Source organism: Oncorhynchus tshawytscha, linkage group LG14, assembly GCF_018296145.1.
Source record: "Oncorhynchus tshawytscha isolate Ot180627B linkage group LG14, Otsh_v2.0, whole genome shotgun sequence".
NCBI lineage: Eukaryota > Metazoa > Chordata > Actinopteri > Salmoniformes > Salmonidae > Oncorhynchus > Oncorhynchus tshawytscha.
Window position 1 is genome coordinate 7,422,280 of NC_056442.1, and position 72,089 is coordinate 7,494,368.

The following is a 72,089-nucleotide window of genomic DNA, read 5'->3' on the forward strand; positions in this document are numbered from 1 at the left end:
CGGTAAAATATACCCTCAGCATGGGCAGCAAAGACCCCTCTCAAGCGCTCTGCTCAACAGTCGACTATCGATTGCACTTCTCTACACAAAGCCCCGCACCACAATTAATTACGAATTGCAGTGTAAAGCTTCAATAATAAGGAGGCATCTCCTCTATTCTCTTGTAGCAGGTAGAAAGACAAAGCCTAGGAAGCCTACAGGTCTTCTAGGTACCCGAGGTGAGTTTTTCTAGGTACCTGAGGTGAGTTGCCTTAATTGAACAGTAGAGGAGCTCAGCGGTGCGCCTAGCTATCCCAGCATAAAACCTCCCCCCAGGCCCCCTCACTATTCCTCTCCCAGCAGGAGTGTCTGGACCCAGAATCACCCAGAGAGCCTGCACCGGAGGGGGGTGGATGGTGGATTGATTGAAGAGACTCAGGGAGGTGAGGGGCTGATGATTTCTGGAGAGGAATGCTAGCAGTAGGCTAGTGGTCATGCTGTGGTTCACCTCAGCCCAGTCACGAGTTAGGAGTTTATTCTGGTGGACTTAGGCTACATGTCTAAATATGTTGGTGTTAGGGCTCTGCATTATTGTAATGCAGGAAATGGTAGGCTGCCTGAGAGGTGAGTAGCATTGAAATAGAAATGCAGACAAGCATTTGAATCTGAATTTATTGTTAGAAAATATGCTAATAAAACGTGATACTACTGTTTCATCGTATTTTCCACACGTATGATCCCCCATCGTCAGGCCATGCATATTTAGTATTTATTAGGATCTCCATTAGCTACTACCAAGGCAGTAGCTACTCTTCCTGGGGTCCAAACAGGATTAAAGTAATACATCATGGTAAAACAACACATCATACAAGACATTGGCATTAAACAAATTAACACTGCTCCATAGTACACTTTTACAACACAATATTAGAGTGTGTGTGTATAGAGTGTGTGTGTGTGTGTGTGTGTGTGTCACATCACAGTCGGTGTTGTTCCGTGAGGTGTTGTTTTATGTTATTTTAAACCTGATTTTGCTGATATCTTGAGTTACCTGAGGTGGAAGAGTTCCATGAAGTCATGGCTCTATATAGTCCGGTGTGTTCCTAGCCTCTGTTTGGGACAAATAGTGATGCAGTCAATTTCTCCTTTACTTTGAGCCAGGAGAGATTGACATGCATGTTCTTGATACTAGCCCTTCGTGTACATTTAAGGTCCAGCAGTGCTGCTCTGTTCTGGGCCAACTGTAATTTCCCTACGTCCTTCTTTGCAGCACTTGACCATATATCTGGGCAGTAGTCCAGGTGTGACGAAACTATGGCCTGTAGGACTTGTGTAGTTGATTGTGATGTCAAGAAGAACGAGCAGCGCTTTATCACGGACAGACCTCTCCCCATCTTAGTAAAAACGCTGCATCAATACGTTTTGACCATGTACGTTTACAATGTAGGGTTACAGCAAGCAGTTTAGTCTCCTAAACTTGCTCAATTGCCACTTTATTCATTGCAAGATTTAGATTAAGTTTAGGGTTTTATGTACACTGCTCAAAAAAATAAAGGGAACACTTAAACAACACAATGTAACTCCAAGTCAATCACACTTCTGTGAAATCAAACTGTCCACTTAGAAAGCAACACTGATTGCCAATAAATTTCACATGCTGTTGTGCAAATGGAATAGACAACAGGTGGAAATTATAGGCAATTAGCAAGATACCGCCAATAAAGGAGTGGTTTTGCAGGTGGTAACCACAGACCACTTCTCAGTTCCTATGCTTCATGGCTGATGTTTTGGTCACTTTTGAATGCTGGCGGTGCTTTCACTCTAGTGGTAGCATGAGACGGAGTCTACAACCCACACAAGTGGCTCAGGTAGTGCAGCTCATCCAGGATGGCACATCAATGCGAGCTGTGGCAAGAAGGTTTGCTGTGTCTGTCAGCGTAGTGTCCAGAGCATGGAGGCGCTACCAGGAGACAGGCCAATACATCAGGAGACGTGGAGGAGGCCGTAGAAGGGCAACAACCCAGCAGCAGGACCGCTACCTCCGCCTTTGTGCAAGGAGGAGCAGGAGGAGCACTGCCAGAGCCCTGCAAAATGACCTCCGGCAGGCCACAAATGTGCATGTGTCTGCTCAAACGGTCAGAAACAGACTCCATGAGGGTGGTATGAGGGCCCGACGTCCACAGGTAGGGATTGTGCTTACAGCTCAACATTGTGTAGGACGTTTGGCATTTGCCAGAGAACACCAAGATTGGCCAATTCGCCACTGGCGCCCTGTGCTCTTCACAGATGAAAGCAGGTTCACACTGAGCACATGTGACAGACGTGGCAGAGTCTGGAGACGCCGTGGAGAACGTTCTGCTGCCTGCAACATCCTCCAGCATGACCGGTTTGGCAGTGGGTCAGTCATGGTGTGGGGTGTCATTTCTTTGGGGGGCCGCACAGTCCTCCATGTGCTCGCCAGAGGTAGCCTGACTGCCATTAGATACCGAGATGAGATCCTCACACCCCTTGTGAGACCATATGCTCGTGCGGTTGGCCCTGGGTTCCTTGTATGTAATGCAAGACAATGCTAGACCTCATGTGGCTGGAGTGTGTCAGCAGTTCCTGCAAGAGGAAGGCATTGATGCTATGGATTGGCCCGCCCGTTCCCCAGACCTGAATCCAATTGAGCACATCTGGGACATCATGTCTCGCTCCATCCACCAACGCCACGTTGCACCACAGACTGTCCAGGAGTTGGCGGCTGCTTTAGTCCAGGTCTGGGAGGAGATCCCTCAGGAGACCATCCGCCACCTCATCAGGAGCATACCCAGGCGTTGTAGGGAGGTCATACAGGCACGTGGAGGTCACACACACTACTGAGCCTCATTTTGACTTGTTTTAAGGACATTACATCAAAGTTGGATCAGCCTGTAGTGTGGTTTTCCACTTTAGTTTTGAGTGTCACTCCAAATCCAGACCTCCATGGGTTGATACATTTAAGTTCCATTGCTAATTTTGTTGTCAGCACATTCAACTATGTAAAGAAAAAAGTATTTAATAAGAATATTTCATTCATTCAGATCTAGGATGTGTTATTTTAGTGTTCCCTTTATTTTTTTGAGCAGTGTATTTAGGACTATTACTAGCCACCCATTTTACAACTGTCTGCAGAGCTCTTTGTTAAAGGCCCAGTGCTGTCAAAAACATGATTTTTCTGTGTTTTATATATATTTCGACACTACAACGTTTGAATAATACTCTGAAAAGTGTGACAATTATGATAATGCCCTTTTAATGTAAGAGCAATTGCTCTTTGCTAAGAAGCTATTTTTGTTTCTTTTTGACGATTTTAATTTAAAACAATCATAGTAAGGTACTTAATTGTTACCCAGAAATGATTTGAAGAAATGAGTTGAGATAAAAAAAAAATGGCTGCACTGGACCTTTAAGGGTTGCAGTGATTTCATTCGCTGTGGCACCTGACGTGTATAACGTCGAGTCATCAGCGTACACATGCAGGAAGAATGTTTCTTACTTTCATTGCACATCACACATGACATGAATAGCTCAAATTTGCAACGCACATGATCAGTATTATCACAGCTTATTGACCGAAGCATCACTGCATTACAAAATGAATCATTGTACTTAGCCGTATCAAAAGTGCTGATCATCTGCAAATGACCTCTCTTCACACCATGGAATTCATCTCTATACAAAGAAATGTCATTGAGATGCACTTCACTCCGAGTTGATCCTTCCATCAAAGTGCATTTTCTATTTAATTTCGTTTTTTTTACAACTCTGACCTTTTGAAGGAAACGGTGCTATGCAAACCAACCATCTTCATATATTGTTAGTGGGTGAATTAGCATTTGCTTTGCGGTATTATCTCACTTTGGGTTTACATAAACGTGCATTGTAGATGGAGCGCTCATGAATTATGTACAAGGCCTCTCCTTCGGCTGTGGCCCAGAACTCAAGATCAGCATATGCGTGATATTCACCCGTTTCACAACCTATTTAGCATTAATATGCATCCATCCTTCCTGGGCTAGCGATATAAACACTTTTCGAGCACACATCCCTTGATTCCCTGCTCTCTTCTCCACACGTCTAAAGTGCTGGAAAAAAACCCCAGCAGAATAACATCTGTGTTTATTTGTCATAACAAAAACAATGTCAGGGTAATGATCGGGGTAGAATAATGAATCATACGGTTCTTATTCATAACGTAACTGTCAATAGCCATAGTACTGTTGAACGCTACTTGTTATCTGGGGATTGTTGTGATGGGATGCTGGCGTGATTTGATTTGACCTTTGTATAAGCCAATGGATCGTCTTTCCGTTAAATTGTTCACCACTATGGACTAGAGCCTTCTAACAATGCCGTAAGACTTGCATAACATAAGTTATCAAGCATCATATGATTGTCTACAATATGTAATGTTGCTGGCAGCAGTACGAGTCATGACAGTTGTTGTGACGAGATGACACAACAGCTTGGCTTTGTAATATAGGTATAAAAAGCAATCATACAAATGCCAGCAGATGTCAACAGTTATGTAAGATTAATATCAAAAGTTATTAAGATACGTGACACTATTATGGATATTGCCATGGACATTATTTGAAGCCTATATCAAATATTACACTCAGTTTTCTCTGAGTTCTTAATATATTAAAGAGCAAGCGCAGTCATCGTTTCATGTCATTATGTAGTCATTTGCGGAGAAAAGTTGCAGAACAGAGTAAAAACTGCTTTCTCATTAAATGGACACTCTAAATACCCTGGTCAGCAACGACATTTCAAAGGAATTACTACGCCTCAAGTTACAACCGTGATTAAAAAAACAAAAAGAATCACTTTTCCTCTTAAAATGTATTTTCCACGGCTATATGAACACTTTTTGTCATGTGTGTTGATTTAGTTCATTGAATTCTAGTACCTATGGCAAATGGGGAAACTAGCAACTACAGTAGACAAGGGTTGATGGATGGCTGTGCTTCACGTTTATTTTGTGAGTTATGAATGTTCTCCACACTTTTATGCATTCATAGACTATAGACATGAGCATTTACAATTTCTTAACATGTCTATATTGAAATTTGAGTTAGCAAACATCAATCCTGAAATGGAGGAATAGATTAATGGTAATAAAATGACCCTGGGAGCATTCCCTGTTGTTTTAATGTTAGAAAAAGTCAGCCAATGAATGAAACTAAGTCATGAATGAATGCCCCTGGTACACATCCGCCCCCTCATATGATATTATAGTGTAGTGGCTAATCCTCAAAGGGCTTTAGTTTTTGAGATACCCCTACCCGAGGTAGAACAAGTCAAACCATGTTTTCACATCTCTAATGTCTCACACCCTCTAAACTTAAAAAGTGCAGAATATTGCCTGGGTGGAGGGAGGATGGGCCACGTAAACTTATGTAACCCGATATTTCAAGCTCAGATATTGCTCAAATGTGGAATACAAGTAGTCAGTTGTCTGCCCTACATACACAAGCAAACAACATTAGGTTATCTTAATGCATCTTGGAAATAAAGACACAGAGATACAATAGGTGGAAATATCAACCATGAATATTTCTGATGAATCTAAGCTTTACTTTTTGGTAGCTGATTAATAGACAACTTTCCAAGTCAAATGTGCTGTTCTTCAGTGGTGTATGGTCCTGTTTGTCAAAAATACATACAGCTACACATACAGTTAATGTTGTGACTATTATAAATCAATAGACTAAGGAAAACAAGTGGGCTCTGACAGTGAAAACGGTCATTTTATATGTTCAGCCTTGTGCAATTATGTTAGGAGAACCTCCCTAGATTTGAATCCAAATCCAAGATGGCTGCCACATCACCTGTAAATGAGAGACATCTTCCAGATTTGAGAACTGTACTTATGACCTGTACTCCATCCTATTTTTGTGTAATTCAACAATGTTGGGAATCCAATATGCCTGACATAATTACACTCAAACACCATTGTCTGAATATAGAAAAGGCAGCAGACTGCTTGGCATGGCAACTCAGAGGAAACTCAGAGGCTCCAACAAAAGGATATGGAACCCTGGACTCTGACACCCTCTTCCTGACTCTACAACTTGCCCCCAGTGTGCTATAACTTGTGCCTCCAGGATTGGGCTCTTAAGTTACCTCCTTATCATTTAGAAGTAAGCTTTGATTCATTGCTTGTCCAATACTGCTGCCTGAGTCCAACATGACCTTCCACTGGCTCACTGAATTTGTGATGCACATTGGAATGCTCCGGTGCATTCTTACTATGTTCGGGTTGGACTCTTAAACAAATAAATAATAATAATGTGCACCATCCTGGCGTTGCTGTATATGTTGACTTGGTGTCTTTATGGTGTATGGGGTGGATGCAACCACACATGATGACAAGCGCATAAGGCAGGTAAGTGCTCACTACAATAAACCAACACAACCTGACACTCACTGACAAGAAATGCCACACACTTAGTGGGCCTTCACGTTATAGGAATTTACCTATACAATGGCAATGCCATCCTGAATCTCCCATTCTGCCCTGGAGCAACTGTACATGTTGACTCAGGGACATTGTGGTATATGGAGAGGATGCAACCCCATTATGATGATAAGCTCATAAGGCAGGTGTTCATCAGATGGAACCAACACGCCTCACCAATGTCAATGCCACCCTGAATCTAACAGAACTGTCCTAATCCACCATCAGTCCCCCCTCTGGCAGTTAAAAGAGACAGATACAACATGGAACTGGACTGCCACTTCAGGAGGCCATTGAACAACCAACATGCTATCTGGAAAGTGGTGGAATGCATTGTCCTAATATATGTACCTATTTTGCCACCACCGATGGCTGGCCAGCCCATGTGTCACCTGAACTGGATTCACATTTAAATCATGAGGTCAGCCAATGAGGTCATGCTGGGGTGACTCATGCATTGGCCTGGGAAACTGTTCGATAATCCCAACATCCCTATAAGAACATATGCCATCTATGGCAAACAAGAGGCACCTTAGGATGGTCAAACATAAATGAAATCGAGTGTTATTGGTCACAGAAACATACAGTGCATCGGAAAGTATTTAGACCTCTTGACTTTTTCTACATTTTGTTACATTTAGCCTTATTCTTAAATGTATTAAATCAATTATTTCTTTATCAATCTACACACAATACCCAATAACGTCAAAGCAAAAAACGTTTTTTACATTTTTAATCATTTATAAAAAAATAAAAGACTGAAATATCACTTTTATATAAGTATTCAGACCCTTTACTCTGTACTTTGTTGAAGCACCTTTGGCAGGGATTACATCCTCAAGTCTTCTTGGGTATGACGCTACAAGCTTGGCACACGTATTTGTAGAGTTTCTCCCATTCTTCTCTACAGGTCTTCTCAAGCTCTGTCAGGTTGGGTGGGGAGAGTCGCTGCACAGCTATTTTCAGGTCTCTCCAGATATGTTAGATCGGGTTCAAGTCCGGGCTTTCGCTGGTCCGCTCAAGGACATTTAGAGACTTGTCCTGAAGCCATACCTGTGTTGTCTTGGCTGTGCGCTTAGTGTCGCTGTCCTGATGGAAGATTAACCTTTGCCCCAGTCTGAGGTCCTGAGCGCTCTGGAACAGGTTTTCATCAAGGATCTCTCTGTACATTGCTCTGTTTGCTCCGTTTCCCTTGATCCTGACCAGTCTCCCAGTCCCTGCTGCTGAAAAACATCCCCACAGCATGCCAACACCATGCTTCACCATAGGGACCAGGGTGCCAGGTTTCCTCCAGACGTGACCCTTGGCATTCAGGACAAAGAGTTCAATCTTGGTTTCATCAGACTAGAGAATCTTGTTTTTCAAGGTCTGGGTCCTTTGGGTGCCTTTTGTCAATCTCCAAGCAGGCTGTCAGGTGCCTTTTTACTGAGGAGTGGTTTCCGTCTAGCCACTCTACTTTTAATGCCTGATTGGTGGAGTGCTGCAGTGATGGTTGTCCTTCTGGAAGGTTCTCCCATCTCCACAGAGGAAATCTGGAGCTCTACCAGAGTGACCATCGGGTTATTGGTCATCTCCTTGACCAAGCCTCTTCTTCCCTGATTGCTCAGTTTGGCAGGGTGGCCGGCTCTAGGGAGAGTCCTGGTGGTTCCAAACTTCTTCCATTTAAGAATGATGGAGGTCACTGTGTTCTTGGGGACCTTCAATGCAGCCGAAATGTTTTGGTATTCTCCCCCAGATCTGCGCCTCGACACAATCCTGTCTCTGAGCTCTACGGACAATTCCTTCGACCTCGTGGCTTGGTTTTTGCTCTGACATACACTGTCATCTGTGGGACCTTTTATAGACAGTTTTGTTCCTTTCCAAATCATGTCCATTCAATTGACTTTACCACAGGTGGACTCAAATCAAGTCGTTGAAAATGGATGATCAATGGAAACAAGATTCACCTGCTTAAACGTGTTAACCTCTCTTGGGCAGGGGGCAGTATTTTCACGTCCAAATGAAAAGCTTGCCCAAAGTAAACTGCATGTTACTCAGGCCCAGAAGTTAGGATATGCATATAATTGGTAGATTTGGATAGAAAACACTCTAAAGTTTCTAAAACTGTTAAAAAATAATGTCTGTGAGTATAACAGAACTGATATGGCAGGCGAATCCCCGAGGACAAACCATCGCAAAAAAAAACAATTTCAGCCTACCACTATTTTTAATGGCTGTCACTTCTATGATAAGGCGAAGTCCTCCCAGATTGCAGTTCCTAGGACTTCCACTAGATGTCAACAGTCTTTAAATAGAGTTTCAGACTGGTTTTTGGAAAAATTAGCCAGAAGTTGTATTTTTTCTAGGTGGCTCCCTTTTTGGCTGTAGTGTTACCAAGCACGTGAATGAGAACGCGTTCTTTGGTATTTTTCTCCGGTAAAGACAATAACTATTCTCCGCCTTAAACTTCTTATGGCTGCAGGGGAAGTATTGAGTAGCTTGGATGAAAGGTGCCCAGAGGTGCCCAGAGTAAACGGCCTGCTCCTCAGTCCCAGTTGCTAATATATATATCATTATTAGTATTGGATAGAAAACGATCTGAAGTTTCTAAAACTGTTTGAATGATGTCTGTGAGTATAACAGAACTCATATGGCACGCAAAAACCTGAGAAGAAATCCAAACAGGATTTTCAACCCAGCCCCTATTGAATACACAGTGAGATATTGGTAATGTTGCACTTCCTAAAGCTTCCACTAGATGTCAACCGTCTATAGAAACTTTAATGAGGCTTCTATTGTGATGTGGGGCCGGATGAGAGCTCTTTGAGTCAGTGGTATGGCAGAGAGCCAGGTCCTGGTCATATCGACCTGCGGTCCATGGCTTTTCTACAGACAATGGAATTCTCCGGTTGGAACGTTATTGAAGATTTATGATAAAAACATCCTAAAGATTGATTCTATAATTAGTTTGAAATGTTTCTACGACCTGTAATATAACTTTTTGAATTTTTCGTCCGACGTTCGGCTGGACCTGCACGAGCATTTGGATTTGTATACTAAATGACCTAACAAAACTAGCTACTTGGACATAAATAATGGACATTATTGAACAAATCAAACATTTATTGTGGAACTAGGATTCCTGGGAGTGCATTCTGATGAAGATCATCAAAGGTAAGGGAATATTTAATGTTATTTCTGATTTCTGTTGACTCCAACATGGCGGAAAAAATAATAAATTCTGATCGCCGTTCTCAGATTATTTAATGGTTTGCTTTTTCCGTAAAGTTTTCTTGAAATCTGACACAGCGGTTGCATTAAGGAGAGGTATATCTATATTTCCATCAACATTTATAATGAGTATTTATGTAAAATGCTCTCTGCAATATCACCGGATGGTTTTGGAACTAGTGAATGTAACGCACCAATGTATACTGAGATTTTTTAAATATAAATATGAACTTTATCAAACAAAACATACATGTATTGGGTAACATGAAGTCCTATGAGTGTCATCTGATGAAGATCATCAAAGGTTAGTGATTAATTTTATCTCTATTTGTGCTTTTTGTGACTCTTCTCTTTGACGAAAAATGGCTGTGTTTTTCTGTGAGTTGGTGGTGATCTAACATAATCGTTTCTGGTGCTTTCGCTGTAAAGCCTATTTGAAATCGGACACTGTGGTGGGATTAACAACAATAATACCTTTAAAACGGTATAAGATACATGTATGTTTGAGGAATTTTAATTTTGAGATTTCTGTTGTTTTGAATTTGGAGCCCTGCACTTTCACTGGCTGTTATCATATCATATCAATCCCGTTAACGAGATTGCAACCCTATTAAATTGTATAGTTTATTTACGTATTAGGTTACCTAAAGTTTGATTATAAACATTGTTTGACTTGTTTGGAGAAGTTTATTAGTAACATTTGGGATTCATTTTGTATGCATTTTGATGGAGGGAAACTGGGTGGATTGTTGACTGAAGCGCTATTATATCGCTATTTATGACCTTCGTGTCGCACCTGCCTGGTTGAAATTAGTTTTTCATGGTTTTGTATGCGGGGCACTGTCCTCAGATAATTGCATGGTGTGCTTTTGCTGTAAAGCCTTTTTGAAATATGACACAGCGGCTGGATTAACAAGAAGTTAAGCTTTAAAGCTTTATTTGGATTTATGACACTTGTGATTTTATGAAAGTTAAATATTTATAATTCTGTAGTTTGAATTTCACGCCAAGTTAACCCTCGCAAGGCTGCTCTCAGAGCATGCACAGACCAGCTGGCTGGTGTGTTTACAGGCATGCTCAATCTCCACCATCCCAGTCTGCTGTCCCCACATGCTTCAAGATGTTCCTTTATTCAAGAAGGCAAAGGTGACTGAACTTAATGACTTTCGCCCCGTAGCACTCACCTCTGTCATCATGAAGTGCTTTGAGAGACTAGTCAAGGATCAAATCATCACCACCCTGGATGGTTCCGACCTTGAATATGTTGACATCTATAAGTACCTAGGTGTCTGGCTAGACTGTAAACTCTCCTTCCAGACTCATATCAAACATCTCCAATCGAAAATCAAATCAAGAGTCGGCTTTCTATTCCGCAACAAAGCTTCCTTCACTCACGCCGCCAAACTTACCCTAGTAAAACTGACTACCCTACCGATCCTCGACTTCGGCGATGTCATCTACAAAATTGCTTCCAACACTCTACTCAGCAAACTGGATGCAGTTTATCACAGTGCCATCCGTTTTGTCACTAAAGCACCTTATACCACCCACCACTGCGACTTGTATGCTCTAGTCGGCTGGCCCTCGCTGCATATTCGTTGCCAGACCCACTGGCTCCAGGTCATCTACAAGTCCATGCTAGGTAAAGCTCCGCCTTATCTCAGTTCACTGGTCACGATGGCAACACCCATCCGTAGCACGCGCTCCAGCAGGTGTATCTCACTGATCATCCCTAAAGCCAACACCTCATTTGGCCGTCTTTCGTTCCAGTTCTCTGCTGCCTGTGACTGGAACGAAGTTGGAGACTTTTATCTCCCTCACCAACTTCAAACATCTGCTATCTGAGCAGCTAACCGATCGCTGCAGCTGTACATAGTCTATCGGTAAATAGCCCACCCATTTTTACCTACCTCATCCCCATACTGTTTTTATTTATTTACTTTTCTGCTCTTTTGCACACCAATATCTCTACCTGTACATGACCATCTGACTATCACTGACTATCATGACTATCACTCCAGTGTTAATCTGCAAAATTGTAATTATTCGCCTACCTCCTCATGCCTTTTGCACACAATGTATATAGACTCCCCTTTTTTTCTACTGTGTTATTGACTTGTTAATTGTTTACTCCATGTGTAACTCTGTGTTGTCTGTTCACACTGCTATGCTTTATCTTGGCCAGGTCGCAGTTGCAAATGAGAACTTGTTCTCAACTAGCCTACCTGGTTAAATAAAGGTGAAATAAACATTTTTTAAATAAAAAAATCACCTGCCACCCTAGACCCACTTCAAATTGCTTACCGCCCCAATTAATCCACAGACGATGCAATCGCCATTACTCTGCCCTATCCCATCTGGACAAGAGGAATACTTACAGTATTTAAGAATGCTGTTTATTGACTATAGCTCAGCATTCAACACCGTAGTTCCATCCAAGCTCATCATTACGCTCGAGGACCTGCTTCTGAACCTCACCCTGTGCAACTGGGTCCTGGACTTCCTGACGGGCAACCCCAGGTGGTGAAGGTAAGAAACATCACCTCCACTCTGCTGATCCTCAACACTGGGACACCACAAGGGTGTGTGCTCAGCCCCCTCCTGTACTCCCTGTTCACCCATGACTGCATGGCCAAGCATGCCTCCAACTCAATCATCAAGTTTGCAGACAACACAACAGTAGTAAGCTTGATTACCAATGATGATGAGACAGCCTACAGGGAGGAGGTCAGGGCTCTGGGAGTGTGGTCCCTCAAAAACAAGCTCTCACTCAATGTCAACAAAACAAAGGAGATGATCATGGACTTCAGGAAACAGCAGAGGGTTCAAAATTCTAACTTTCATTAAATCACACATGTAAGATACTCAATTAAAGCTACACTCGTTGTGAATCCAGCCAACATGTCAGATTTAAAAAATGCTTTTCGGCGAAAGCATAAGAAGCTATTATGTGATAGCCCGCACCATCTGCACCAGCAGTGAACAAAGGAGCTCGCATATTACAACCCTGCAGGCACTACACAAAACGCTGAAATAAAATATAAAACATGCATTACCTTTGACGAGCTTCTTTTGTTGGCACTCCAATATGTCCCATAAACATCACAATTTGTTGTTTTGTTTGATTAATTCCATCCATATATATATCCAAAATGTCCATTTATAAAGCGCGTTTGATCCAGAAAAAAACAGCTTACAAAAACGCAACGTCACTACAAAATATTTCAAAAGTTGCCTATAAACTTTGCCAAAATATTTCAAACTACTTTTGTAATACAACGTTAGGTATTTTTAAACGTTAACAATCGATCAAATTGTAGACGGGGCAATCTGTATTCAATACAGGAAAGAAAACAAACTAGCGCTGCTTTTCACGTCTTGCGCAACTCACAAAAGTGTCCCCAGTTCCGAGTTGGCCTACTTCTTCATTGCACAAAGGAATAACCTCAACCAAATTCCAAAGACTGGCGACATCCAGTGGAAGCGGTAGGAACTAAAAATAGGTTCTTATGAAATATCCCATGGCAAAGACAATACAGGGAACAGAGAGGGGGAAAAAAATTCTGAACAGTTAGTCCTCGGGGTTTTGCCTGCTACATAAGTTCTGTTATCCTCACAGACATGATTCAAACAGTTTTAGAAACTTCAGAGTGTTTTCTATCCAAATCTATGAATAATATGCATATCTTATATTCTTGGCATGATTAGCAGGAAGTTGAAATTGGGCACGCTATTTATCCAAAAGTGAAAATTCTGCCCCCTAGCTTCAAGAGGGCTTGAAAATGAGCCAGAGCTGAGAGGAACACCAAAACTAAAAGGTTGGTTCATGTGCATGTTCTTCTTATTTTTTTGATATAGCCTATCAATGTGTAGGCATACTGTGTAATAAAACTGATAATTAAATAAAATGTTAAATGATAAATAAAGAAAAATAATAATGTTGTACTAAAATTGTGAATGTGTTTTTGCAGAGCATACAACCATCCGTGGAGATCAGTGGACAAAGGGCCGCACCGAAAAAGCGCATAGTTGCGAAGAGAGCGGTTAGTTTTGCTAGATTCTTATCATGTGTATGCAGCAGTTGTGTTTTGGAGTCATTTTTCATTCATAATTAATCTACCGTTTCTATCACAGGCCACTGTAATCGATGGGAGCTCAGGGCGGTACCATTCTGCTCATCTGATGAAGTTGCACATGGATCAGATTCAAACTTTGAAGACCGAGATCGAGTCATTTGGTATTGGTATTTTATTAGGATCCCCATTAGCTGTTGCAAAAGTAGCAGCTACTCTTCCTGGGGTCCACACAAAACGTGAAACATAATTCAGACAAGAACAGCTCAAATACAGAACTACATTACATTTTTTAAGGCACATGTAGCATACATATCAATGCATGAACACAAACTTTCTAAGTCAAATAGGGGAGAGGCTTTGTGCCGCGAGGTGTAGCTTTATCTGTTTTTTTAAACCAGTTTTGCTGTTTATTTGAGCAATATGAGATGGAAGGAAGTTCTATATAATACTGTACGCTTTCTTGAATTTGTTCTGTATTTGGGGACTGTGAAAAGACCCCTGGTGACATGTCTGGTGGGATAAGTGTGTGTGCCAGAGCTGTGTGTAAGTTGGCTATGCAGACAATTTGCGATTTTCAAAACATTAATGTTTCTTATAAAAAGAGAAGTGATGCAGTCAGTCTCTCCTCAACTCTTAGCCAAGAGAGACTGGCATACATAGTATTTATATCAGCCCTCTGATTACAATTAAGAGGAAAATGTGCTGCTCTGTTTTGGGCCAGCTGCAGCTTAACTGAGTCTTTCCTTGCAGCACTGGACCACACTACTGGACAATAATCAAGGTTAGACAAAACTAGAGCGTGCAGAATTTGCTTTTTGGAGTGTGCAGAGCATGTCTTTTTTACGGCCAGACCTCTCCCCATCTTTACAACAATTGAATCTAGTCTCCTCAACTTGTTTAACAGCCACACCATTCATTACCAGATTCAGCTGAGGTCTAGAACTTAAGGAATGATTGGTACCAATCATTCCTTAAGTGCCAATTCCCAAAATGGGAGAACTAAAGTAATTTCTACTTTTGAGAATCTGGGAATGGTCCGTAGACACTTAAGGGACAGTCATGAAGAGTATGGTTCATTTGGTGATCTCATGAAGGACAGGAAACACACACAGCTGTATATCTTACAATGTACATTTCCCAGCTGTCAGGTTTACATCGAAATATTGTGAAACACGTGATTAAACATGCAACTATTTGTGAAAAGATGTAATGTGATGTTAACCTTCTAAATGAGAGTATGGATTTTCATATAAAGATTAGCTAGTCAGTGGCCACACCCCCGTGAGCCCAGACGTCACATTAGGCATCATAGAAATGCCCCTTCATCCACAAGTATAAAACAAAATATACATTAAGTCAGAGAACGCTAAGACAAGAGTCCCCACGTTGGAATGGCTACAATTCTATAGGCCATGGAGGCCATACAGCAGTAGTTTTCGCTACACTGCTGGAAATGGTTAAACTCTGAGGCTATCGATCAATACACAATAAGAGCAAATCTTAGTCGTAGAATTACTAGTCTGCAGCTAGAAACGGCTGAAGCATATATTCTATGAGAACATTTCCGAGTGGTACTCTGAAGTACACATTCTAACTGCCTACAACCACAAAAGAAATGGGGACTTAGGGGAAAGTTAACCAGAGACTCTGATAAACTCTACAGGACGATCAAATGTTTTCAACAGAGACAACAACAACAACAAAGGCATATGGGCGTAAATATATACATCGCAATTATTATCGTATAAGCGGCCATTCTTGTTAAAAGGATGAGCATTTATATTAATATAATTATTGACTGTGTGTAGTGAATCCATTTTGTCTTTCTCACTCTCTCAGTCCCCACCCCTTACCTTTGTCTACCAAGCTTAAAGATTGCTGTACACCAGCGCAACCCATCCAACTTGAAGGAGTTGGAGCAGTTTTGCCTTGAAGAATGGGCAGAAATCCCAGTGGCTAGATGTGCCAAGCTTATAGAAACATACAGCTGTAATTGCTGCAAAAGGTGGCTCTACAAGGTACTGACTTCAGGAGGGGGTGAATAGTTATGCACACTCAAGCTTTCTGTTTTTTGTCTTATTTCTTGTTTGTTTCACAAGGAAAAATTATTTAGCATTTTCAAAGTGGTAGGCATGTTGTGTAAATCAAATGATACAAACCCCCCCCCCAAAATCTATTTTAATTCCAGGCTGTAAGGCAACAAAATAGGAAATATTTGACGAGTTATATTTGGGAAATTGTAACTCTAACGCAAAACAAAATCCTGTGATTCCCCGACTTCCTAGCTAATTAATGTTTACATGATTAGTTTAATCATGTAATAATTAAACCTAGAGAACTGATTTGATATAAATAAGTCTTCACATTTAATGATAGTCTAGACACGACACAACGTACCTGGCGGGTTCATCAAGTCGTCTGTTCACCCTGACATTCCCATTCCTCTTCTGAGAACAGAACTTGACCAACTGCTCACCAGGCAGAGCAAGGGCCGTCCGGTCCGTTATGCCGTTGTGCTATTCCAAGGATGTGTAACCAAAGAGAGATACCACAAGTGGACACAGAATGCCAACTGGGATGGATCCCGAGGCAAATATGACTTACCAGTGAACCTCTGGGTGTTCATCATTAATACTGTGCCTCAGAAGTTTCTGTCCATGACTGATGCAACCCGAAAAAGCATTAAAGACAGAGTTAATGAGTACTTGAGGTCACCGAGAAAGTCTGGACATGGCCTGCTCTCCCTTATGAAAGGAATCAGGTACTATACCATGTTTTCTACAGTATGGACTGTAGGCTATGTTTACTTGTTAGACTGCACAGTAGCCTAATAAACAAATGCAGATGGCTTCTATCTTGAAAATGCTTTAAGTGCTTTATTTATTAAAGTGCGTGTGGGCGACCTCATGCAACCGCAAAATGGTCGGATAAAGCATATACTATACAGTACTGTATTTCTATATCAGCATCTTTATGCTTTAGTTAATACAATTATGATAAAAATACTCTCTCAAAAAGCAGATGTTTAATTCATTATTGATTCATAATGAATTACAATGGATATAAATATCACTGAAATTGTTGCTTACTAGAAAACACTCTTTCAAAATTAATGGAAGAGACAGCATTCAGAGGTCAAGACAGCACTGCTCTGAGACAAGCATGGGGACTGGTCTTGATAAATCAAGAATATGTATATTTTCACTGAATCTCCGTTTGGGTATTGGTAAGACTACAATTAGGGTGTGGAAATGTTATAATGCAACACATATTGTGGTTAAACTCAAATTCTAATTAATAAAACAACTTTATCAATTGGAACCTTATACCTCTTAACATGTGGAAGGGGGGAATAGTATTATTATTATTAACCCTGATACATTTTGCAAGGCAATAGATCAGCATTTAACAACTTGGTGGATGGAACCTCCCGGATTTGCCCTAACAGTAAGCTTCATCTTGAAGGCTTCCACTTTGTACCTCTGTTCAAATCGATTGTGCACCTTCCTTTGCATTGACACATTGAGAAAATTCAGCTAAAAAATGTCTGCCAGGTTGGCAACCTGGGCAAGCCATTGCTCACAATCGTAATGATCGGCCAGAGGTGACTTGTTTTCAGAAAGAAACGCAGCAATCTCCGCACGAAGCTCCTAAAAGTGACCCAACACTTGATCCCTGGAAAGCAGGCCTCATGCAGACCTCTGCATGATAAAGCACCTGCTGGTTCTCACTCACAAAATTATATTCTTGTACAAGTCCCCAGACCCCTTAAATCCCATGGGGGTTGCGACCCTGGGTTAGACTACAATAAGGGTGTGGAAATGTTATGCTCTTAGCACTGTAGCCTACTCCCGACCGTCACATTGTACAGTGCCATATTTTCCGTTCCATCCTAACGGAAACCCTGAAGGTTTTGTTTCTCATTTTTCTTGGAATAGAAACACCATAATATTAATCAAATTAATTGAAATAAAAAATATAAATATTCTTAGGGCTAGGCGTCCCACCAGCGGGACACCTGTCGACAACTTCCGGTGAAAATGGAGGGCGAGCAATTCAAATAAATAATCATAAAAATGATGTATTTTAAACATTTAGGTACATACAAGTGTCTTATATCGGTTAAAAGCTTAAATTCTTGTCTAACTGCACTGTCCGATTTACAATAGGATTTACAGCGAAAGCATGCCATGCAGGCTTAATAAAATCACAAATAGCGATGAAATATTCACGTATTTTTTGAAAATCTTCCTCTGATCTGCAATCCAAAGGGCCCCAGTTACAACATGTAGTGATGTTTTGTTAGATAAAATCCTTCTTTATATCCCAAAAAGTCAGTTTAGTTCCATCGATTTGAGTAATCCACTCGTTCAACATGCAGAGAAAGGAATCCAAAAAGCTGTTGTTAAAACAAGTAAAAATATGTTTCTATTCAAACCTCAGGTACCCTAAAATGTAATTAAACTATAATATTTCATACGAAAAATAAGTATGTTCAATAGGAAAACGGTATTAATTAACAGATGTGAGTCCTCTTTGTCGCACACTGATATCCAACTCTGAGTCCCAGTACTAAAACTCAAAATTCTTCCTCGTTTTGTAAGAAACAAGCCTCAAACCTTGAACAAAGACTGTTGACATCTTGTGGAAGCCATAGGAATCGCAACCTGGGAGCTGGATTTGGATATGCCCCTATGCATTCCATTGTAAGAGTATGCTCTCAAAAAATCTTTGGATTTTCTCCTACCATATATATTGTGTTATAGTCTCAAACATTATTTTAACATTTGTACAAACTTCAAAGTTTTTCTATCCAATGGTACTAATTATGTGTACATCCTGGCTTCTGGGCCTAAGTAACAGACAGTTTACTTTGTGCATGTCAGTGTCATGACGTTGGCCTCTCTCTACCCTACTGAGGTTACATTTGCAAAACCCTTGGTTAACATAGAGATTCTGGGAACATCAGTAGGTGGGGAGAAATTAACTATATTCTGGTAATCCGAACAATTGAACATATGCGGTGGTACTTAATGAATATGATGTCAGTTCGGTTGTCATCTGAGACATTCTCATCAATGATAAGATGACAAACTCTACAATGGAAATTCTACACATCAGAGTTATCGGATTCACATGGAATTGTTGTTCAATTTAAATGTTTGAATATTAAATTATTTGTGATGGGATGAAATGTGATTTTAGCTTCTAAAATGTGAGATGTGTGTTTTCATAAGATAGGGCTGCTCACTCAGTGGCCCACCCACGTGAAGAGACAGAGGTTGTAAACTATGAAACACACCCCTTTTCTCCCTTCCTATATAAAGCCTTGACGACAATGGAACTTTCTGTTCCGAAGATGTGAGGACGACGGTCCTATGTCAGAATGGTTCAGATAATAACTACAGAACGAAGCCAACATCAGCATGAGCTTTGGTTGCGAATGGTATGAACTTTGAACTCTTATTCACTACAGAAGTGATACCTCCTAGCCGTTGAGTTAGCAACAGCAGATGCAAACGAGGGTTAGGAAGGAACAGACAGAGTATCCCGTCTACCATACAACGACGTTACGACAACGTATCCAATTGACCACCAGAGACATTCTTCAAAGGACTCGGTTGGGCAACACGGCCTTCCATCTACCACCAACCTACCGAAGCGCAGCTCAGCTCAGAGTAATGTAGAATGCATAAGATACTGTTTCGCCCTTTATTCCTCAGTCTTCCCGCTCTTTCACTCAAACCCAGCCCCTTTTCTTTTGTGTAACCAGCTGTCATATCTGTTCCACCCGCTAGGGACGTTTTCCTTTATGACGTCATTTGTAATCAAGTTATGATTTAATTATGTGTATGTGTAATTCTGTGTGATTAGTTAGGTATTTAGTAAATAAATTATTAAACCCAATTTTGTATTGCTGATTCAACTTGTTAGCCAGGGTTCATGCAGATAACCAAGAATTTACAACTTTCAGATGAGACTGAATTAAGATGCCGATAATATTGACTGCTATTGATGTAAAATATTACTAGGTCTTTAAGAGTTTATTCAGTAGATAACAGCTCTATAAATATCATTTTGTGGTGCCCAACTCTCTAGTTAATTACATATACATGATTAGCTTAATCAGGTAATATTAATTACGGATAAATTATTTTATAGAATAGCATGTCATATCACTTAATCCGGCATAGCCAAAGACATGGCATCAGTCAGGCGGAAATTCAGAAAAAAGGACCATAGCCTGAAGAAGTTGCGTGATACTGTAGCACACCTTGCGGGCTGCAGCAGAACTCTATGGAAAATGATTTAATTGTCAGCCATTGTTACCATTAATGTTAGTTAGTGCTAGTTTGACCACCAGAGGACATCTTTGAGATGCATTTGATATTGGCAGTATTAGAGAATTTAAAACGTGTTTTTTTTGTAAGAACATAGCATAGGGGATTGATTTGAAATTTTGCTTAAACTGTAGGAGGGACCACTGTACGTCCCTCATAGCCAAGGATTCATAGTCATAGTCTATGACCTACACTCTAAGTAACCTACAGGTAACCTGAGGACACTATCACATGTTCTGTCACTCTCCTCATCTCCTTTTGGGTCTGCCCAGACTATAATCCCAGCCAACTACCAGTGAATATCGGCCAAAATTATCATCCTATCCAACTTCCAAAGGAATATGTGGGATGTGACCCGAAGGACTTTTTAAAAACCGAATTCAACATAAAAAACTCAAACCACAAAACGTTTTAAGTTTAGGGGGTGTGTCAGAATATCTATCAATTTAACCACTCATATTTTCACACAACCATGGTTTAATAAATGTGAGACATTGGAGATGTGAAAAAAACATGGTTTTCTCTCACCCATGTACACACAATACCCCATAATTACAACATGAAAGCATGTTTTAGAATTCATTGAAAATGAAATACAGAAATATCTAATTTACATAAGTATTCACACCCCTTTGCTATGACACTCCAAATTGAGCTCAGGTGAATCCAATTTCCTTTGATCAACCTTGAAACATTATTACTACTTGATTGGATTCCACCTGCTTCCAATTCAAATGTTTGGACACGATTTAGAAAGAAAGACATCCATCTATATACTGTGGCCCCCCTTGGCATTTTTCCTATTTTGTTGCCGTACAATCTAGAATTAAATGATTTTTGGGGGGTTTGGATCATTTGATTTACACAACATGCCTACCAATTTGAAAATGCTAAATAATAATAAACAAACAAGAAATAAGACAAAAAACAGAAAGCTTGAGTGTGCATAACTATTCACCCCCCTGAAGTCAATACCTTGTAGAGCCACCCTTTGCAGCAATTACAGCTGCAAGTCTCTTGGGATATGTCTCTATAAGCTTGTCACATCTAGCCACTGGGATTTTTGCCCATTCTTCAAGGCACAACTGCTCCAGCTCCTTCAAGTTGGATGGGTTCCGCCGGTGTACAACAATTTTTAAGTCACACCACAAATTCTCAATTGGATTGAGTTCTGGGCTTTGACTAGGCCATTCCAACACATTTAAATGTTTCCCCTTAAACCACTTGAGTGTTGCTTTAGCAGTATGCTTAGGGTCATTGTCCTGATGGACAGGTGAACCTCCGTCCCAGTGTCACACCCTGACCATAGTTTGCTTTCTATGTTTCTATGTTTTGGTTGGTCAGGGTGTGAGCTGAGTGGGCATTCTATGTTACATGTCTAGTTCTATGTTTGGCCTGATATGGTTCTCAATCAGAGGCAGGTGTTCGTCATTGTCTCTGATTGGGAACCATATTTAGGTAGCCTGTTTGGTGTTGGGTTTTGGTGGGTGATTGTCCTTGTTCTGTCTCTGTGTTACTTTGCCCCAGTATTAGGCTGTTTCGGTTTTCGTGTTACGTTTATAGTTTTTTTGTATTTGATTCGTGTTTATTTTGTTTCATTAAACATGGATCGCAAAAGCCACGCCGCATTTTGGTCTGACTCTCTTTCACCAGAAGAAAACCGTTACACCCAGTCTCAAATCTCTGGAAGACTGAAACAGGTTTCCCTCAAGAATATCCCTGTATTTTGCGCCATCCATCATTCCTTCAATTCTGACCAGTTTCCCAGTCCCTGCCGATGGAAAAACATGGTGCTCTTGGGGTGATGAGAGGTGTTGGATGTGTGCCAGACATAATGTTTTCCTTGATGGCCAAAAAGCTAAATTTTAGTCTCATCTAACCAGAGTACCTTCTTCCACATTTTAGGGGTCTCCCACATGTCTTTGGCGATAACCATACGTGTTTCCTTATTTTTTTCTTTAACCTGTTATGGCTAGACATGGCGCTAGCGACCCACCTCGACAACATCTGGTGAAATTGCAGAACGCGAAATTCAAATGACAGAAATAGTAATATTTAACATTCATGAAAATATTCATGAAAAAAGTGTCATACATCAGAAAAAATCTTAACTTCTTGGTAATCCAGCCGCTGTATCAGATTTTAAAAAGGCTTTATGGCAAAAGCACACCATGCGACTATCTGAGGACAGTGCCCCGTTCACAAAAGCATTAAAAACATTTTTCAACCAGGCACGTGCGCCACGAAAGTCAGAAATAGCAATAAAATAAATTCCTTACCTTTGAAGATCTTCTGTTGGCACTCCAAAAGGTCCCAGCTACATCACAAATGGTCCTTTTGTTCGATAAAATCCTTCTTTATATCACCAAAAACTCAGTTTAGCTGGTGCGCTTCATTCAATAATCCACCGGTTTCCCTCCTTCAAAATGCATACAAAATGAATCCGAAACGTTACAAATAAACTTCTCCAAACAAGTCAAACAACATTTAAAATCTAACCTCAGGTACCCTAATACATCAAAATAAACAACAAAGAACGCGCTCTCATCAGTGCCCATGAAAACACTACAGCCAAAATGGGAGCCACTTAGAAAATCTTAAAATTCTAGCTCATTTTTCGAAAAACAAGCCTGAGACTCTTTCTAAAGACTGTTGACATCTAGTGGAAGCCATAGGAACTGCAATCTGGGAGGGTTTCCCTTCATTTTAAACATGACAGCCATTGGAAACAGTGGTGGGCTGAATTTTATTTTTTTCTGGATGGTTTTCACCTGCCATATCAGTTCTGTTACACTCACATACATTACTTTAACAGTTAGAAACTTGAGTGTTTTCTATCCAAATCTACCAATTATATGCATATCCTAGCTTTTGGGCCTGAGTAACAGGCAGTTTACTTTGGGCACACTTTTCATCCAGACGTAAAAATACTGCCCCCTAGCCCAAAGAGGGCAATGGCTTTTTTCTGGCCACTCTTCCGTATAGCCCAGCTCTGTGGAGTGTACGCCTTAAAGGGGTCCTATGGACAGATACTCCAATCTCCGTTGTGGAGCTTTGCAGCTCCTTTAGCGTTTTCTTTGGTCTCTTTGTTGCCTCTCTGATTAATGCCCTCCTTGTCTGGTCCGTGAGTTTTGTTGGGCGGCCCTCTCTTGGCAGGTTTGTGGGGGGCCATATTCTTTCAATTTTTTAATAATGGATTTAATGGTGCTGCTTGGGATGTTCAAAGATTCTGATATGTTTTTATAACCCAACCCTAATCTGTACTTCTCCACAACTTTGTCCCTGACCTGTTTGGAGAGCTCCTTGGTCTTCATGGTGCCGCTTGCTTGGTGGTGCCCCTTGCTTAGTGGTGTTGCATACTCTGTGGCCTTTCGGAACCAGTGTATGTATACTGAGATCATGTGACAGATTGCACACAGGTGGATTTTTTAACTAAATATGTGACTTCTGAAGGTAATTGGTTGCACCAGATCTTATTTAGGGGCTTCAGAGCAAAGGGGTGAATACATATGCACGCCCCACTTTTCCGTGTTTTTGTTTTTAATAATTTTTTAAACAATTTATTTGTTTCATTTCACTTCACTAATTTGGACTATTTTGTGTATGTCCATTACATGAAGTCCAAATAAAAATCCATTTAAATTACAGGTTGTAATGCCACAAAATAGAAAAAATGCCAAGGGGGATGAATACTGTTGCAAGGTACTGTAATATCCTACAGTTGACAGTGCATGCAAGTTGACAGCTTTGAGTAGTCATGTGCATATCTGTATCAGCTTTGCTGAATTTGGGGATTTTCTCCCATTATTCTTTGCTGATTTTCTTAAGCTCTGTTAAGTTAGATGGGGAGTGGAAAGCAATCTTCAAGTCTTTCCACAGGTTTTCAATGGGATTCAAGTCTGGGCTTTGGCTGGGCCACTCAAGGACTTTCTCATTCTTGTTATGAAACCATTCCAGCATTGCTTTGGCTGTATGCTTGGGGTCATTGTTCTGTTGGAACATTAATCCTCCCCCCTAGTCTAAGGTCGTTTGCACGCCGAAGCAGGTTCTCATCAAGGATTTGCCTGTATTTGGTTCCATTTATTGTTCTCTCTACCCTTACCAGTCTTCCAGTTCCTGCCTCTGAAAAGCATCCGCATAATATGATGTGGCCACCACCATACTTCCCGGTAGGGATGGAGTTAGACGAGTGATGAGCTGTACCTGGTTTTCTCCAGACATAGAACTCAGGCCAAAGAGTTCAATTTTTGTCTCATCATATCACAGAATCGTTTGCATTATGTTCTGAGTCTTTCACATGCCTTTTTGCAAACTCCAGATGTGCTGTCATGTGCCTTTTTCTCAGGAGTGGCTATCGTCTGACCACACTCCCATAAATCCCAGATGGGTAAAGTGCTGTAGAGACTGTTGTTCTTCTGTCAGGTTCTCCCATCTCATCCAAGGAACTCTGTAGTTCTGTCAGAGTGGTCATTGGGATGTCGGTCACCTCCCTGACCAAGGTCCTTCTTGCCCGGTTGCTCAGTTTGGTTGGACAGCCAGCTCTAGGCAGAGTCTGGGTAGTTCCATTTTTTTTCCATTTCTTTACAATGGAGACCACCCTGCTCTTTAAAACTTTCAACACTCTTATTAATCATTTTATACTCTACCCCAGATATATGCCTCATCACAATTTAATGTATCTAGGAACTCCGGAACTACGGACAGTTCCTTGGACTTTATGGTATAGTTTTTGCCCTGACGTGCATTGTCAAATGTGGGACCGTATATAGACAGGTGTGTTTCTTTCTAAATCATGTCCAAACAATTGATTTGGCCACAGTTGGACTCCAATCACGTTGTAGTGACATATCAAGGATGATCAAAGGTTATAGCGGAGCTCAATTTGTAGTGTCATAGCAAAGGGGTGGGAATACTTACTCTATGCAAATGATATATTTTTGCTTTTCATTTTCAGTAAATTCTACAAACCTGCTTTCCCTTTGTCATTATGTGTGTAGATGAGAGAGAGAAAAACTAACAATTTAATCATTTTTGAATTCAGGCAGTAATACAACAAAATGTGGATTAATTCAAGGGGTATGCATACTTTCTAAAGGCACTGCAAAGGAGTCTGGTCTAAAACTGGAGTAGAAAGCCTTTAACAATGAAATGCTTTCATACCATATAGTGAGTATTGAAGGTTTTAACCTTTTGGCCTTTTCAAAAGTAAAGTCTAGAAAAGTAGGGCATATATTCATATGCATATCTTTTACCATGTGCTAAAAAAAATGAATATGTGACCCGTTTCAAGAAACTAGGTCTATGTTGCACGTCAGGAGAGTCTTTTGCAAGTTATTTAAATGTTTTATCAATGTTTTTTCGAACATGTGAACTGTCATGTGTAACAAACTTGTAATCCATCTGTAAATCACTGATCTTCAGGTCGGAAAGTCTGAGTTCTAGAAAGAGGCCTGAGTTCCCGAGTTGGAATTCCGAGTTGGATGACCGTTCAAATCGATTTTTCCCAGTCGGAGCTTGTTTTTTTTATACAGAGTTCCCAGATGTTTTGAAGGCTTGGAAGTCAGAGATTTCCGTGTTCCCAGTTGTTTTGAATTTGGCATTACAGTTGGAATTATGGTTAATTGTTTAGCTAGCTACATGCCTAAACATAAGACTCCAATATGCAAGTAACCATTTCACTGTACTGTTTACACCTTCTGTATCCTGTGCATGTAACAAATAAACTTTGATTTGATTTGATATAGTGTGTGTTTAACAGAGATGGTAATGTGAAGAACAACATGGCCTGCACCAAGGACTATGCCAAGGACTAGATCAAGTATTTTTACCACTACCCTTTTCTTCTAATTTCACCACTTTTAGTCTATAAATCTTTGCTTGTTTTACTACGCTGTGAATCCTTAAAGAGATCGGTGGGGCTAAGGCTTAAGAGGGTGTGAACAATGCAGAATGGGTGTAGACAAAGAAGAGCTCTCCAGTAGGTGTACCAAATGATTCACTGGCCATTTTCTCAAAAGTGGGGTTACACTTTCAACTTTCAAAGCAGAATTACCTCAAACGCAGTGTATGAAATACCATTTTCTAGCTCGGAGTCTCTACTTTTTTCCAATGTAAAAAACACAATTTCATATTTTGCTACATAGGACCGAATCCAGGTGGTGGTTCACATATGTGACTTGTTTCAGGAAACTAGGCGTACAGTGTCCTCCACTAATATTGGCACACTTGGTAAATATGAGCAAAATGGGCTGTGAATTTTTTTTTTTTACTGTTTAAGATAACAGCTCTGAGTCTTCTTCTATAATGTGTAATGAAGTTGGAGAACACATGGCAAGGGATCTGAGACCATTCCTCCATACATAATCTCTCCAAATCCTTCAGATTCCGGGTCCAGCTCATCCCACAGGTGTTCTATGGGGTCTAGGTCAGGAGACTGGGATGGTCATGGTGAACCATTTTTGTTGATTTTGAGGTGTGCTTTGGATCATTGTCCTGCTGGAAGATCCAACCACGGCCCAGTTTAAGGTTCCTAGCAGAGGTAGTCAGGTTTTAATTTAATATCTGCTGGTACTTGATGGAGTCCATGATACCATGTATCCTCGACCATGTATCCTATATAAAATAACTTAGCCTACCTCAGCCAGTTATGAGGCTTAACAGCCTAATAAAGGTAGATTTTTTTATTAGGCCTACTTACAATTGCAACCTGTCAAAATGTAGCATCCTACATAAAACAATAATTTAAAGGAAAAAAGTCTGCACGTTCCAACTAAAACAATGTAACTAATAATGAAATGCTTACATTTGTAAATCCCAAACTCTAAAAGTAATTGGAAAGGTAGATAAAAATTATTTGTGACATTGTGGTTACAATAAAGAATGTAAACAAGATGTAAACAAGATGCTGTGTTTTTATTTACAGTAGTGATGGAGAACTGGAGCCATTTTGAAAACAGATTTTCAAACACTTGTTTTTCATAAGTGTACTGTAGCAGGTGTAGCCCATCATGCAAATGTTACCTATTAGCAGGACAATGTACTTTTTATAGCCTGTTGTGAAAATCCCTCAACTTGCAATGTATTTGATGCTTAATAAGTACTCTAAAGTGTTACATTTCTAACTGAAAACAGCAATACAATATTTCTTCATCAACATATTTATGCTTTCGTTAATAAAATGACGAGAAAAAAAACATTCAAATCCAGATGTTTATTTAAACTATATTTTAGTCGCATTTCCACCCAGCTCCACGACCACAGGTAAAAGCTTGCTGAGATGATCCATTTGTTTGTTGCATAGTTGAATCATCATTTTCTCTAGCCAAAACATCTTGGTGGCCTTGGCTTGTCGGCTTGGCAGAGTTAAGGATGAATGTTTTCACTTGATGCCAAACAAGTTTGTTTCGGTTTAAATCAGGAGACCTACATATAGAGAGAGAAAAAACATCTTTATATATACTGTAGGCCTACCGAAGGTGTTGTAGGTCTTTTATTTATTTTTATTTAACCTTTATTTTACTACATAAAGGTCTACTTACTCTGCTGGCGTCTTGACCCAGTTTATGTCCTCACCTGTAATGCAAACCCGGGCGGCAATGTGTTTTGGGTCCTTGTCTGCATTTGGAGAAAAAAAAAGACATTTAGCCTAACAGCCAACATTAGGTACAATAATGGAAATATACATGCAAATAGGCCTAAACGGAACAAATTATTACTATAATCCTACCTTGAAAGAAACGATGTGGTCCCAGAAACACCTCTCTGACATAGGGTCCAACATATCTCTTGATGATTTCTTTCTCAAATAAATCTCGAGCCATGATACCTAAAAAAGGAGGCAAGAGTGAATTATTGTGGAACGCATACGTAACAGTCCGTGAGGTGTAGTCTACAATATTTCATGTACCTTTTGCTTTGTAAATATCCAAACTTACCATCAAAAATTAAATATGGGCCTGGTCCCTCGTGAGAAATTGCCCCCCACACATGGAGTTTGAGCGGATGCTTGGGACTCGGCTTGCTTGAACATCTTAATTTTTTTATGTAGCAAATTTGAGCAAATTGCTCAATGGCCACGGTTGATTCGTCAGTGAAGATGATGTCATTGAATGCCTCGCCAGCTTTGATCCATGCCTGGGCCTGCAGGACGCAAAATTCTTTGTTTGTCAGACGAATCATTGGGAATTGAATCAAACTACAGAAGAGTACACAACAAGCGAACACACATGGTTAATGTTCTGAGGATTGAAAGATATTAGTATATATATATAAAACATATATATACAGTATATAAAACATTTCCTACTGAGCCTTTCTATAAGTCCACGCAAGTTTCTTCAACTGTCTTCTGACTGTGATTAGAGTGAGGCTGATGTTGTGCCGTGATGCCAGCAGATTGCTGATCGCTCATCATCTTCATTCATCAGTGAGTCGATGGCCCAAACTCCACCCTTTACACAGTTACCATTCAAAAACGAGCTATTTATCTACAAAAAAACGACATTGCGACCAAAGAGAACAGACAAAAATTGACATAATTTTCATCAAGCCAGTTCCTTTCTATGGTGCTACCCATTCCAGGGTTAGGTCTGTAACAACCAAAGAACTTGAAAATGAGTCGGAGCTAAGAGAATCACCAAAACTAAAGGTATTTTGGTTTCAGTGATTTTTATAGAAATAAAAAAGGTTCATATAGCCTATCAATGTGTAGGCATACTGTGTAATAAAGTCGATAATTGTCTTCTAAAAATGTGAATGTGCTTTTACAGAGCTTACAACAATGCCGACAACCATCCGTGGAGATCAGTGGACATTTCCATTCCTCTTCTGACAACAGAACTTGACCAACTGCTCACCAGGCACAGCAGGGGCTGCCCGGACCATTATGCTGTTCTGCTATTCGAAGGATTTGTAACCGAAGAGATACCACGAGTGGGCACAGAATACAAACTGGGATGGATCCCGTAGGCAAATGTGGCTTACCAGTGAACCTCCGGGTTTTCATCATTAATACTGTGTCTCAGAAGTTTCTGTCCATGACTGTTGCAACCTGAAAAAGCATTAAAGACAGAGTTAATGAGTACTTGAGGTCACTGAGAAAGTCTGACCTTCTCCTTCCTCCCCGTCAGGTAATTGAACCCCGGTTTCCTGCGTGTTCACATTCTGTAGTACAGACATGGCCTGCTCTTCCTTATGTAAGGAATTAGGCACTTTCCCATGTTTACTACAGCATGTACTGTAGGCTATGTTTACTTGTCAGACTGCACAATAGCCTAATAAACAAACGCAGGCGGCTTATATCTTCAAAATGCTTCAATGCTTTATTAACAAATGTAAAAGCACATACTGTACAGTACTGCATTTCTTTATCAGCATCTTTATGCTTAAATTTTTTAAATATTTATAAAAATACTCTTTCAAATGGCAGATGTTTATTTAGTTATGGATCCATGATGAATTACTATTAGAATAAATATCACTGAATTACAGAAATATTGGAACAAAGTTGTTGAATGAAGGTAAACAATTTGTTGCTTAGTGGAAAATACTCTTTCAAACACACTGTCACACCCTGACCATAGTTTGCTTTGTATGTTTCTATGTTTTGTTTGGTCAGGGTGTGATCTGAGTGGGCATTCTATGTTGTATGTCTAGTTTGTCTGTTTCTGTGCTTGGCCTGATATGGTTCTCAATCAGAGGCAGGTGTTAGTCATTGTCTCTGATTGGGAACCATATCAGGTAGGTAGCCTGTTTCGTGTTGGGGTTTGTGGGTGATTGTTCCTGTCTCTGTGTTTGCACCAGATAGGGTTGTTTTGGTTTTTCACATTTCTTGGTTTTGTTAGTCTATTCATGTATAGTTTCTTAATTAAAGAACCATGAGGAATAACCACACTGCGTTTTGGTCTGCCTCTCTTTCGACACAAGAAAACCGTTACAGAATCACCCACCACAACAGGACCAAGCGGTGTGGTGACAGGCAGCGGCAGCAGGAGCAGCGAAGTATGGACTATACTACTTGGGAGGAAATAGACAGGTGGGCGGTCAACCCAGGGAGAGTCAGCCCCAAAAATTTCTTGGGGGGAGGCACACAAGGAGTATGGCGAAGCCAGGTAGGAGACCTGCGCCAACTTCCTGTGCTTACCGGGGGGCTAGTGAGACCGGGCAGGCATCGTGTTATGCTTTGGAGCGCACGGTGTCCCCAGTGCGGGTGCATAGCCCGGTGCGGTACATTCCAGCTCCGCGTATCGGCCGGGCTAGAGTGGGCATCGAGCCAAGTGCCATGAAGCCGGATCTACGCATCTGGTCTCCAGTGCGTCTCCTTGGGTTGGCTTACATGGCCCCAGCCTTGCGCACGGTGTCCCCGGTTCGCCTGCATAGCCCAGTGCTGGGTATTCCACCTCACCGCACTGGCAGGGCGACCGGGACCATTCAACCGGGTAAGGTTGGGCAGGCTCGGTGCTCAAGAGCTCCAGTGCACCTGCACGGTCCGGTCTATCCGGTACCTCCTCCACGCACCAGCCCTCCGGTGGCAGCCCCCCGCACCAGGCTGTCTCATCCCTACAGCTCCTCCCGCCACTCCCGCCTCTCTGGTGCTGCCGGAGTCTGAGGCGCCAGAGCCCAGAGCTTCCGCCCCTCTGTCCCGAGCTGCCCCTCTGTCCAGTGGGGTCATTTAGAAGGGTCGCCATGGTTTGGAGGCACGGAAGCTGACAATAAGTCGGACTAAGACTATGGTGAAGTGGGGGCCACGTCCAGCACCAGAGCCACCACCGCGGACAGATGCCCACCCAGACCCTCCCCAATAGGTTCAGGTTTTGTGGCCGGAGTCCCCACCTTGGGGGGGTGGGGTACTGTCACACCCTGACCATAGTTTGCTTTGTATGTTTCTATGTTTTGGTTGGTCAGGGTGTGATCTGAGTGGGCATTCTAAGTTGTGTGTGTATCGTTTGTCTGTTTCTGTGTTTGGCCTGATATGGTTCTCAATCAGAGGCAGGTGTTAGTCATTGTCTCTGATTGGGAACCATATTTAGGTAGCCTGTTGTGTTGGGTTTTGTGGGTGATTGTTCCTGTCTCTGTGTTTGCACCAGATAGGGCTGTTTTGGTTTTTCACATTTCTTGGTTTTGTTAGTCTATTCAAGTATAGTTTCTTTATTAAAGAACCATGAGTAATAACCACGCTGCGTTTTGGTCCGCCTCTCCTTCGACACAAGAAAACCGTTACACACACGGTCACGTTGTACAGCGCAATTATGGCTATTAGCAGGAATATTTTTTGGGCCTTTATAAATATTATTGTGGCCTTTATTCAGATTACAATTGCTCACTGCCATTCTTTTGAAAATGAAATAATCTCAAAAATATCATATATATAGCCTTCCTGCTGTGGATGTCTATTTCAGCACAGTTTAGCGCTCCTCTGAGACAAGCATTGAGAAATGAAAATGTTCAATTATATTCTTAATGTGTTGACTGAATATAAGCAACTGATGTCTGCTAAATAATCAAGTTAGGTTTCTCCAATAAATATTTCTAAATAACAAAAAAGTCTATATACAGTGTGTGCAAATGAGGTAAGGCAATAGATAGGCCATAGTGGTGAAATAATTACAATTTAGCAATTAAACACTGGCGTGATGAATGTGCAAGTAGAGAACTGGGGTGCAAAGGAACAAACAATTTAAATAAGTATAGGGATGAGGTAGTTGGATGGGCTGTGAACTGTGAGCTGCTCTGACAGCTGGTGCTCAGAGTTAGTGATGGAGATATGAGTCTCCAGCTTCAGTGATTTTTGCAAATCGTTCCAGTCATTAGCAGCGGAGAACTGGCAGGAAAGGCAGCCAAAGCAGGAATTGGCTTTGGGGGTGACAAGTGAAATATACCTGCTGGAGCGCGTGCTATGGGTGGGTGCTGCTATGGTGACCAGTGAGCTGGGATAAGGCGGGGCTTTACCTAGAAAATACTTATAGATGACCTGGAGCAAGTGGGTTTGGCGATGAATATCAAGCAAGGGCCAGCCAACGAGAGCATACAGGTCGCGGTGGTGGGTAGGATATGGGGCTTTGGTGACAAAATGGATGGCACTGTGATAGACTGCATCCAATTTACTGAGTAGAGTGCTGATGTTTATTTAGTTATGGATCCATAATGAATTACTATTGGAATAAGTATCACTGATTTACAGAAATATTGGAACAATGTTGTCTAATGAAGGCAAACTATTTAGAATCCTCCAATCCTCTTATGCTGTAGCCTACCCGCGTCCATCATATTTTCCATACCATCCTAACGGAAAGTAAACCTTGAGCCTTTCGTTTTTATCGGAATAGAAACAGCATAATATTAATCAGATTCATAAAGCAACATTTCTTAAAATCAATCCCATACACTGTGTTATTGCAAAAAAGTTTTCACATTCTCTGGTAATGCCAATATTGAAGACTATCAAATGCTTCTCAGAGATGCCCTCTGGTGGTCAATCGAGCACTAACTTGCATTAACTTCTTGATGCACCCATCTCTTTAGTAGGATCATTTATGTCAACATCAGCTGGATTGCAGCGCACCAAATTCAACATTAAATTACTAAAAATATAACATTTTCATTAAATCACAAGTGCAATATAGCAAAACACAGCTTAGCTTGTTGGGAATCCACCTGCCGTGTCCGATTTCAATAAAGCTTTTCCGCGAAAGCTAGCCAAGCGTTTATGTAAGAACATCTCTCTCAGTAGACAAAATATTACAAACAGCTAGCCGTCAAGTAGATTGGTCACGAAAGTCAGAAAAGCAATAAATTAAATTGCTTACCTTTGATGATCTTCGGATGTTTGCACTCACGAGACTCCCAGTTACATAATAAATGTTCCTTTTGTTCCATAAAGATTATTTTTATATCCAAAATACCTCCATTTGTTTGGCGCGTTATGCTCAGAAATCCACAGGCTCCAGCGGTCACAACATCGCAGACGAAAATTCCAAATAGTATTTGTAAAGTGTGTAGAAAGATGTCAAATGTTTTTTATAATCAATCCTCAGGTTGTTTTTACAATATATAATCGATAATATGTCAACCAGAATGTAGCTTCTTCCATAGGCGAGAGAGAGAAAATGGCTGTTGCGCATGCAAAACTCTGCTGCCACCCAGCCATCCACTGACGCGATGGGATCTTTCTCGCTCATTTTTCAAAATAAAAGCCTGAAACTATATCTAAAGACTGTTCACAGCTTGAGGAAGCCATAGGAAAAGGAATCTGGGTGATATCCCTTTAAATGGAGGCAAGGCATCCAATGGAACAGAGCTTTCAGGAAAAACAGCACTTCCTTGTTGGAAGACTGTTTCATGGACAGCTTTTTTCCATCTACGTAACATTGCGAAACTCTCTGTCCAAAAATGATGCAGAAAAATGAATCCATGCTTTTGTTAGACTACTGCAATGCTCTACTTTCCGGCTACCCAGATAAAGCACTAAATAAACGTCAGTTAGTGCTAAATACGGCTGCTAGAATCCTGACTAGAACCAACAAATTTGATCATAATCCAGTGCTAGCCTCCCTACACTGGCTTCCTGTCAAGGCAAGGGCTGATTTCAAGGTTTTACTGCTAACCTACAAAGCATTACTTGGGCTTGCTCCTACCTATCTCTCTGATTTGGTCCTGCCGTACATACCTACATGACGCAGGCCTCCTAATTGTCTCTAGAATTTCTAAGCAAACAGCTGGAGGCAGTGCTTTCTCCTATAGAGCCCCATTTTTATGGAATGGTCTGCCTACCCATGTGAGAGACGCAAACTCGGTCTCAACCTTTAAGTCTTTACTTAAGACTCATCTTCAGTGGGTCATATGATTGAGTGTAGTCTGGCCCAGGAGTGTGAAGGTGAATTGAAAGGCTCTGGAGCAACGAACCGCCCTTGCTGTCTCTGCCTGGGCGGTTCCCCTCTTTCCACTGGGATTCTCTGCCTCTAACCATATTACAGGGGCTGAGTCACTGGCTTACTGGTGCTCTTTCAGGCCGTCCCTAGGAGGGGTGCGTCACTTGAGTGGGTTGAGTCACTGATGTGATCTTCCTGTCTGGGTTGGCGCCCCCCTTGTGCTGTGTCTCCTGTCTCCTTGGGGCCAGTGTCTCCTGACCCCTCCTGTCTCAGCCTCCAGTATTTTTGCTGCAGTGGTTTATGTGTCGGGGGGCTAGGGTCAGTTTGTTATATCTGGAGTACTTCTCCTGTCTTATCCGGTGTCATGTGTGAATTTAAGTAAAGTATGCTCTCTCTAATTCTCTCTTTCTTTCTCTCTCTCGGAGGACCTGAGCCCTAGGACCATGCCTCAGGACTACCTGGCATGATGACTCCTTGCTGTCCCCAGTCCACCTGGCCGTGCTGCTGCTCAAGTTCCAACTGTTCTGCCTGCGGCTATGGAATCCTGACCTGTTCACCGGACGTGCTACCTCTCCCAGACCTATTATTTGACCATGCTGGTCATTTATGAACATTTGAACATCTTGGCCATGTTCTGTTATAATCTCCACCCGGCACAGCCAGAAGAGTACTAGGTTTCTTCCTAGGTTTTGGCCATTCTAGGGAGTTTTTCCTAGCCAATGTTCTTCAACACCTGCATTGCTTGCTGTTTGGGGTTGGGTTTCTCTACAGCACTTTGAGATATCAGCTGATGTACGAAGGGCTATATAAAAACATTTGATTTGATCCGATTTTCCTCAGGCTTTTGCCTGAAATATCAGTTCTGTTATACTCACAGATAATATTTTGACAGTTTTGGAAACTTTAGAGTGTTTTCTATCCTGATCTGACAAATATATGCATATTCTAGTGTCTGGACCTGAGAAATAGGCCGTTTCAAATGGGTACATTTTTTTGCCAAAAATGAAAATACTGCCCCCTACACTCGAAGTTAACAGAAAAAAATTGCTGACAATTAGATAACATTCCACAGAATGCTGCAGCAGCCCGCAAGGTGTGCTGCAGTATGACACAACTTTAAAGGAGGAACCTCTGTATGTCTCATGTGTCATTGACAACTAGAAATGATACAGTTTCTTCCAAATAATGAAACAGAGCGGGAGTAATCTGTTGGGCAACAGGTCAGTGATCATCTAAAGTGCCACATTCAATTTGACAGGCATTAGGCTTACCCCGTCAATATGTAATTATTTGTACTAATACAGCGCGTGCTGACAATAGTTAAAAGCCAAACATTTAAATTTGACAGCAGTTAATAATTCATTTTACCATATGTATACAGAACAAAAATATTGACTCAACATGCAACAATTTCAAAGATTTTGCTGAGTTACAGTTCATATGAGGAAATCAGTCAATTGAAATAAATTCATTATTCCCTAGTCTATGGATTTCAAATGACTGGGCAGGGGCGCAGCCATGGGTAGGCCCACCCACTTGGGAGCCAGGCCCAGCCAATATTAATTTTTCCCCACAAAAGGGGGAAGAAATACTTCTCAGCAACCGGATTATATTGGCAACTGATAAAATGCTCACTAACAGGTATGTAAACACATTTGTGCACAACATTTGAGAGAAATAAGCGCTGTGCATTTGGAACATTTCTAGGATCTTTTATTTCAGCTCATAAAACACAGGACCAGCACTTTACATGTAGCGTTTATATTTTTATTCAGTGTAATATTCATGTACTGATCAGAGTAAATAATGAATGATAAGATCATTAATATGCATTGGTTTGGTTTATAGGCCTACCTTGGATGTTGGCTCATATTAATTGAGACTTATTCCAGTCACTTCTATGTTCTTTTTAACTACATGGATTCCTGCTTGCCATCGTCCTGATATTCCCCTGATCTTCATGCAATACATAATTCATCGCATGCATAACCAATCTGGTCGTGCATTTCAAAGCATCATATTTGAGTTATAAGTTGTTGCTTCTGTCAGTGTCCTATGCAACCTGTGTGGTTTTAGATACTGTACACAGTGATCATTAGGTACAATTGTGTATTGTAAGTCTGGTGGAGATTGGTTTTGCTATTTCAATGTTCTTCTTCGTCTTTCAATAGTAAGGGGCTTAAAGGCACAGGACTAGACAAAAGCTCACAGCTCACAATACAGCCAAACTAAATATCAAGTCAATTTGAATATCTGGATCCTTGGTGATGTATCCCAGCAATGTCAGTTGCGTTTCAACTTTCAACTAACATGGGTTGTTGTTAGTTTGAGGAAGATTTGTGCTTACATTGCTGCATCACGCTATAATAAGAAATGCTAAATCACTCAATCTAGACATGTATTTGATCTATTAATAACAGGTTAAAAGTGTAACATTGCAACTGATCTGCAAGAGCAGTCGCATGTTAGTGGTACGTGAGATATCTATTCATTAAGTGAACTTGGCAAACACAATGATAAAGTAGACCCAAAATTGATTAGATGTAATTAGCCATGTTCAATTGATTCATTCTAATTTCATATGTAGCGATAATGATTTTGTTTATCTTTCCCCACCAGTAACACCGACTTAATTGATCTCACCAAAGATAATGGAGTAAAAAGAAAGTACTGAGTTGTACTGTATCTGTAAATTATTACAACCTAAGGGGCCCAACAGTACATTATTTTCTGTACAATGAGGTTTTCAGAGAAATGTATATGGTACGATTTTTAAAGGATAACTCTTGTTCCTAGGGAAGACAGATGGGCTACTCTGTGTCATACACAACAAGCTATCCCTTGGGCTCTCTGTGCTATTTCATGATCTCTCTCGGGTAGGCAATGACAAAGCGAATGAGAAGAGCGTCTCTCCAACTGACCAGAGATAAAAAGAAAATGCAATGTAAACACCAACTCACTATGCTGTTTTTATTGTCATTCACTGAAAATAAAAATAGTTTGAAGTAGGAAAGGCTTATTTTTAGTTTTAAATATTGTTGCATATATCTGTGTCTGTACAATCATGCATATTTTTCATAGAAGGATTATGTGTGGGTAGGGAATAGTTCACATTATACTATATTGAACCAACAGCATAGCTATGTTCAAACAATACGTTCGTTCACTACACAAGCTACACATCAATGCAGAAGCATACCCACACACTTACAATTGAAGGTAGAAATGTAAATCACAAATCATAAATACTAACCTAAGTTTTCCAACGGCGCCAACAATCAATTCCCTCTTCAAAGGTTTTGACCTCCTTTCACACCTTTTGATTTTTCTCAATTCATATTGATTAGTTCAACCTGCTTTTCTCTGCCTCCAATTCCTTTGCTTTCTGTAAGATCATTGGCTTCTGCAATGTTTTGACTACTTGAAACAATATTTCACTTGATTATGTTTTCCCTGTCTAGCACAAAGATGAACCTGTCACAATGGCCTATAATACCCTTGTCACTCCGGAACAAAGATCCGGTGGATACAAAGGCCTTTTGTTCCTGGACTGGGCTATGGTGCCGTTATGCTAAAGCCAAAAGGGTTTGAGTAATAAGGAAATAGTTATCATGTTTGGCATGAGTCCTGGGACACACTCCATTAGGCAGACAGTACAGCAGGCGATCAACTAAAAGGCAATGATAGAAGAACCAGGCAGATGTACAAAGTCCTTGAGTAACTATATTCTGTCATTTCTATTTTTATCTTCAAGGTCATCATATAGACCTGTTCTGAACAACCTTGGCTTGATATTTTTTTCGACTAATCTGTATTTTGAATAATCACATCAGCTGATCTGTTTGGCCAAAAGACCAATTACTGAAAAAAAGATCAGAATTGGGCTGCAGTCCTTTTCCCAGAAGATGATTATGACATACAATAAATAGGAAGTTGATTGTTATGTGTATATTTCATTAAGGTATGGTACAATCACCCACCAGGCCGTGTGTGTTTTGGAGGTTCTTCTTTCCCAATTGTGAACATCTGTCTTTCTCTCCGTTTCTGTGGCTTTTTAGCTTGGATTCTTTGAGCTAACTCGCGACAGAGGCCTATACTCTTCTTGATTACACTAGAGCCCAGTGCTAGAAGGTTAGCTAATAGAATAATTGACCTGGCGGGAAGAGGAAAGATAGACTGGGAATGCTCGGTGAGATCAATCTGTCAATTAGACACCATCGCACTAATCAAGAGGATCAGGATTAGGTGCTCGCTATCGCCCACACACTTCACGAGGACTGGGTTTTTGGGGGAGGATTTGAAGACCGGTTTCTACCTCAGCTGATAGGGTTACATTTTTAACTAACTCATAAAATATTGAAGGGAGGTGAATGCCATAGCTCACATAATAACAGATGTTTTTCATGTCTTGTCAAGGCATCAGTGTCTGTGGACAACTCAGTCCCCTAAGCATCATCGTGATTCTAGAGTGTGTCTTAGACTTGAGCAATCTGCACGTATTATATTGACTTGCTGCAGTATGCAGCAACCAGGAATCATATACGGTTTGTTTTCCCAATACCCATCACATAGAAGTTAAATTCCTGCTTTTATATCAATCCAAGAATAATCTTGGAGGCAAATATATTTGATTGTATTCAGGGTGGTACTACATTGCTTGATTGGAAACTTAATTAAGCCATAAATGTCTAATTGGAGGCTTATAATTATGATTTGGCTGAACTGATTGTAGTTTGTTTGGGGAGGCATTTAATTAGGTAACTCATTTGGGGTTAATGAAAATATACCATTGAATACTGAAGCGAGACACTCAGGTGGAGTGTTTCATGGGGTTTATAATATACAAGGATGAAAATCTGTCAACAACTTCAGCTGGAAAGGCTAGAGTTAATACAGTCGTAGCCTAATACACAGGTCTGTTAATAAATTACTGCATTTGCATTTGATTAATATTGAATGAAACATGTATGATGCATGTTTTCTTATGCCAAATACAGGTTTGTCAAGCCTTTTAGCTTTAGTTTGGACTCCACTTGATCACAGTGATTTGGTTTCCGTCTGGGTTTCCATGACTAAAATCCCCTCATATCTACAAATCATTGAACTAAAGAAAAAAGTTATGCCACATCTGGTTAGAAGAAAAAACACTTGCATGACTTATTTTACAAGACACGTGAACATATCGTTCAGATCTGTCGTTAATCATGTCGTTAAGCTCTGATAATCCTGCTAACGTGTGCATTTGGTGGATATTTTAATGGATTTACAGGCAACAGACTGCTGAACACAGATGAACAGTTTGTTATCTAATATGCTTTGCAAATGAGCTTACCTGAATTTGGAATGCGGAAATATTCTGCTCAAAGTAAACATATTGTGTGATTCGGTCCCCAGAGACACACACCAGAGTGACAGCAGAGGGTATTGGAATGCCGCATCCTCGTGGATTTTTGGCTATCCATTTTACCTTCACATTCGAAAAAATTAATGTTGAGTAACATGTTTGGACCAACTTAGAACCATATTTCCCCGACAAGTCATTGATCATGGGATCTGGGCTGAATGTAAGCAGCGAGGCACAGTAGGCCCAAACATTTGTTTTCATCCTTGTAACCGTGTCCTCTGGGAAACACGCGCCACCTGTTCTTGCAACTGGAAATGAACAAGATGAGATGTGTTAAGCTATGTACCCTAGGATCTTCACTGTGAGTTGAAGTGGCGACGAGGAACATCAACCTCAAAATCAAACGATGGTCCGTCGTGACGCACTTCTGCACCATGGTGATTGATGAAGGTTCGTAGGAATTCTGAAGGGAGGCTGTACTGAACATTCAAAGGAAGTGAGTCACACGTTATTATTTAAAGGTTTTCAAAATGGCACTCATCCCTTTCACCCTTTCATATGTGTAGCCCGAACTCGTTTTGTACATAACACTGTGATCAATGAGAGTTACACAATCATGCTCATGAATTTACAGTGTCTTTGACACACGCTCTGACATTTTCTGCGTCATTTAGCACAATATGCTCTACATTTCAAGCTTGTTCCTCCAGCATTTTCCAAGGTTTCCTCAACAGAAGTGAATGCCGCTGTGGGCAAGGATGAATATTGTTATTTGACTGTGCTGAAACTCTGAGGAACATATGATCGGGAAGCCTGTCCTGATGGTTGCCCACCATGATCTGTTTCTTTTTCTCTCTACGCATCGATGCATAGCAGAGTCACAGTTCAGTTCTCGGTCCTGATTCAGCAGGGAGGACACTGTAGCCCAGGGCAGAATGAATGACAATGAGCAGAATGAGCAATAGCAATTGGTCTATGTAGTCTTCAAATACCTCACTCCCTTCCCTCTGTTCTCATGTCTGCCTTGATTACAGATGTGGAGGAACTATAGGAAGCTTTGGTTGACTGGTTTGGCTGGATCGATAGTATGAGGGTATGGAAGAATGGATGGGAGGAAGCAAGGAAGGAAGGAAGGAAGGAATTGCATCTACTCCAGGTTGGAACCTTACTAGACAACCCCCTTATTAGACAATCCTGTTTGATCCTAATGGATGCAAGTATAACAACCTTATCTAAAATGCCCCCTTCACACAAAAGACATGAACACCACAGCTTGGTTATATCACAGTCCGTTATCATTGCAACCATAAAGGGTGAGAAATGAAAGTCTCACACAGCTCTTTAAAGCCCACATAACATATGAGTCAAAGATTTTTCTTTTCTCAGTGTTACAGTGTAAAAGGAACAAGCTCTGGCATGGGTTGTGCCTTCATAACAAGCTTCCCCTCCGCAAAGGAGTGAGCTGCCTTCTATAATGAGCCCTAGTTAAAAACAGTGCATTGCAGTCTGTCGGTTTTCATCTTATATCAATGTCTTGGTAAATCTTCCTTCTCTTGCTAGAGCCTTGCTACGCTCACAGAGCGTTCACAAAGAATCTGTGCACTGGGTCCCATTTCAGATGGTTCCTTCAGGTTTGTTTCTGGCAAAACAAAGACTTGAAATGTCTACAATGTCCCATTTCGATTCATGGAAAGGTTTGCCTTGTTTCCGTTGGCAACTGCCCCTATCAAACACAGCATGTGCAAGAAGCATGCACTGCTTCAATCATGTTGTTCACTTTTAAATGAGCTTGCACTTCCCTGTAACCAACGCTCTCTGTTCCTCTCATTAAGTTGGTCTGTTTAAACTACATCACCTGTAAACAAATAAGTATCTGTCCTGACAGAAATGACAATTCCTGTGACTTTGAGGATCAAAAAAAAAGAGGAAATATATGATGAGTCGTTACTGTATCAATTTTGTGAATCCAAATTAATCGGACGCTTTTTTAACAGATCTTCCAGTTTTTTATGCCAAGCAGTCCGTTTGTCTGATTGAGGGGTGGGTTGAGAGATATCTGCTTTTGAGGTTGGATCCGCAGGCCGTTATAAAGGGACCCATAGAACAGTCGATTTAATTGGCAAATTTCAAAGATCTTTCAGAGGCGTGAATGAATAGTTTGGGTTTTAATGGGAGGGGGGGAAGGGTATGGAATAACACTTAAGTGACTAAAGTCACATGAAACACTGCACTTAAAGGTACTAGAATGACCAAACAGTGACAGCTGTATGTCCTGGATTTGAGAGATCATTTCATCAAGTTCCATGCATAAACAGTTGGAGCTCTTGTTACCCCAAACCACAGAACTCTCAAATGAGACAAGCAGTAATTCTTCACTGTAGGTTTAACAATGAAACGGTAAAAGCTGCAGAAGTTTGCTCAGTCTCTAGCTGATTCTAATGACAAAGGGAGACAATATTTGACCTTCCCCTACATTTTTGCTCACTCCCATCACTTTCAATAGAGTCTGCGTATTTCCTCCGCATGGCATTTCATCACAGTGTACCCCATTATTTCCCGACGTGTCAAATCATCATTTATTGGAAAGATAATTTCTCCAACGGTCTGCTCTGACTTTTTCTTTGAGGGTCGGAATGTTTGCATAATTAAACGTAATTTTGTCTCATGCTTCTCCTCTTTTATCACTCGCTGGTTCTCCTGACACATACAAAACAGGACTCCCGCTGGACCAATTATTTCAGCCTGCTCATTGTATGGATAGCTCCGCCATTAGCACGGCCTTATGGGGAGTTGAGGCGAGTTGAAGCTCAACATGACGCTCGTTAGAGCTGATGGGTCTGCCCCTATCATGTGTGTATTCACTTGGTTGAGAGTGAAAGTGCTGTTTCTCATGGGGTCCTTTTAACTGAGAAAATTGAAAATATTACAAACAATGTACAGTGGGGCAAAAAAGTATTTAGTCAGCCACCAATTGTGCAAGTTCTCCCACTTAAAAAGATGAGAGAGGCCTGTAATTTTCATCATAGGTACACTTCAGCTATGACAGACAAAATGAGAAGAAAAAAATCCAGAAAATCACATTGTAGGATTTTTTATGGTGGAAAATAAGTATTTGGTCAATAACAAAAGTTTATCTCAATACTTTGTTATATACCCTTTGTTGGCAATGACAGAGGTCAAATGTTTTCTGTAACTCTTGCGTGGAGCCCCAGATCGAGTGAGATGATCAGTGGTCTTGGATGTCTTCCATTTCCTAATAAGTGCTCCCACAGTTGATTTCTTCAAACCAAGCTGCTTAACTATTGCAGATTCAGTCTTCCCAGCCTGGTGCAGGTCTACAATTTTGTTTCTGGTGTCCTTTGACAGCTCTTTGGTTGTGGACAGGTGTCTTTTATACTGATAACAAGTTCAAACAGGTGCCATTAATACAGGTAACGAGTGGAGGACAGAGGAGCCTCTTAAAGAAGAAGGTACGGGTCTGTGAGAGCCAGAAATCTTGCTTATTTGTAGGTGACCAGATACTTATTTTCCACCATACTTTGCAAATAAATTCATAAAAAATCCTGCAATGTGATTTTCTGGATTTTTTTCTTCTCATTTTGTCTTTCATAGTTGAAGTGTACCTATGATGAAAATTACAGGCCTCTCTCATCTTTTTAAGTGGGAGAACTTGCACAATTTGTGGCTGACTAAATACTTTTTTTACCCCACTGTACCATAGAGAGAGAGTAGTCAATGGATTTTGAAGGTAGCAGTACAGTTGGTAATGACAACCGGAGTAAAACAATGTCATGAAATCATTGACATCTTATTCTTATGGTACATCAGTTTTTCTGATCAAGTTCACATTTCTTGAATTTACTGTCAATCTCCATTGTCATCTTGTAACACCACAGCAATAGAAACCAGTCTTCCGGGATAACTCGTTTTTCTTTCAGCTGCAAAATCATATGTCTATAAACAATCACAATAAACTATATTTACTGTTTTCTTGCACAATTATATTTTGGACTCAACTCCTGCACAAGGCCTTTAATCACGGTCTCTGAAAAGGTGCCATTTTGATGGTACACCGCAGGCTCAGCTTGTTGCTGTACTCCATGACGAAACTTAGATATCTACCACAGCATCCATAAAACAAGGTCAATTTAGCACCGACAAATGTTCCGAGGGCAAAGCGGTGTAAGTTGACATTTTGACAGCGAACGTTCGCATAACATTCTCAGGGACACGAGTAAGGTATAAGGATAAGGCTCAGTCCAACGAATAAGAGCACACTGAAGAATTTTCCTCGTGCTGCCATGGAAACCAAAGGGTTGGTCGTAGCAACCGTGAGACAGTACTAGAGTGTACTGTACTAGAATGTACGGTACTAGAATGTACAGTACTAGACTGTACGGTACTAGACTGTACTGTGCTATATTGTAGTGCTGTAACAAAACTAAGAGGTATGACCTAAGATGCTGAAGTTCTTGACATCTAAACCAGGCTGTAAGATAAGTGGCAAACAATTTGCTTAAAAGAGGTTCGGTATAATGAAACAATGGAATTTCTCCCCTTTCCACTTGAGTTGGCCTCGTGTGTTTAATAGAAAGGTAAATGGCCGAACAGGACAGAGTGTCTTAGAAAGCGATTCCTTCTTTCTCTGTCTCTATGTAACAAGCAGGCAATTTCACGATAACAGAGTGATGCTGAGACTTGTAGTGGAAACTTCCTGTATTTACCAAATCATGAGAGCAAACCACACACAAGTCAGAGTTATCATAAAGTCCATCTTTAATTATATGAGCTCCATCACAACCCTGTGACTCTCAGATCAATTCAGTGTCTATAAATGAATTCTCTGAGAGTGCTTACAAAACAGTTCTTAGTATCATTTATAGCCAAGACACACCCATCTCAACTCACATGACGAATAACAGATCTTAGGAACATTACAAAGGAAGACTTTACATGAGAGAGGAGTATCCCATAGCCAGACAGCATTAGCTATAAATTATCGTTCAGTTTGCTCTCCTAAAACGAGGTTCTACTTCTCGTTCTTGGTACAACATAGTACCAAGACATCATGATATATATCAATTGTCATTTTAGACACTCCCATTCCGGACAAGCTCACGGAGACACAGTGACTGGCACACAGACATTGTGGAGCCAAGAGATAATTGGTTCCCCCTCAATCACCCCTTCACATGGTTTAAAAGATATGTTTACATATGAAGACAAGCTTGACCTCTCCCCTCTCTGCGGCCCAAGTAACTGAACCCTGACAGAGAACAGAGAACTGCAACCGGCCAACACTATTATCCAAAAATAGACATTCTAATGACATATCTCACATAAGCATGCAATAAAAATAAAACATCTTATCTATGTTACCCAACTATTCTGATTAATCCCCAACAGACTCAGATTCAGTGCAGATGCAAAGCTTGGTAACAGAATGACGGCACAAACAGCATAAACCGTCATTCAGTTACCTAACTCTGCATCTGCAATGCTCTTCAAGTAAATTTATTTAGCAAAATATTCAGTGGAAATTGTTAAAACTAGTCCTTGTGCATAGTTGAATGTTTTGTTTAACTTTGAGATCATTGCTTTTGGTTGGACACATTTTAAAGTGAAGAATCTGAGCCTAATTTTGCGTCCGTGGAATTCCCAAAGTCTCCAGACCTAATATCATCCAATATTTCCTATAAATCGAGGGCACGTTTTGGACTGGTTGCCTCATAGCCTACAGGTATTTCTCTTCATCTGGTACTCTAAAGTTGAATATGTTTCAGCTTTTGGCATTCGTTTTCCTCATCAAGTGATGACAGGTTTCGGGGTGTTGTATTTCGTTATTGTGGTGCTATACTATACTGCACCAGGCACTTACAGCCTTTTTAAAGCTACTTAAGAAGCTGGCGTGTTGCCGAGAGAAGCTAAGAGAGGCACAAACAAACCTAAAAAATAAATAAATCCAAAGCCAGTAAAAAAAAACACACAAAAAACTCTCTCTCCAGCTATCTGCAACCTTCACTCCAGGTGAAAGAATAAATTAGATCTGGGGGAGGACTGGTGCAGCTGAGTGACAAACAGAGAGAAAAACAGACGGCCCATCTAATTGAGTAAAGCCCGGTAAGGCTTGCTGTGTGCTCCAAGCGCTATCGGGAAGTACTGATGCTTCAGAAATGACCACAGCTGGTCATAATGCCCCTGTCAGACATCAATCAGTGGGCGAGCATCAATACGGACATGCCAAACGAGGTGATGGGATGCTTTCAGAGTTAGCCACTTCTGCTCGACTGCTGGTCTGGAGACCATTTCACAGTTTCCTCAGGGTCTACTCTCCCCATGTGTTATGTATTCATGGGTTACTGCAGAGGCTAGGATTTAATTGGTCATTTGCTTAACCTTCAATCTGTACTTTTTAATTTAAAATCGTGAAACGACAGCCAAGTCAAATGTAATTTATTTGAACCTTCAATTTGGGAAAGTAGTCTAAACACATCAGCGAGATGAACTGCTGTCTTTACAAAAACATGTGGCAAAGAATGGCAACGATGTCTCCAAATTCAACCACCACCATTCTTCAAGAAAAACACTTATCTCAATCAACATCAGCCGCTACTTCTGAGGGATCACCTTATGCATTCAAATTTATTCAGAACCAATTATTTCCTCTCCCTGTTGACAGTGATTAATCAAAATCATCTGTATCCCATTCCTCATAGACATTACAACCTGAAGGGAGAACGAAGCAAAACACAGAAACAAATGATTTGTGCATTGACTAAACAAGTTGGCTTCTGCATCTTACTTATCAGTCAACTGATTAACATCTTAACCCCTGCCATATCAATCCACCATCCACCTGCCCCCTGCAAAAACGTTCATTCTATCAACTAGCGAGCTGCCACTGTGAATGAAAACAACCACATAGTGGGGCCAGACACAATTAGACAGAGGGAGGGTGAAGTTGCTGGTGAGGGACATTTACATTATTGAAAGAGACTTTGAGAAGCGCAGCCTGCCCAGAAAACCGAGCTCTTATTGGACCTGGCCCTGGGAGTCACTGCCAAATAATGATCTAATGCGAGGAGCCAAGTTACAAAATGCGATACCTACAAAGTGGCGTGATGTGTCACTCGGCATCAGAAACCTTGGCCAAAACAGGGAGGATTTGTCGTGCCAGCCCTCCTCTTGTTTCATCATCCTTAATCCTGCACAATGGTCTGAGCATGCAGATGGGACACCTCATAGCTGAAGCTGCCTCAGACCCGAAACCTGACACTAACATAGAGAAAAAGTTGCCCTGGAAAAGATTATAGAGCCCCAGGCGCAAAGAAAATGTAAGAAAAGTTTTAATTCGAAGACAGATTCGGGAAACAAGGTTACAGCGGGAAAGTGGTCAACAAAACACAACCATAGAGACGTACTTTTTTTAATATCTGTCCCATTATTCAAGTTTCAAGTTGTATTAGTCATACAGTGTGTACAGGATATACATTGTATACACCATCCATAGAAATGCATACTTGCAGGTTACTTTTTACTTGTATCTTCATTATAGCGTCTGTGAGTGAATGGGCAGCGCCATTGAGGCCAACTACTTCTATGAGTTGGTAAGAAAAACTGAAAGGGTGCATACTGCCACCTGGAGTGTGTTGTTTGATCAGGTATAAAAACCAAGGTTGGCAATTTACTGCCACCTGCAGTTATGGAATGTTCTCTCACAACTATAATTCATTGGTTGATCTCTCCTTTAACCTGGGTGAAATTATATGATCCTCCCTTAACCCATAGGAAGTTAACTACTTTAAAATGGTGGAAGCCCACAATGGCATTGTCACTGCCGAAATGGGATATATCCATCTAGACTCCTTTATCATTCTCTATGAAACAAAACACTGCAGGAATTCCTTCAGAGACAGGAAGTGCTTTAAACATAGACAATTTAGTGCAGCGTTCCTCAAAATCAGTCCTTGGGACCGCGAGTGGTGCACATTTTGTTTTGTGCCCTAGCACTACACAGCTTACTCAAAGCTTGATGAGTTCATTATTTGAATCGGCTGTGTAGTGTTAGGGAAAAAAACTAAATGTGCACACCTTGGGGTCCCCAGGACCGAATTTGGGAAACCCTGATATAAGGCCTCACAGCAACACTCACCTAATGTCCACAAATCAATCACAAAGTAGAAGATCTGCATTACAATAGCTACATTTCAAGCTTCATGAATTGTCATTTTTGCGAATTAATATGATTGTTTACTGTCATCAGACAGGGAATTAAGAAAAAAATATGTTTTTGCTACAGGAAGAAAGACAACAAATGAAAAATATAAAAGCTGGAGTCGATCTTTGTGGTTGGCAATCTCTCACTTAAGTCTCAGTAGTCCCAGAGGCATTCAATTGAAGCACAATAAAAGTCAGCTCTGTAATAAATTGTCTCAGTTTACCAGAAGCTTAGAGTAAAAATGCTGGCTGAAGGGCCACTGGCAAATATTGAAAAGGAACATAAATATTGTTTCATTATATAACTGCAGCCACTTAGAGCCTTGCTTACTTCGGTTTTCCCCTTGATTTACAATGAGTCAGTTCGTTGTTCAGCACAGGTTGTTCAGCCAACCTACCTTGCTCCTTTCTCCTCTGCTACTTAATAACATACAGTATAATGTATGCTCTTTCATTGGAAATGGCTCCAGAAGTCCTAGATTATTGTAGTGTCGCTGTACATACAGTAGGTCTATCTCTGTATTGTCTGAGCACAAACAACAACATCTCGCTCAACATCGTGGGCTGGTGAAATATCACCTCAAGGCTTGCCATTTCCCAAGCTCATTTAGTTTATTACAGCGAGTGTCTATCGCAAGGGAGGCTTCAACAAATGGGGGGGGGGAACACGACGAGCTACTATCAATCTCGAAGGGTGGCCCCCGCGCCTAATATAAAGGGGAGTAAGACAGATTCATAAAATGGTGGAGAGGGGAGGGAGCGCTGATGATGTCAGCGAGTCTTGAGGAAATGACACGGTGGGGTTACACGGCGCCGGAGGTGGCGGAGGGGGTATACTCTCTCCTCGTCTGCAGTTGGAGAGCTCCATAAACATGCCAGGCGCAGTGCTGCTTCTCTTCTAAATTGTTTTCCCTTCGTTTGAAACGACCGTGATGATTGCATTCTCACACTCCATTGTAAAAACAGATAGTCCCTGGAAGAAGCCATCCTTTTGTGGCGGAGTTGGGCAATCTGAATTGCCTGTCAGGCAGCCTATACAAGTCGGAACAATGGATGTTTTTCCTGTAGAAACGCTAAGATGAAAACAATTTAGTGGTATGTTATGTAGCTATTCTGGCACCGTGGCCTTGTGTCAATCATTCTTTAAATAGGTTTATGAATACTGCCTGTATAAATCATTGTTTAATGGTTCAAAGAATGAACTGAGACACTCTACACAGAGCAACATGATTGACACTTGACGTAACTTTCTGATTATGGAGCCAAAGGTCAAATTAACACATTGTGCTAAATTGTTCTTGAAGATGTACAGTATCAGTCAAAAGTCTGGACACACCTAGTCATTATGGGGTTTTTCTTAATTTGTTACTATTTTCTACATTGTAGAATAATAGTGAATACATAAAATCTCTGAAATAACACATATGGAATCATGTATTAACCAAAAAAGTGATAAACAAATAAACATAGATTTTAGATTTTTCAAAGTAGCCACACTTTGCCTTGATGACAGCTTTGCACACTCTTGGCATTCTCTCAACCAGCTTCATGAGGAATGCTTTTACAACAGTCTTGAAGGAGTTCCCATGTATGCTGAGCACTTGTTGGCTGCTTTTCCTTCACTCTGCACCCAACTCATCCCACACCATCTCAATTGGGTAGAGGTCGGGTGATTCTGAAGACCAGGTCATCTGATACACAACTACATCACACTCCGTGGTCAAATAGCCCTTACACAGCCTGGGGTGTGTTGAATCATTGTCCTGTCTAAAAACAAATGATAGTCCCACTAAGCGCAAACCAGATGGGATGGTGTATCTCTGCAGAATGCTGTGGTAGCCATGCTGGTTAAGTGCACCTTAAATTCTAAATAAATCACAGACTGTCACTTGCAAAGCACCCCCACACAGGCACAGCTCCTCCTCCATGCTTCATGGTGAGAACCACACACAGATCATCCGCTCAGCTACTCTGTGTCTCACAAATGACTGCCTTGCCTGGTTCACCAACTACTTTGCAGACAGAGTTCAGTGTGTTAAATCGGAGGGCATGTTGTCCGGTCCTCTGGCAGTCTCTATGGGGGTACCACAGGGTTCAATTCTCGGGCCAACTCTTTTCTTTGTATATATCAATGATGTTGCTCTTGCTGCGGGCGATTCCCTGATCCACCTCTACGCAGACGACACCATTCTGTATACTTCTGGCCCTTCCTTGGACACTGTGCTATCTAACCTCCAAACGAGCTTCAATGCCATACAACACTCCTTCCGTGGCCTCCAACTGCTCTTAAACGCTAGTAAAACCAAATGCATGCTTTTCAACCGTTCGCTGCCTGCACCCGCACGCCCGACTAGCTTCACCACCCTGGATGGTTCCGACCTAGAATATGTGGACATCTATAAGTACCTAGGTGTCTGGCTAGACTGCAAACTCTCCTTCCAGACTCATATCAAACATCTCTAATCCAAAATCAAATTTAGAGTCGGCTTTCTACTTCGCAACAAAGTCTCCTTCACTCACGCCGCAAAACTTACCCTAGTAAAACTGACTATCCTACCGATCCTCGACTTTGGCGATGTCATCTACAAAATAGCTTCCAATACTCTACTCAGCAAACTGAATGCAGTTTATCACAAGTTTATCACAGTGCCATCCGTTTTGTTACTAAAGCACCTTATACCACCCACCACTGCGACCTGTATGCTCTAGTCGACAGAATTGCAAAAATCTCTGAAGTTGGAGACTTTTATCTCCCTCACCAACTTTAAACATCTGCTATCTGAGCAGCTAACCGATCGCTGCAGCTGTGCATAGTCCATCGGTATATAGGCCACCCAATTTACCTACCTCAACCCCAAATTGTTTTTATTTTATTTACTTTTCTGCTCTTTTGCACACCAGTATATCTACCTGCACATGTTCATCTGATCATTTATCACTCCAGTGTTAATCTGCTAAATTGTAATTATTCACTCCGTTGGCCTATTTATTGCCTACCTCCTCATGCCTTTTGCACACAATGTATATAGATTATTTTTTTCTACTATGTTATTGACTTGTTTATTGTTTACTCCATGTGTAACTCTGTGTTGTTGTCTGTTCACACTGCTATGCTTTATCTTGGCCAGGTCGCAGTTGCAAATGAGAACTTGTTCTCAACTAGCCTACCTGGTTAAATAAAGGTGAAATAAAAAATTTAATAAAAAGACACGGTGGTTGAAACCAAAAATCTCTAATTTGGACTCATCAGACCAAATGACAGATTTCTACTGGTCTAATGTCCATTGCTTCTGTTTCTTGGCCCAAGCAATTCTCTTATTATTATTGGTGTCCTTTAGTAGTGGTTTCTTTTCAGCAAATCAACCATGAAGGCCTGATTCACGCAGTCTCCTCTAAACAGGTGATGCTGAGATGTGTCTGTTACTTGAACTCTGTGAAATATTAATTTGGTTTCTGAGGCTGGGAAGTCTAATGAATTTATCCTCTGCAGCAGAGTTAACTCTGGGTCTTCCTTTCCTGTGCCAGTCCTCATGAGAGCCAGTTTCATCATAGTGCTTAATGGTGTTTGCAACTGAACTTGAAGAAACTTTCAAAGTTCTAGATTTGGATTGACTGACCTTCATGTCTTAAAGTAACGATGGACAGTCATTTGTCTTTGCTTATTTAAGCTTTTCTTGCCATAAAAAGGATTTGGTATCTTACCAAGTAGGGCTATCTTCTGTATACCACCCCTACCTTTCACAACACAACTGAGTGGCTCAAACGCATTAAGAAGGAAATACATTCGACAAATTAACTTTTAATTAACAAGGCACACCTGTTAATTGAAATGCATTCCAGGTGACTACCTCATGAAGCTGGTTGAGATAATGCCAAGAGTGTGCAAAGCTGTCATCAAGGCAACGTGTGGCTAGTTTGAAGAATCTCACATCTCAAATATATACACTTTTTTGGTTACTACATGGGTCCATATGTGTTCATAGATTTGATGTCTTCACTATTATACTACAATGTAGAACATAGAAAAAGTTAAGAAAAACCCTTGAATGAGTACATGTGCCAAAACTTAAGGTGTACTAAAAGTATATTTATTTTTGCTCTAATATACTAAGAATAAAAATCCCAATTTAGATGAGTGTATTTCATGTATTAAATGTTTTTAAAATGGTTCCAATTTAGATTAGCAAGGACATATTCAAATCGATAAAAATGTATTAATGAAGTATGATTTAAGTATATTTAAACATGCATTTTTTCCCGCTGGGTATTTAATTATTATTAGCTAGCTGATAACTATGAAGTTAATTGTTTGCGTTTGATTTATGTATTTTTCTTGTTTCTTCTCTTTGGTCCAAGATATAATAGCACAGAGTGTGAGTACTTCTCAAATGTAATATTTTATTCTCCACACTTGTCCTCACAAGAATGTACTCAAGACAACGTCCTCTGTGAACGAACTCGGAACATGAGAGTGTTGGACACGCCAGTACGCATATTTTGAAAACACCCTATGATTTACCTCACTGTTCATGTTAATCTTGACATGGAACCAATTGAGAATATCCATGACAACGTTATGTCACACCATAATCATTTTTCTAGGCAACCACACAGATTACCGTGGTTTCATACTTGTGGCACACGACATAAGTACATTTTCCCACCCCTCATCTGATGACAAAAAAATATAGAATTTTAGTTCAATCTGAAATCTAATCCTTGGAATGTTTTTCAGCATGGCTTCTGTTACATAAAATGAAACAAGTCCACATTGTGCTCCTGTGTTCAATTTGGTAATGGAAGTGCTTGGAATTCTTCTCTAGTTGAGTCAGAATGGAACGAGAACATATGCATCATTTAATGCTTTGCCCCAGGCCCCAAAGGAAGCTTAATCAGTAGACTCGGCCGTTCATCTTCTTAACAGAGCAGTTTTGGCTTTCTGTTAAAATAATCCTGCCGAATATCTCTGTGCATATTTCAGTCAGCGGTAGATGAGAACCAATAACCAATAGGCTGCCTCGCATCACCACTCCAGGTCATCAACAGAGTTAGCGTAGATTGTACATCAATGCAAATAAAGCCGCTCCGTTTCTATGCAAGAGAAAATTATATTAATTTGCATATTCAGCTCGGAAACCAGTTTTGTCATATGAAGGTAATGCAAAAGTCACATTTCCACTGGACAACTGAATTATCTGATATAATTAATTAAATATATTGATTCTATTGTATTCAATTATGTTATATTCTCCCCTATTCCATTCTAGCCTATTGTTTAACTAATCATACTAGTGTCGACAATCGCTTGCCCACATCATCGAACAGGAGTCAGTGCCAAGCTCAGACTAAAACTTATCTATTCCATTTAAGAGGGGTCCAGTGCAGTTATTTGAGACTGGGTGAACTGAGACATCAGACAGGGGATTAAATCAGCGGCACTCTGACCTTTGGTGACCGTTGCTCACGACCCAGCCATCTGGAGAGAGCATCTTGCTTGTCAGACTCCATCTCGCCACGCCACGACCATGTCAATCGGGAGAAGTCAACATCACTATCTCTTGTATAGTTTAATGTAAAATAAATAAACAATATTCTGAAGGAAATAGCATTTTGCATTCCAAGTGGAAAGCCTTGACACACACTTGACTCTTGCATGGTCTTTTTCCCCTCCAATCCCTTTCATCTTAGCCTTTGAAGAGTGAACGAAGGGGTTGATGTGCAGGTTTCAAACATGCAGATCTCCCTAGAAGTAGTCTCTGATTGGTGGTCACAGCACAAAATAAAAATGGCATTTTGCATTCTGGCGAGATGTTACCTCATTCTTGCATTTTTACATTGCCTCACCTTACAACTTGACCTCAAGGTTAAGGGAGTCTTGAGTAAGTTTCAACCATGTACATCATACTTCATCAAGCCCTCGCAGATTGGTGGTCATGAAAAGAGACTAGGACCGAGGGAGATTTGGTACCAGCTTGAACATTATATTTGTTTCTTTCCGAAATGAAAAAGTGAAGGATGACTGTCAAGACAGGAATAACTGTCGTCTCCTGGAAAGAGGAAAACAAATATTGAGATATTATGAATTGGAGCCAGGATTCCACTGCTGCTAACTGTATCCTTCCTTCTGTCTGCATCTGTCTTGGAGCTTATCCCTCAATTGTGGCCTTCCCGGAGTATAAAAACTCCCCAGCCTCTCAATCATTTCCATGGGCGAACCCATCACTCACACAGCCATGTTTGTATCCAATGTCTAGACATACAGTTTGCCAAGGGACTAGAGTTCTGCAGAGCAGAGGTGGGAGGCACCACCACTTATCCTCTCTCAAACCACAGAGATCTGTCCAATCACAGTAGCCACAGCTTGTCATTGATTCTGATTGAATGAAAATTGTGTCTATTCCGATGTGGAGGTAGAGTCATGTAGAGGTGTCTCTCTTTAACTATCCCTCTCCTCCTGTGGTAGTTTGAAATATATAGGTACCTGTCTAGCCCAAGATTGCGAGAGAGAGAGAGAGATCCACGCAGATGCAGGCTAGCGTTTCCGTCGGATGCTGCTCGCATTCTATTTCGCACAAAATATGCATGCGAAACTAATGGACGAGTCAACCTGCATATGGATGACGTTTCCTTAATGAACATCACTTGTACCTCCGCCTAGAGACACACAGGGACGAATTACGGGTGATGGGGATCAAGCAGGAAATGTATTTACCTGACATTTTATATTATATGCAATCAGTAATCTTCAAGAATCAATTCATAATTCATTATAGGGAACATGCCAACAATAACTGAACCACACCTAGGCTGTAAGCAATGGGGACGTTCAATTAGATATTTTCCCTCAATGACATGCACTTACATTGTATTCCTCCTCATAGGACTTATGAAATGCAATAGTTTCATTGGAATTGGATAAGTACACCTGTAACTCCTACCAATACCACATTGATTTAATTGCAAATGTCAGCTAGAGGAAAACGTGTTCAAAAGAGCGTTCCAATGTGTGTGTTAGAGTGTGCAGAGCGTGGTTGATGTTAGCACTAACGCAGCCAAAATATGGAGAGCCAGGGCCAGCCTCAAAGCCACCCCTCCATGCTCAAATAAGCCTTTGTTTGACCCGGCTCAGAGTGGAGGCATTGCTGTTCATCTCCCAAATGCTGGCCAAGTTGTCTGACAGCAAGCCCTTCTTTCTGGGGGGAAGGTTTTGGGGAGTGCACACAGTGGAAGCTTTTTTTCTGGGACACATTCCAAATGAAGCTACACATATTGGTATGATCTGAATAACATTACATAAACAATCCAATTGTCAATACAGCCCCACTACATGGCCTCACTCTGAAAACGTTTCCCTAGATGCTTCCTGTGTTATACTTTGTGGAGAATGTCTGTTGTTTTGCATTGGTTGTGTGCTTGCTTAGGGATATTGGGGTTGAATTCACAACTATTATTGGAAAGACAACTTGCTGCCACATGAGTCTCGAAGTTGCATTTGGTGCCGTAGAGTGTCTGTCACTGCGGTACAAATCAAATAACAAGTGACCACCTACAGATCCCATACAACCCAAAACTGAATGTTTCATGAAGAAATGCCTGTTGACGTGAAAAATATAATTATCCAGATATTCAAAATCATAAAATATGCTCACATGTTTGATTCATGTGAAATGAATGTGGTAAACCAGGGCCGATGTGGTAAACCATAGGCTAAACCAGGGCCGATGCCAGAACAAATCAGCTGGAAAGACATCTGATTTCCGTAGGGGGAACATTGTTTTTACGGAACTTCCAAAGGACTCCTTGCATGAGCTCAATGCAGAGTTTGTGCTACTGCCATCCAGGAAGTGCTACAGACTCCCAAGTGCAAACTGTGCAGGTAACATGTTTTATTGTGTGCCACATACTGTACACTGACCATTATGAACAAACAAGGAGGATATTACAGTAGGTGGATGGAGATGGACCCACCCATTCAGGAACGTGGAATGTGGAATCATGGAGTTAGGGTCGTGCAATGACATTATATGCAATGCTCAAGTGACCTGGACATCAAGGGGATGTACAATACTGGATGAAGGAGGGGGGGTCAAACACTTCAAAACCTTGTTTTGACTGTCTTTTTGGCCGTTTATGAATGTGTTATTCAATGCGATTATCTGGGCTATATTAGTAACGGCCAAAATCTTAAAAAAAAAATTCCCTTCAATTCGCAAGTGGCAGAAACTACATCAACTCACCAGAAAAAAACTTTTGAGTGAGCTAAATAGCACCCCTCTGTCTTACTAAATGTAGCCCATGTATCTGATGCTGTCTGGCCAAAAAGATGATGACATGCAATATAATCTTTTTTTGACCAGACAGCATCAGATACGTGGGCTACACATACTGAGACAGAGGTGCACTTTTTTGTTCGCTCGGATGTAGTATCTGAGATTGACGTGTCTTTGTCGGTCTAATAAATGATAAACATTTAAATATTTTATTTGGATGGGCAAGGAGGTACGATAGGGCGAGCCAGACCCCTTAAGGCCTGCCCATAATACCGGCCTTGGGCTAAATAAATGCAACCATTCAATCAAACAAATTCAACCCTGTATCATATTGGGGCACATGGAGTGCAAACAAAATAAGGGGTAAACTCAATTGCATGTTCAAACTACATGGGTAATTACTTTAAAACTGGTGTCTCGTTCCCTGTGGAATTATTGGAAGTGAGAAAGGGCCTTCCAGGGAAATCTATTTGGAGATTGTTCTTTTAATAGTGCACCTGAGAGAGCCTAATGAGTCTAGCTCACAATGAGACCCAGTCTGTGGCTAAAGAATGGGGCTATCAACTAGCTCCCACTGGTCTTTGGCATAGCCAATATTGACTGGCTTAGATGTATGGAAATGGTGGTACCGGTGCAGTCAGGAGACAGACGTTACAGGCCCCCTGTGATGGCTATGGGATCAGACTTTGCTAGGCTTTTTGGGGTTCTATGTGACTTGGAAAAAAGGCACAGAGCATTTTGCATAATGTACATCATTCTCTCACCTCTTGGTAGATGAGGTAATATTTTATGATATTTACACCAACTGCTGCAGACAACAGATGTACCAGAAGATTACTGGGGTAAGGTGATATAAATAACACCACTATCGCAATAGCTCTCCTTCATGGAATGGGGACTTGTCACTGAGGTCAGATATGGGGGAAAGTATTCTATTTGAAATGAAACCCTATCTAAAGTATTATGAACAAAAATCCTAGATTGTTGCAAACAGAAGTGAGAAATAATATTATGTTATAAACACCACATATCGGTACGTTAAATGTCTCACTGAAGTGACTGCACCTTTTATAACCTCAGGACAGAGTATAATGTATAACTATAATTATAAGTATAATGTATCATTGAATGATTTGAAGACGCCTATAACCTTCTTGTGTGAATGTTTCTCAACATCGTGAATAAGTTCTGTATTTTGTGGTCTAACATGTCCTCCCACATATATGACGGTGGCATACGCTAGGCGTGTTTCTTCTGATCAGTGGTGGGAAAAGTACCTACAGCAATTATCATACTTGAGTAAAAGTAAAGATACCTTAATAGAAAATGACTCAAGTTAAAGTGAAAGTCACCCAGTAAAACACTACTTGAGAAAATGTCTAAAAGTATTTATTTTTAAATATACTTAAGTATCAAAAGTATATGTAATTGCTAAAATACACTTAAGTATCAAAAGTAAAAGTATACATAACAAATAATTCCTTATATTAGCTAAACAGACGGCACCGTTTTCTTGTTTTTAATTTATTTACTGATAGCCAGGGGCTCACTCCAACCATCAGACATAATTTACAAACAAATAATTTGCGTTTAATGAGTCCACCAAATCAGAGGCAGTAGTGATGACCAGGGATGTTCTCTAGCTAAGTATGTGAATTAGACCATTTTCATGTCCTGCTAAGCATTCAAAATGTAACGAGTACTATTGGGTGTCAGGGAAAATGTATGGGGTAAAAAGTACATTATTTTCTTTAGGAATGTTTTGAAGTAAAAATTTGTCAAAAGTATAAATAGTAAAGTACAGATACCCCCAAAAAACTACTTAAGTAGTACTTTAAAGTATTTTTTACTTAAGTACGTTACATCACTGCTTCTGATGGATATCAGAAGCATCAACCATAACTTGGAGAAACAAACAATCCAACATACTTGGATTTATTCACGAACAAGGTTGGCTGTTGGTGGTTGTGTTTCATGTTCTTTCCAAATCATTACTTTCATTTCAGCATTTCGATAACACTGCTTACTGCAGAGCCTAATATCATGGAACTACGGGATTAGTACATTTTCCCTTCAGATCTAATTAGTTACTTCTGCATATTAGTGCATGGCAAACAAGAACGCTAAACAAATATTTTTGGTCTGACCCTGTGGTGACCTGGAGCCTCTACAGCCAACACTGGCAGAGATATCAGAATTGAGAAAGAACTGCTGTCTCAGTTGCATATTGATGGTCTTTGATTTTGTGCTGGGAGCGTTATCTTCCTCTACTATTTTGGAGCACACACACACACACACACACACACACACACACACACACACACACACACACACACACTCTCTTTCATTGTAGTGTCCCTGATAATTACGTTTTGTGTCATAATATACAGTGTACCACAATTCATGAGGGTTCATGAATGTTTCTTCAGTTGGCTGCTGTGCTATTGTGATGTTAATCCACACCAGGAAGCAGAAGCCTCTGAGGACCAGCCAAGAGATTAGGAGCTATTTCTTTTTTCTTTCTCTGATGAAGCTCACAACAACTTCATTATTCCTCATTATCACTGCTGGTTTATCCGTGGGCCAAAGTGGATTTCAAAGATGGCTGGTGTCGTGAATCCGCTCTGCTGGAACTTGTTTTTGTATTTGACCAATGTGAATAGAGAAGGTATGTTTGAATGATTATATTAGAAGATGGGAGGGACAGGGGACATACTGTACAAGATGTGTCCGATCTCCAACCCCCCTGCTGTGTTCATTTTTTTACTCTAGTCTTCCTCAACCAATCGGCAACTGTCAGATAATTAGTAGGATAGACATTCGCTGTGTGTATGTGTCGTTGTACTTCCCAACGCACGCACGCACACTTACACTCACACGCGCACAGCATTTGGGCTTGGTTCAGCAGAGCCAGCTATGTCGACAGACTTGTGGTTTCAGGATGTAATCCTGCCTCTTTGGCGGTGCTTACTCTTTGCCTTGTGATTTGGATGGCAGAGGCTCTGGAATTCACAAGAGGGAAGGAGAGACTTCAAAGGTTTGAGATTATTTTCTCAGATCCTTCCCTCAGTGGGGTATCGCCGCAAAACATGACTAGGCAATTGTCTGTCCAGACAGACTTCAGAAAGCATGCCTGAGTCCTTCTCCCTTTTTCCTGAGAGCTCCCTCAAAAAAAGTGGAACGGAATATATTGGTGGGTAGACAGTAAGGGAAAATGTGCTGTCTCCAGGGTTGCAAATCAAATGAATTAATGTGACAATCGCAGCTGTGGCTCATAACAAACACTTCTGTATGCATATCGATATGTTGTTGGTGGATCCAAATCTTTTGGATCTTGAATCCAAGGCTTGAAATAAACAACATTTTCTCTCTTAACATGTTCAGCTATTTATAGTCTTTTGCAGCATTTCCCAAACTCGGTCCTCGGGACCCCACGTTTATTTGTTTTCCCCTCAACACTACACAGCTGATTTAAAATGATCAAAGCTTGATGATTGGTTGTTTTAGTTGTTCATTTGAATCTGGTGTTTAGTGCTAAGGCAAAAAACTAAATGTGTAGGAATTCCAGGGGGGGGGGGATATGGGTAGCAGGTAGCTAGCTGCCTAGTGGTCTATGGGTAGAAGCTATTGGCGGTGATGGAAGTGGGAAGAACAGGCCATGTCTCGGGTGGCTGAGGTCCTTGATGATCTTCTTGGCCTTTCTGCGACACCTGGTGTTGTAGGTGTTCTGGAGGGCGGGCAGTGTGCACCCAATAGTGCGTTTGGTTGAGCGTACCTCCCTCTGTAGAGCTTTGCAGTCCGCTGCGGTGTAGTTGCCCTGCCAGGCTGTGATGCGTCCCGACGGTAGGCCACATTTATTCAACGTCCTGAGGTTGAAGAGTCACTGTCGTGCCTTCTTCACCATGGTGTCTGTGTGGTTTGACCATTTCAGCTCCTCAGAGATGTGTACGCCAAGGAACTTGATCTTTTTTGACTGTCTCCATGTGTGCATCATTGATGGTTCAATGTTCAGCTCCTTTGTTTTGTTGATGTTGAGGGAAATGTTGTTTACCTGACAGCATGCAGTCAGAGTGCCTTCCTCCTCTCTGTAGGCTGTCTTGTCGTTGTTGATAATCAGGCCTACGACTGGCGTGTCGTCAGCGAACTTGACGATAGAGTTGGGTCTGTGAGAGGTCACGCAGTCGTGGGTATACAGGGAGTATAGGAGGCCACTGAGGAAACATCCTCGTGGGGCCACTGTGTTGATCAGTGTAGAGGAGGTAATTTTGCCTACCTTCACCAAGCGGAGTCCCATGTCTGTTTTTTCAGGGAAAACAGAAGTTAGGTTTTAAAAACTGTATCCCTTAAAACCGGAAACATACGCTTTCGGCCGACCCACCGGAGAGTACCCTCAGGGTAGTTTGGTTCTGATAAAATATGTTGGTTGGCCTCAGACAGGAAATGAAAATCCACAACTTTCAGAGGGCGGTCCCCCTGCTACATCCCGAACAGTGTAAACCCTAGGTCACTCGTTTTAGCCGCCTTTGGGATATTTGAACCTTGGCACCACTTCTCAATGAGACTTGCTGATTGTTCCACAGTGCAGGGTCATAGAGGAAATCACTGAAGAACTGGAATTACATTACAGCTTATTTGGAGGCCAAGGGGTTCCTTGGGATCCATCCATCTTGTGTTTTCTCTTTGAGCCGGTGTGAAGCACATAAGGGGATTCTGCAAGGACTGCACAGCAGTCGAAGGTAGAGGCCTCAGCATAAACAATGATAAACAACCCAGTATCATTGCCGGGTCATTGCGAAAGCTACAGTCGATGATGTTACTGCCATGTGATGTGAGAGTGGTGACTTCAATCATGTAGGACTAGACAATAGACTTCTTTGGTGACATCATTCACAGACAGTAATCCTTTACAATCTTCTAGCGGAACTACTATAGTTTCATTTGCATGGTTCGCGTCCACACATATTATGATACATGTCATGATAAATGCAATGGAGATGTCAGCTAAAGAACACATAACTAACGCTGTCTCATGTATTAGGGCTTATTAATAAAGTAGCCAGTGTTACATTGCACTCAAACGTTTGGCATATGTACTGTACTGGTATTACTTATGTGTGTCATCTAATGGTGATGTTCATTACGTGACATGACCATTACTGAAGTGGAAGGCATGTCATACTTGTCCTTTATTTCTCTCTATGGTTTTACACCAGCACACATCTTGGCGGTTAACACATTTACAGCCATTATCTCCTTCAACTCAATACAACTTTCAATTATGGGATGATGGCGAGAGAGATGGGCGCAAATAAATGGAGCATGGCGGTTGAAATATTGTATGCTAATTCCCCACTGAAGGCAAGGTGCTTGTGTGTGTGTGTGTGTGTGTGGCTTTTTCTAGTTGAGGTCCTTCAGGCAAATAATGAGTGAGCCTATGACACGACTTATACGCACACAAACACACACTCAGTCCCTCACTCACTGACATTTGAAACTCAGTCATACAAACAATACATGTGAAGTACATTTTTGTTACAGCTTGTTACATTCTTCCATCCATTGAAGGAAGTACCATGCAACACTACAGAGACTAGCCATCGAGTGAGGCAATGCTGCATTTCATGGAACATGTCCACTGAGGAATATGATCCCCAGGACCTCATTTTTCCCTCAAAGCCAAGCTATCTCCATCTCCTATTCAGCAGCTTACAACTAATACATGAATTATAATAATTGGAAGTACACTCAATCTCATGAGGACAGCTAAAAGCACTCGGATGCCTCTCCTGCCCGAAACCAACCCAACACCCTTACAGTGAAACAGCAGCTACTGTATGTAAGGCTTGATGTCTGTCATGTCAAGTTACTCCACCTGCAATCTCGTCTCTCTCTCTCTTTACATCTTGCTCTCTCTGTGGCTCTCGGTTTCTCTCCTACTCTCTCTCTACACTTACTGCCTTATCTCTCGCTCTCTCCCTCTGTCTCTCTCTCTCCATCCATCTCTCTCGGCACCCCTCTCCCCTCCTCTGACACTGCTTTCCCATTTCATGTAATCTGGTCGGGCTGTGCTGCCTCTCCCTCCTCGGTAGTCTCTCAGGGTAGTATGGTACTGTGCTGTGCTGAGCGTTACAGAGAGGCCTAGCCAATTGCCAGATAGATGAGTATCTGGGGCATAACGAGTGGATGGTGGCACTGCATTAACGTTGACGGTAATAGGTTCAAACGTTTCAGGAGAGTCGCGGCAGCGTTGTGGCATCCCGCTGCTCTTAATTCAACGTGGAGTTCAGTGAGTGCAAGAGGAGGAGGAGCGTTGTGGAGGGGCCTGTCGTTAAAGTTGAAGCCACTGATGGTCATGTCACATCGGTGCAGAGGGGCCTGTCTTTATCTAACTGAAACCGCCACGCCAACGCAAGCCAGTACACACGCGCGCAGGCACGTCAAGACACACTCACGCACACAAACTCACACTCCCTCTACGAGCTCCTGACCTTGACCACGGCAGGCGATGACTCATCACATTTTATTCCTCCCACTTCCCATCTCTCTGTTTATCTTCCTCTCTCTTTCCGACCCAAAACATGACTTTTCACCAGGAGCTGGAGGAGTCAATAAGAGTCAGTGACAAACGTGTTAATCATACAGGGTCTGTGGAGACATAATGACAATAAGATACGAGGAGAGGACTTGGTGGAAGCTCGGATACATTTCTGCCTGTCATTCCACTGCACGGCATAATTAGCTTTCAGAACACTGTGTCCATTGTCACAAATGTGTGTTTTGCTGAGACGCCCGCTTGAGAAGCAGAAAGCAAAAGGGGGTGTAACGGGTGAGATGAGGGTGCTGCTGTTGTTCCTTCAGGCAGTTACCAATAAAAAAAATTAAAAGTCTATATGAATTGTCAGCCTCTGATAATTGTGGGTTTCCATGGATACTGTTCCCACATATGGTCAGTCTCAGAAGAGAAGGGAAGAGTGGTGACATTAGCATATCATGCAAAACTCACACTCACTCAGTGTCTGATGCTAATATGTGCTACTGCTGCTCAGAGTGGTTACAGTAGAACAGAATATCCAAACCGAGGGACGTTTCCATTGCACCAAGGTTACCGTGGTTACCCGAAAAAGAGATGAAAAAGAATGCCAGAAGAATGCCACTGTTGCTAGGCATGAAGTGAATACATATTTATTGATCTGTTCATTTAGCTGTGCTTTTCTAAAACCTAATGATGAACCTACATTTACAGATGATTTTAATTCATTGAACAACATATAATTATGTAATTATATGTATATATATATTCTAGGTGTCCATTTCAACCCTTTAACACTCTGTAGAGCAACTCCATCTTAGGGAGGCAGCCAAGTGGCTTACACAACGCAATAGGGGAAGTTTGATTTATAGATTATACATGGGTTTTCTTTCTCCTCCACGCAATCCATTTGAAATAACCATGTTGATTTTGGTCTTAGTCTGCGTTCAATTTTCACACCTTGGCAATTAGATAGATGTTAAACCAACGAAGCTCTTAATAACAATAATAATAATAATAGTAATAACATTTTAGGTGATATTGTGACCAATCTTTAAAACCTTAGATGCTTTGCACTTTAGCCTTGAACACTCCTTCCAACCCTCTTTCTCTGCACCATTTCCCCACAGGTGGCTCTTATGCCTTTCTTTGCTTTTTAAAGGGTGAACCCAGGCTGGGATTACCCCATCCAGATTATATCAGAACCATGATTGCACGGATAGGATCCTCTCATGCGTGGCAATGGACTGGCTGATGGATTCCGAGCCATACCATGCCAAATGCCAAGGGCACTGCATGTTTCTATGACATAAAGATCTGAGAAAAGAGTAAAAGGAGAGAATATACTGTACTATTCTCCTATATGTAAGGGAAATAAATAAGAGCATATAATCTGAGATGAGTCTCACTGTAATAAAATCTGTGAAGGGAGATCGGTAGATAAGAAGGAGAATCCCTAAATGATGAAACAGGCCAATTCCAGAATTCAGGGAAGATAGAAACAATCAGAAGGAATTTTATAATATAAACTCACTTTGATCATTACCAAACTAGATTTGTGCTGATTATCCATACACTGTTGATGTACCATATTCATGTCACCAAAGAGGCCATATTGTTTCAGTTCACAAAGTGGGTGAATGCCTATGACGTTAGCATTAGCAGCCTTTAGTAATAGCCTACTGTGTGGGATGTCAATTTGCAGAGCTGAGAGATATCCCCTCAATGAATTTGTGTCAATCATTATTGAAACAATTAGCGTGGCGGAGTTTATTGCTTTGTAAAGCATTGCATGCCCTCCATTCGGTTGATGATGGAGTGTAGCTAACATGGTTGTTAAGGACACAACCAGACAAACAAGGAAAGAAAATAGGTCTATATTCCACTTGATCAGGTAGCCATCACACACACTGACGTCTGAAATACAATAAACAAAAATATAAACGCAACGTGAAGTGTTGGTCCCATGTTTCATGAGCCAAAATAAAAGATCCCAGAAATGTTCCACAAAAAGCAAGTTTCACTCAAATGTTGTGCACAAATGTGTTTACATCCCTGTTGCTGAACATTTCTCCTTTACAAGATAATCCATCCACCTAACAGGTGTAGCATATCAGGAAGCTGATTAAACAGCATGATCATTACACAGGTGCACCTGCTGGGGACAATAAAAGGCCACTCTAAAATGTGCAGTTTTGTCACACAACACAATGCCACATATGTCTCAAGTTTTGAGGGAGCGTAGAATTGGCTGCAGGAATATCCACCACAGCTGTTGCCAGAGAATTAAATGTTAAATTAAGCCAAAGTCGTTTTAGAGAATTTGGCAGTACGTCCTACCGGCCTCACAACCACAGGCCATGTGTAACAATGCCAACCCAGGCCCTCCACATCCGCTTCTTCACATCCAGCTCCTTCACATCATCTGTGACCAGCCACCCGGACAGCTGTTGAAACTGTGGGTTTGCATAACCAAAGAATTTCTGCAAAAACTGTCAGAAACCATCTCAGGAAATCTCATCTGCGTGCTCCTTGTCCTCACCAAGGTCTTGACCTGACTGCAGTTCCGTGTCGTAACCGACTTTAGTGGGCAAATGCTCACCTTCCATGGCCACAGGCACGCTGGAAAAGTGTGCTCTTCATGGATTAATTCCGGTTTCAACTGTAACGGACTAAGTGTATGTCGTTATGTAGGTGAGCAGTTTAATGATGTCAATGTTGTGAACAGAGTGCCCCATGGTGGTGGTGGGGTTAAGGTATGGGCAGGCATAAGCTATGGACAATGAACACAATTGCATTTTATCAATGGCTATTTGCATGCACAGAGATACCGTGATGAGATTGAGAGCCTTGGTATCCACATCAACAACAAACTAACATGGTCCAAGCACACCAAGACAGTCATGAAGAGGGCAAGACAAAACATATTCCCCCTCAGGAGACTGAAAAGATTTGTCATTGGGTCCTCAGACCCTCAAAAGATTTTACATCTGCACCATCGAGAGCATCCTGATGGGTTTCATCACTGCCCGGTATGGCATCTACTCGGCCTCTGACCACAAGGCACTACAGAGGGTAGTGTGTATGTCCCAGTACATCATAGGGGCCAAGCTTCCTGCCATCCAGGACCTCTATACCAGGCGGTGTCAGAAGAAGGACCTGATAATCATCAAAGACTCCAGTCACCCTAGTCATAGACTGTTCTCTCTGCTACCGCACGGCAAGCGGTACCGGAGCGCCTAGTCTAGGTCAAAGAGGCTTCTAAACAGCTTCTACCCCCAAGCCATAAGACTCCTGAACAGCTAATCAAATGGCTACCCAGACTATTTGCACCCCCCCACGCTGCTACTACTCTCTGTTATTTTCTATGCATAGCCACTTTAACAACCCTACCTGCATGTACATAATTATCTCAATTACCCTGACACCGGTGCCCCCGCACATTGACTCTGTACCGGTACCCCCTGTATATAGCCCCGCTATTGTTATTTACTTACTCTTTAATTATTTGTTTTTGTTATCTCTTATTTTAAAAAATTTGTTTTTTTTTAGGTATTTTCTTAAAACTGCATCGTTGGTTGTATTCGGAGCATATGACAAATACATTTTAATTTGATTTAAGATCCTGAGGCCCATTATCGTGCCATTCATCTGCCACCGTCACCTCATGTTTCGGATTGATAATGTACTCAAGGATCTGTACAAAATTCCTGGAAGCAAAAAAATGTCCCGGTTCTTCCATGGCCTGCATACTCACCAGACGTGTCACCCAATGAGCATGTTTGGAATTGCTCCTGATTGATGTGTAGGACAGCGTGTTCCAGTTCCCACCAATAGCCAGCAACTTTGGACAACATTCCACAAACCAAAATCAACAGCCTGATCAATTATTTATGAAGGAGATGTGTCGCGCTGCATGAGGCAAATGGTGGTCACACCAGATATTGACTGTTTTTCTGATCCACGCCCCTACTTTTTTTTAAGGTATGTGTGACCAAGAGCTGAAAATGTGTATTCTCAGTCATATCACATCCATAGATTATGACCTAATGAATTTATTTAAAATGACAAAATGTCCATGAACTGTTACTCTTTGAAATTGTTGTATTTTATATTTTTGTTCAGTGTACATTAAACGCTGCTAAAGCTGCACAGTACTTCCTCACATAGAATGTGCTTAGTAAGCAGCAATAACCTCTCAGTGTTGTGTTCAGATACTTAAAAGTAGTTTTTCCTGAATTCATCCTTCTCGAAGTCAAAGCAGAAGTTGTGAGACATCAGAAGTTCGGCTCACAGTTTCTAAGTGGGGACTAAAATATTTTGACATGCTGGATTTTCCAAAATCCCAGTGATTTATAGTAAACAACACCATTGTCAGGGGAAATCAATTATTCTGAAAAGATAGCCTTCCGTCATGTGTTGCTGTTGAGCAATAAAAACATTACAAAACCATAGTGTCACAGACTGTGAAACTATGCTGACACTGCCAACATATCTACTTTAACAAATAATAACTTTGGTTCAATGGCTGTATTTTCACAAATAGTCTCAGATTAGGATTGATGATCTAGGATCAAGTCCACCCTCTTATCCATACGACAAAGTCTGAAAATGTATGCACTAACTAATGTAAATTCTCTGGATAAGAGTGTCTGCTAAATTATTAAAATGTAAATGCTATCATTATGATTTAAAAGTCACAAATATTCCTTGATCAGCACTTCTACACTGAGATTCTTTGTGAATACGGGCCCTGATCTATCACTAATGAGGACAAAAGGTATGTTCCATCATGCACTATTTCAAACCTACGCATAGTATCTGAACCATAGAAATATAATCTGTGGACCTTGGAAACTCAGTATTTCATCCAGTTCATCGTCAATGTGGCTTGCACATCCTGCAACTACGACCCTCAGATCTCTCTTCATCCACTCAGTTACACGACTCTGTAAAACCAATTTGCTGTACAAAGACCAGCCATCACAGAAGGACATGCTACCCAGTCATCTCACTATCGCCTGAGGGTCACTCATCATCACCATGTTGGAGTCCAGCTATCTGATTGCAAAAAGCCTAGCCACTGCCCGAGGACCTTTACCACCTACACACAACAACAACTTCACAGGTGAAAGCTTTTCACAATACAGACACCATGGTCAAAAGGACTGATTCTTTTTCCGTCCTTTTTATTAGCTTGGGTGTTCGGGAACTATAAAGAAAGGAATGCAAGTACGTCTCAAGGTATGTACTGTATGCCAGCAGCATACCACCCTGCATACCACTGCTGGTTTTCTTCTGAAGCTAAGCAGGGTTGGTCCTGGTCAGTCCCTGGATGAGAGACCAGATGTTGCTGGAAGTGGTGTTGGAGGGCCAGTAGGAGGCACTCTTTCCTCTGGTCTACAAAAAATATCATAATACCCCAGGACACTGCCCTGTGTAGGGGGCCTTCTTTCAAATGGGATGTTAAATGAGTGTCCTGAATCTCTGAGGTCATTAAAGATCCCATGGCACTTATTGTAAGAGTAGGGGTGTTAACCCTGGTGTCCTGGCTAAATTCCCAATCTGGCCCTCAACCCATCACCTAAGAATCCCCAGTTTACAATTGGCTCATTCATCCTGTAACTATTCCCCAGGTTGTTGCTGAGAATGTGTTGTCAGTCAACTTACCTGGTAAAATAATGGATAAATAAAAAAAAATGCTGCTGTAAATACTGAATCCATGACATGTCTTCTGGTGGACATACTGTTGTTTATTCAGTCCTCCTTTTATTAATTCAATGACTCATCTGAAACTGAGAAGATGACTGGTTAAAGGAAAGGTGTTGGATGAATCTGAATGCTCAATATTCACAGAAATGGCAGGAGTTTAGGACACTGGCAATATCGAAACAAAAAAAGGTAGCAGACAACTTTTTATGGTCTTTTGGCCTGTTCTTTCAAGTTTTTTTTCCCGAGGCATCAGCAAGAAAACAAACAAAGACAGCAAACTGAAAAACAACAAGCTTATGCCTCTGCTTCTTAGCTTTCTTTGTGTTGGATTTCCAACTACATGCGGGGTAACATTTTATTGGATAAGCTCTTATCGAGGTAAATAATAGGTATGGATTGAATTCACTTAGCTCTTTTTTAGATGGAATTGGAATCAGACAAGTTAGTAGATTGGCAGTTTCATATCCCTTCCCTTGTATAGTACATATAAGACTGGATGGGCAGGCTGGTAGCCTAGTGGTTAAAAGCATTGGGTCGGTAACTGAAAGGTTTCTGGTTTGAATCCCTGAGCTGAATAGGTGAAAAGTCTGTTAATGTGCCCTTGAGCAAGGCACTTAACTGCAATTGCTCCGGTAAGTTACTCTGGATAAAAGTGTCTGCACAAATGTATGTTGTCAAATCCAATGTTGACTGTGTAACATAAACGTTTGTCTTGGTGACTGATTTTGGCATGGGTAGTGATCATCATGCTTTCAGGCAAAATGCATGTGCATTTATTTAAACTGTCATGGAGATTTACAATCATTACAACCAGGTGCTGAGGTTGGTCAGAGATGAGATCTTAATAGCAAGACATCAATATGCGCACATCTCATTACTGTAGGGTGTGAGTGTGGACATTAATGGAACATACCCCTTCCTCCTATCCTGTACCTGAATGCCTGAAATACATTGACTATCTACTCCTTGTACATTGCTTCATTCTTGTGTGTTTTATTTCTTTGGTGTTTTTTAACATTTCTTATTTAACAGCATCATTTTGAAAGAGCTTTTTAAGTAAGCATTGTGAGGTCTACACCTGTTGTATTTGGTGCATGTGACAAAACAAATTGGAGTTCATTTGTGCTGTCCATCTCACGCTGGGGTACCTATGCTGACAAGTCATTATTAATCTGCTCATTTGCTCTGATATGATTTGTACCACACACACACACACACACACACACACACACACACACACACACACACACACACACACACTCACATACTCACTCCCTGATGGGATGAAAGGCTTATTTTCTGTCACTTCTGACTAGAGTGATTGTAACACTGACAACTTAAGTAATATTTGACTTTCTTACACATTTTCCACAACAAATAAATTCAATAGTTTTTCCTGTGAGGGCTGTTGCTCATGTCTTTTGTCGGTCAGGGTTTTATACTGTATTCAAAGGCCAATCGTTATTTGTTTGTTTTATAAATCCTTGAAAAACATTCAAAAGGACATTCCAGAGAAGCATTCAGAAGAGCTTGACATTTTAAACTACTGCTTAACTATGAGACCAACATTTGCTGTCAACACAGCAGACAAATGTACTACCATGCAAGTGATCTAACAAAGTTATCTTTAAAAAAATAAACAAACATATCTAACTCCAGCATACCTTTTAGTCAGACATCAGAAAAGCATAGCAAAGCATGTGAGAGCCTCTACTCGTTGATATGCTGAAGAATATTTACTAGTACAGTCGTCAGATAGTAACAGAAATTGTTTTGAAAAACCCATGCCAAACAGACATCTCTGGTTGAGATACCAGGCTGAAAGAGTTCGAAAATATTTGAATTAAAGATCCACGTTTGAGGATTCCTCTTCGAACACCTCTAACTATGTACTTATCCTTTCTTAGAATAATCCCTGTAGCAAACAAGACATTGGTGAAATCAATCATCATGTTTTAGTCTGTATTTTTAATGCTCCGGTGAGATTGGGTCTGGGGAGAAGCTTGACAGATATATTTTGTAGGATGACAGAGATAAATAGAAATTAACACACAACACGTTAGTGTCCGGCTTTATTTTGGGACCAATCGAAAAGTCATTTTACACTGTCGGGTTTTTAAGTTGTTAAAATGAACCAGTTTTTATTATATTTACCAATAAATAGTGTAATGCATTGTATAATAAAACATAATTGTCACACTCTGACCATTATTTGTGTTGTTTGTTTCTATGTTTTGTTTGGTCAGGGTGTGATATGAGTGGGCATTCTATGTTGCATGTCTAGTTAGTCTGTTTCTATGTGTTTTGGCCTGATATGGTTCTCAATCAGTGGCAGGTGTTTGTCGTCGTCTCTGATTGGGAACCATATTTAGGTAGCCTGTTTTGTATTGTGGTTCGTGGGTTATTGTCTATGTGATGTTGCATGTTAGCACTCAGTTTTAATAGCGGTCACAGTCGTCTTGTTAGTTAGTTTGTTTTGTTTAGTGTACTTAGTGTTTTTTAGTCCTTTCATTAAAGTATGCATTCACAGCACGCTGCGCTTTGGTCTCCTCAATACGACAATCGTGACAATAATAGCATGGTAGTAACATATACAGTGCCTTCAGAACGTATTCACACCCCTGTTGTGTTTTTAAGAAAGGTTAACAAATGAATAAAAATGTGAAGCTGAAATATTGAGTCAATAAGTATTCAACTATTTTCTGTATGGAAAGCCTAAATAGGTTCAGGAGTAAAAATATGTTTAACAAGTCACATACTAAGTTACTAAGGTACTCTCTCTGTGTGCAATAATATTGTTTAAAATTATTTTTAAATGACTACCCCATCTCTGTACCCCACATACACAATTATCTGTAAGGTCCCATAATCAAGCAGTGAATTTCAAGCACAGATTCAACCACAAAGACCAGGGAGGTTTTCCAGTGGTTCACAAAGAAGGGAACCTATTGAATATCCCTTTGAGCATGGAGTTATTAATTACACCCAGTCACTACAAAGATACATACGCCCTATCTAATAGTGATTTTAAAACAATTACAGAGTTTAATGGCTGTGATAGGATATAACTAAGGATGGATCAACAACATTGTAATTACTCCATAATACTAACATAAATGACAGAATGAAAAGAAAGAAGCTTGTACAGAATACATGTATTCCAAAACATGCATCATGTTTGAAATAAGGCACTGAAGAAATACTGCAAAAAATGTGGCATAGACATGAATTTGTTGTCCTGAACACAGTAGTGTTTGGGACAAATCCAATACAACACATCACTGAGTACCACTCTTCATATATTCAAGCATGGTGGTGGCTGCATCATGTAATTGGTATGCTTGTCATTGGCAAGTACTAGGGAGTTTTGTAGGATAAAAATACAAAGAATCTTTCAGCAGGACAGTTAACAAAACAGCTGTATTTGCTGCCTAATGTAATTTTATTTTTATTTTTATTTCACCTTTATTTAACCAGGTAGGCTAGTTGAGAACAAGTTCTCATTTACAACTGCGACCTGGCCAAGCTAAAGCATAGCAGTGTGAACAGACAACAACACAGAGTTACACATGGAGTAAAAAATAGACAAGTCAATAACACAGTAGAAAAAAAAAGAGTTTATATACATTGTGTGCAAAAGGCATGAGGAGGTAGGCAATAAATAGGCCATATGAGCGAATAATTACAATTTAGCAGATTAACACTGGAGTGATAAATGATCAGATGGTCATGTGCAAGTAGAGATACTGGGGTGCAAAAGAGCAGAAAAGTAAATAAATAAAAACAGTATGGGGATGAGGTAGGTAAATTGGGTGGGCTATTTACAGATGGACTATGTACAGCTGCAGCGATCGGTTAGCTGCTTAGATAGAAGATGTTTAAAGTTGTTGAGGGAAATAAAAGTCTCCAACTTCAGCAATTCGTTCCAGTCACAGGCAGCAGAGAACTGGAAGGAAAGGCGGCCAAATGGAGTGTTGGATTTTGGGATGATCAGTGAAATACACCTGCTGGAGCGCGTGCTATGGGTGGGTGTTGCCATCGTGACCAGTGAACTGAGATAAG